Genomic DNA, 72,089 nt, shown 5'->3' with positions numbered 1-72,089 from the left:
CAAAAATATATTTGTAATAAATGAGTATTTCCTTACTATTAATCTTTCATCACACAAAAACAACTCACCAAAAAAGAAATCAACAGCAGAAAAAGAAACAAAATGATTCTTTGACTACAGTGGTAATAGAAAAGTATCATTTTCTTAAATGTATTTCCTACAATTATCATCAATGGGGTGCCTTTAGGGAAAAATAAAAAGAACAAAGAAAAAGTTCAGCTCAGAGATTAAAACACAGAATCCAAGAAAAGGTTTGTAGATGTCTGACCATTAAGAGCCTTCATGGGGGGAAAAAGTCTATTTTAAAATTTCATTATATAGTGTCATTATGCAAAATTGGCAGAGAATAGGAGTCCTGACTACACATCTAGCTTGTAAGAGTTAAGCAAAGTGGCAACTTTTCTGCCTAGACAAGGAAATAACAATGCAGGCTGATGTTGGACAGGACAGGCATTTTTTGAAACAAACTTGAAACTTTTACAGAGATGTCCATATCCTCAATGGCCCCAGTGGTCTCCTTACGAATATATGATTTTGTCTTTTGGGACCCTTCTGATTTGCTATTTCATTCATTAACATAACTAGTTATATATTGATTCCCTACTATATGCCAACCACTGTTAGGTCTCCTCCCTCAAGAAGCTTACCTTCTAGTGGGGTAAACAGCAATACAAGTAAAGGAGAGACTACATCTACCTAGGAGATGGATATGAGGTGAACTGGAAGGAAGTCAATATAATCTTCAAAGATGAAGTGACCCTTGAATTAAGACTTGACAGATGCAAAGGGGTTCTCCGGACAGACAAGAAGAGCAAATTTCAAGCAGAGGAAATGTCATAAATAAAATCAGAGAAATATGGCCTGTCATGGTGTTTTGGGGGAATTGCAGTTATATCAAATTTATCCTCAAACCTTCATTTATCTTTAAATATTCAATATAACCCAAAACCCAAACATCTAGCAGTTCTCAATAAACAAGGTTTAACAATATCCAAGTCATACCTATGCAACAGTGCTTCACAGATAATTTGATTTACTAAAGAGAACAAGAAACGGGATAAAATACCTTCATACAATTTCAAATACATCCTGATCCTATGAGCTGAAGATCAGAAGCCATTGATAACCTTGCAATTTAAGGTGAGGTTTTGACTTTCTTCTATATGAGTAGCATAACAGAAGTGAAAGTGGGTAGCTTATTCACAGGACTTCTACTGGTTTATAAATAAGACCTTCCCATAGAGTTTGAGGAATGCTTCCAAAATCTAATTTCAATATCTATTTCTTGTGTGCATACATTCAAAGCCTCATGGATCATTGTTCCCTCAAGTTCCCTTTCCCTCTCTGGTTGGGGAAATGGAACCATCATTTCCTCCTTCTCCTTTTAGTTCTAGAGCAAGGGACAGGTAGATTGTGTAGAGAACTTCAGACTAACCACTGTTAGCCAATGCTGTTTTCCAAATAACTCTATAATGCACTGGTAGTCTAGGAGTTTTCTTGGCCTAAAGAATATATGATTCACTCTTCAGTCAATGTCATAAAGTATTAGGCTAGCTAAAGATCTTTTTAAAAAAATGTGTTCAAATCAATCTCATCTTACTAATATAGTCCTTTGTAATAAATTTTATCATTCCTGACTATGTCTTTTTACCTCACACATTGACAGACTGTGAAAAAGTGCTAAAATTAATTTGGAAAAATGGTTGTTGATTATATCCATCACGTAGCCAAGCTCAGTCCTGATTTGTAGATAGTTTCCAGTGGTACAGTGGGTGGGCAAAGATAGTCTAATGGAAATCAAACTAACTCATGGGAGGCAACCCATATGAAGACATAGCAAAAAGAGAGAGGGGGGGAGAAGGAAGGAAGAAGGAAGGAAGGAAGGAAGGAAGGAAGGAAGGAAGGAAGGAAGGAAGGAAGGAAGGAAGGAAGGAGAAAATAGCCCTTTTCAGATGGCCATTCCAGATAAACTAATAAAATATTTATCATTCCTTTATGGAACTCTTACACTTCCTCAACCAGAGCTGTTTTCCTCTTCCCAGGCTGAAAATAAATGTTTCTGAAGAGTATGACAGACACATTTTGGTCTTTGAGTTACTGTTTTTAACACACTTGATCTTTTTTCCTTTTCTAAGATTTTATTTATTTATTCATTAGAGACATAGATAGAGAACGAGGCAGAGACACAGGCAGAGGGAGAACAGGCTCCGTGCAAGAATCCCGATGTGGGACTGGATCCCAGATCCCAGGATCATGCCTGGAGCTGAAGGCAGACACTCAACCGCTGAGCCACCCAGGCATCCCCGTATTTGATCTTTTATATGTGTGTTCACAGTAATTCTGTGTCTCTTAGACATAAAGTTCCCAGAGAGCAGAGGTTCCTTCTCTGCTATTTCTTAGTATAATTAATGTCTCGTGAAGCAGCATGAACAACTACAAGCTTAATCAATGCTTTAATGCTTTGGGATTAGTGTATAAATAGGGTGACCATGTAATTGATCATTCATATTGAGACACTTGTGAGAGTGGATAGGGACACTATTAATAATTATGCTGGTACTAGAGGCATAAACCAGGACTATTCTGGGAAATCATGGTATTATTGTCACCCTTTTGATTCAAAAGAAGGATTCCCCTTTGGAGATAGCCAGATAGCATTTAGAATCAGACATTACTTTCAAGTGGAGAAGAAGTATATCTTTTCAAAATGACTCCAAAATAATAAAATTAGGTGTTTCCCCTTATATATACTGAATTATCTTTGTAGATATTATAGTCTAGTAAGTGACCTACCTTACATTTAATTTTTTAATTCAAATTCAGTTTAATAGGATATAGTGTATTATTAGTTTTAGACCTAATTTAGTGATTCATCAGTTGTATATAACACTGAGTGCTCATTACATCACATGCCCTCCTTCATGCCATTCACCCAGTAACCCCATCCCTCCAACCACCACCCCTGCAGCAACCCTGTTTGTTCTCTAGAGTTAAAAGTCTCTCATGGTTTGTCTCTCTCTCTCTGCTTTTATCTTATTTTATTTTTCCATCTGTATATTCATCTGCTTTCTTTCTTAAATTCACATATGACCTTACACTTAATTTTTGATTTGTTATCTGTTAGTATGACACCTCATTCCAACTCTTATGGAAGTGGGTACATCTAGCAATGAGTAAATAGGAAAAAAAAAACAATTGGAAAGTTCTTGTAAAGGGCATTTACTCAGTTATTTTTTGAAAGGTGGCCACTTGGAGGGAGGAGCAAGATGGCGGAAGAGTAGGGTCCCCAAGTCACCTGTCCCCACCAAATTACCTACATAACCTTCAAATCATCCTGAAAATCTACGAATTCGGCCTGAGATTTAAAGAGAGAACAGCTGGGATGCTACAGTGAGAAGAGTTCGTGCTTCTATCAAGGTAGGAAGACGGGGAAAAAGAAATAAAGAAACAAAAGGCCTCCAAGGGGGAGGGGCCCCGCGAGGAGCCGGGCTAAGGCCTGGGCGAGTGTCCCCAGGACAGGAGAGCCCCGTCCCGGAGGAGCAGGAGCTACACCAATCTTCCCGGGGGGGGAAGGCCTCGCAGGGAGTTGGAGCAGGACCCCAGGAGGGCGGGGATGTCCTCAGGCTCCCTGGGACACTAACAGAGCAACTGCACGCCCAGGAGAGTGCGCCGAGCTCCCTGAAGGGATGCAGCGCGCAAGGCGGACCCGGAGCAGCTCAGAGGGGCTCCGGCGGCGGCTCAGGCAGCGCGGGGAAGAGGCTGCGCAGCCCCGGGAGCAACTCGGAGGGGCTCGGGCGGAGGATCCACGGAGAGGGGGCTGTCGGCCGGCAGCGTGAATCCAACAGCACAGGTACGGGAGCACAGGGCACGGGGCACACGGCCCAGGATCCGGCCTTCCCCTGGGACAGGCAGAGGCTGGGAGGGCCCAGGACAGCAAGGACGCTCCTGCCCCCGAGCTGAGCAGAGCAGTGGCCCCACCCCAGAGCATCAAGGCTCCTGCAGACAGAGAGCTCCGGAGTTCCTGCGGGGGCTGAATCCAGAGCTCCAGAGCTGGCCCCGCCACTGGGGTTGTTCCTCGTGGGGCCTCATGGGGTGAAAAACCCCCACTGAGCCCTACCCAGGCAGGGGGCAGAGCAGCTCCCCCAAGTGCTAACATCTGAAAATCAGCGCAGGCCCCTCCCCCAGAAGACCAGCTAGAGGGACAAGTTCCAGGGGAAGTCAAGGGACTTAAAGTATACAGAATCAGAAGATACTCCCCCATGTTTTGTTTTGTTTTGTTTTGTTTTGCTTTTGCTTTTTGATTTCTGTTTACTTCCCCCACCCTTTTTCCTTTATCTTTTTCTTCTCTTTTTTCTCTTTTTCTCTTCCTTTTTTCTTTTTCTCTTTTTTTCCCTTGTTTCTCTCCTCTCTTTTTCTCCTTTTCCCAATACAACTTGTTTTTGGCCACTCTGCACTGAGCAAAATGACTAGAAGGAAAACCTCACCTCAAAAGAAAGAATCAGAAACAGTACTGTCTGCCACAGAGTTACAAAATCTGGATTACAATTCAATGTCAGAAAGCCAACTCAGAAGCACTAGTATAAAGCTACTGGTGGCTCTAGAAAAAAAGCACAAAGGACTCAAGAGACTTCATGACTGCAGAATTTAATTCTAATCAGGCAGAAATTAAAAATCAATTGAATGAGATGCAATCCAAACTAGAACTCCTAACGACGAGGGTTAACAAGGTGGAAGAACAAGTGAGTGACATAGAAGACAAGTTGATGGCAAAGAGGGAAACTGAGGAAAAAAGAGACAAACAATTAAAAGACCATGAGGATAGATTCAGGGAAATAAATGACAGCCTGAAGAAGAAAAACCTACGTTTAATTGGGGTTCCCGAGGGCACTGAAAGGGACGGAGGTCCAGAATATGTATTTGAACAAATCATAGCTGAAAACTTTCCTAATCTGGGAAGGGAAACAGGCATTCAGATCCAGGAAATAGAGAGATGCCCCCTAAAAATCAATAAAAAACAGTTCAACACCTCAACATTTAATAGTGAAGCTTGCAAATTCCAAAGATAAAGAGAAGATCCTTAAAGCAGCAAGAGACAAGAAATTCCTGACTTTTATGGGGAGGAGTATTAGGGTAACAGCAGACCTCTCCACAGAGACCTGGCAGGCCAGAAAGGGATGGCAGGATATATTCAGGGTCCTAAATGAGAAAAACATGCAATCAAGAATACTTTATCCAGGAAGGCTCTCATTCAGAATGGAAGGAGAGATGAAGAGCTTCCAAGACAGGCAGGAACTGAAAGAATATGTGACCTCCAAACCAGCTCTGCAAGAAATTTTAAGGGGGACTCTTAAAATTCCCCTTTAAGAACAAGTCCAGTGGAACAATCCACAAAAACAAGGACTGAATAGATATCATGATGACACTAAACTCATATCTTTCAATAGTAACTCTGAATGTGAACGGGCTTAATGACCCCATCAAAAGGCACAGGGTGTCAGACTGATTAAAAAGCAGGACCCATCTATGCTGTCTACAAGAGGCTTATTTTAGACAGAAGGACACCTACAGCCTGAAAATAAAAAGTTGGAGAACCATTTACCATTCAAATATTCCTCAAAAGAAAGCAGGGGTAGCCATCCTTATATCAGATAAACTAAAATTTACCCCGAAGACTGTAGTGAGAGATGAAGAGGGACACTATCTCATACTTAAAGGATCTATCCAACAAGAAGACTTAACAATCCTCAATATATATGCCCCGAATGTGGGAGCTGCCAAATATATCAATCAATTACTAACCAAAGTTAAGACATACTTAGATAATAATACACTTACACTTGGTGACTGCAATCTAGCGTTTTCCACATTCGAGAGGTCTTCTAAACACAACATCTCCAAAGAAACGAGAGCTTTAAATGATACACTGGACCAGTTGGATTTCACAGCTATCTACAGAACTTTACATCCAAACTCAACGGAATACACATTCTTCTCAAGTGTACATGGAACTTTCTCCAGAATACACCACATACTGGGTCACAAATCGGGTCTGACCTGATACCAAAAGATTAGGATCGTCCCCTGCATATTCTCAGATCATAATGCCTTGAAATTAGAACTAAGTCACAACAAGAAGTTTGGAAGGACCTAAAACAGGTGGAGGTTAAGGACCATCCTGCTAAAAGATGGAAGAAAGGGTCAACCAGGAAATTAAGGAAGAATTAAAAAGATTCATGGAAACTAATGAGAATGAAGATACAACCGTTCAAAATCTTTGGGATGCAGCAAAACCAGTCCTGAGGGGGAAATACATCGCAATACAAGCATCCATCCAAAAACTGGAAAGAACTCAAATACAAAAGCTAACCTTACACCTAAAGCACCTAGAGAAAAAACAGCAGATAGATCCTACACCCAACAGAAGAAGAGAGTTAATTAAAATGCGAGCAGAACTCAACGAAATCGAGACCAGAAGAACTGTGGAACAGATCAACAGAACCAGGAGTTGGTTCTTTGAAAGAATTAATAAGATAGATAAACCATTAGCCAGCCTTATTAAAAAGAAGAGAGAGAAGACTCAAATTAATAAAATCATGAATGAGAAAGAAGAGATCACTACCAACACCAAGGAAATACAAACGACTTTAAAAACATATTATGAACAGCTATACACCAATAAATTAGGCAATCTAGAAGAAATGGACGCATTCCTGGAGAGCCACAAACTAACAAAACTGGAACAGGAAGAAATAGAAAACTTTAACAGGCCAATAACCAGGGAGGAAATTGAAGCAGTCATCAAAAACCTCCCAAGACACAAGAGTCCAGGGCCAGATGGCTTCCCAGGGGAATTCTAGCAAACGTTTAGAGAAGAAACCATACCTATTCTACTAAAGCTGTTTGGAAAGATAGAAAGAGATAGAGTACTTCCAAATTCGTTCTATGCGGCCAGCATCACCTTAATTCTACAACCAGACAAAGACCCCACCAAAAAGGAGAATTACAGACCAATATCCCTGATGAACATGGATGCAAAAATTCTCAATAAGATACTAGTCAAGAGAATCCAACAATACATTAAGAAATTATTCACCCTGACCAAGTAGGATTTATCCCCTGGACACAAGGCTGGTTCAACACTCGTAAAACAATCAATGTGATTCATCATATCAGCAAGAGAAAAACCAAGAACCATATGATCCTCTCATTAGGTGCAGAGAAAGCATTTGACAAAATATAGCATCCATTACTGATCAAAACTCTTCAGAGTGTAGGGAGAGAGGGAACTTTCCTTGACATGTTAAAAGCCACCTACGAAAAGGCCACAGCAAATATCATTCTTAATGGGGAAGCACTGGGAACCTATCCCCTAAGATCAGGAACAAGACAGGGATGTCCACTCTCATCACTGCTATTCGACATAGTACTGGAAGTCCTAGCCTAAGCAATCAGACAACAAAAAGACATTAAAGGCATTCAAATTGGCAAAGAAGAAGTCAAACTCTCCCTCTTTGCCGATGACATGATACTCTACAGAGAAAACCCAAAAGCCTCCACCCCAAGATTGCTAGAACTCAAACAGCAATTTGGTAGCGTGGCAGGATACAAAATCAATGCCCAGAAATCAATGGCATTTGTATACACTAACAACGAGACTGAAGAAAGAAAAATTAAGGAGTCAATCCCATTTACAATTGCACCCAAAAGCAGAAGATACCTAGGAATAAACCTAACCAAAGAGGTAAAGGATCTATACCCTCAAAACTATAGAACACTTCTGAAAGAAATTGAGGAAGACACAAAGAGATGGAAAAATATTCCATGCTCATGGATTGGCAGAATTAATATTGTGAAAATGTCAATGTTACCCAGGGCAATGTACACGTTTAATGCAATCCCTATCAAAATACCATGGACTTTCTTCAGAGAGTAGAACAAATTATTTTAAGATTTGCATGGAATCAGAAAAGACCCCAAATAGCCAGGGGAATTTTAAAAAAGAAAACCATATCTGGGGGCATCACAATACCAGATTTCAGGTTGTACTACAAAGCTGTGGTCATCAAGACAGGGTGGTACTGGCACAAAAACAGACACATAGATCAATGGAACAGAATAGAGAACCCAGAAGTGGACCCTGAACTTTATAGTCAACTAATATTCGATAAAGGAGGAAAGACTATCCATTGGAAGAAAGACAGTCTCTTCAATAAATGGTGCTGGGAAAATTGGCCATCCACATGCAGAAGAATGAAACTAGACCACTCTCTTGCACCATACACAAAGATCAACTCAAAATGGTTGAAAGATCTAAATGTGAGACAAGATTCCATCAAAATCCTAGAGAAGAACACAGGCAACACCCTTTTTGAACTCGGCCACAGTAACTTCTTGCAAGATACGTCCATGAAGGCAAAAGAAACAAAAGCAAAAATGAACTATTGGGACTTCATCAAGATAAGAAGATTTTGCACAGCAAAGGATACAGTCAACAAAACTATAAGCAACCTGCAGAATGGGAGAAGATATTTGCAAATGACGTATCAGATAAAGGGCTAGTGTCCAAGATGTATAAAGAACTTATTAAACTCAACACCAAAGAAACAAACAATCCAATCATGAAATGGGCAAAAGACATGAATAGAAATCTCACAGAGGAAGACATAGACATGGCCAACATGCACATGAGAAAATGCTCTGCATCACTTGCCATCAGGGAAATACAAATCAAAACCACAATGAGATACCACCTCACACCAGTGAGAATGGGGAAAATTAACAAGGCAGGAAACAACAAATGTTGGAGAGGATGCGGAGAAAAGGGAACCCTCTTACACTGTTGGTGGGAATGTGAACTGGTGCAGCCACTCTGGAAAACTGTGTGGAGGTTCCTCAAACAGTTAAAAATAGACCTGCCCTTCAACCCAGCAATTGCACTGTTGGGGATTTACCCCAAAGATTCTGATGCAATGAAAAGCTGGGACACCTGCACCCCGATGTTTATAGCAGCAATGGCCACAATAGCCAAACTGTGGAAGGAGCCTCAGTGTCCATCGAAAGATGAGTGGATAAAGAAGATGTGGTTTATGTATATAATGGAATATTACGCAGCCATTAGAAATGACAAATACCCACCATTTGCTTCAACGTGGATGGAACTGGAGGGTATTATGCTGAGTGAAGTAAGTCAATCGGAGAAGGACAAACATTATATGTTCTCATTCATATGGGGAATATAAATAATAGTGAATGGGAATATAAGGGAAGGGAGAAGAAATGTGTGGGAAATATCTGAAAGGGAGACAGAACATAAAGACTCCTAACTCTGGGAAACGAACTAGGGGTGGTGGAAGGGGAGGAGGGCAGGGTTGGGGGTGAATGGGTGACGGGCACTGAGGGGGGCACTTGACCGGGATGAGCACTGGGTGTTATTCTGTATGTTGGTTAATTGAACACCAATAAAAATTAATTTATTTAAAAAAAACAAGTTTCCTTACTGATTTTATGTTTGGATAATCTGTCCATTGATGTGAGGAGTTAAAGTCTCTTACCTTTGTATTACTATCAATTAATTCCTTTATGTTTGTTATTAACTTTTATGCATTTGGGTGTTCCCATGTTGGGAGCATATACAATTGTTTTATATTCTTGTTGGTTTGTCCCTTTTATTATTATATAGTGTCCTTCTTTCTCTGTTTTAAGACATGCATAAAATCTTTTTTTTCTATTATTTTACAGAGAGAAAGAGAGAGCACAAGCAGGTGTAGCAGGAGGCAGAGGGAGAGGGAGAAGCAGGCTCCCCATGAGCAGAGAGCTTAATTTGAGGCTCAATCTCAGGACACTGCGATCATGACATGAGCTGAAGGCAGATACTGCTACCCAGTGCCCCTTACCAGACATTGTTTAAAAGTCTATTACATCTAATATAAGTATTTTCCTCCGACTTTCTTTTGACACCAATTTGCATGATAAACATTTGTCCAATCGTTAACTTTCAATCTACAGGTGTCTTTAAGTCTGAAGTGACATTCTTGTAGGCAGCATTTAGATGGGTCTTTTATTTTAACCACTCTGTTACCCCGTGTGTTTTGTTGTTTTGTTTTTATGTTTTGTATATATTTTCTTATTGGAGTTCGATTTGCCAACATATAGCATAACACCCAGTGCACATCCCATCAAGTGCCCCCCTCAGTGCCCGTCACCCAGTCACCCCATCCCCCCACCCGCCTCCTCTTCCAATACCCCTTGTTCATTTCCCAGAGTTAGGGGTCTCTCATGTTCCATCTCCCTTTCTTATATTTCCCACTCATTTTTTCTCCTTTCCACTTTATTCCCTTTCACTATTTTTTATATTCCCCAAATGAATGAGACCATATAATGTTTGTCCTTCTCCGATTGACTCATTTCACTCAGCATAATACCCTCCAGTTCCATCCACGTCATAGCAAATGGCGGGTATTTGTCATTTCTAATGGCTGAGTAATATTCCATTGTATACATAGACCACATCTTCTTTATCCATTCACCTTTAAATGGACACCAAGGCTCTTTCCACAGATTGGCTATTGTGGACATTGCTACTATAAACGTTGGGGTGCAGGTGTCTCGGGGTTTCACTGCATCTGTATCTTTGGGGTAAATCCTCAGCAGTGTAATTGCTGGGTCATAGGGCAGATCTATTTTTCACTCTTTGAGGAACCTCCACACAGTTTTCCAGGGGGGCTGCACCAGTTCGCATTCCCACCAACAGTGCAAGAAGCTTCCCTTTTCTCCACATCCTATCCAACAGTTGTTTCCTGCCTTGTGAATTTTCACCTGTCTCACTGGGGTGACATGGTATTTCATTGTGGTTTTGATTTGTATTTCCCTGATATCCAGTGATGTGGAGCATTTTCTCATGTGCATGTTGGCCATGTCTATATCTTCCTCTGTGAGATTTCTGTTCATGTCTTTTGCCCATTTCATGATTGGATTGTTTGTTTCTTGGGTGTTGAGTTTAATATGTTCTTTATAGATCCTGGATACCAGCCCTTTATCTGATACGTCATTTGCAAATACCTCCTCCCATTCTGTGTTGCCTTTTAATTTTGATGACAGTTACTTTTGCTCTGTAGAAGATTTTTATCTTCATTAAGTTCCAAGAATTCATCTCTGCTTTTGTTTCCCTTGCCTTCATAGATGCATCTTGTAAGAAGTTGCTGTGGCCAAGTTCAAAAGGGGTGTTGCTTGTGTTCTGCTCTATGATTTTGATGGAATCTTGCCTTCCATTTAAATCTTTCATCTATTTTGAGTTACCTTTGTATCTGCTGTAAGAGAATGGTGTAGTTTCATTCTTCTGCGCGAGGTTGTCCAATTTTCCCAGCACCATTTATTGAAGAGACTGTCCTTTTTCCAGTGGATAGTCTTTCCTGCTTTGTCGAATATTAGTTGACCATAGAGTTGAGGGCCCATTTCTGGGTTCTCCATTCCGTTCCATTGATCTTGGTGTCTGTTTTTATGCCAGTGCCACACTGTTGTGATGATCACAGTGTTGTAGGAAAACCTGAAATCCAGCATTGTGATGCCCCCGGCTCTGGTTTTCCTTTTCAATACTCCCCAGGCTATTTGGGATCTTTTCTGATTCCACACACATCTTAAGATAATTTGTTCCAACTCTGTGAAGAAAGTCCATAGTATATTGATAGAGATTCCATTAAATGTGCAAATTGCCCTGGGTAGCATCCGTGAGCATGGAATATTTTTCCATCTCTTTGTATCCTCCTCATTTTCTTTCAGAAGTGCTCTGTAGTTTTTAGGGTATAGATCCCTTACCTCTAGGTTAGGTTTATCCCTGGGTATCTTATGGTTTTGGGTGCAATTGTAAATGGGATTGACTCTTTAATTTCTCTTTCTTCAGTCTCATTGTATAGAAATGCCACTGATTTCTGGGCATTGATTTTGTATCCTGCCACATTGCTGAATTGCTGTATGAGTTCTAGCAATCTTGGGGTAGAGTCTTTTGGGTTTTCTATGTACAGTATCAAGTCATCTGCAAAGAGGGAGATTTTGACTCCTTCTTTGCCAATTTGAATGCCTTTTATTTCTTTTTGTTGCCTGATTGCTGAGGCTAGGGCTTCTAGTCCTATGTTGAATAGTCATGGTGAGAGCGGACATCCCTGTCATGTTCCTGATCTTAAGGGAAAGGCTCCCTTTGATTCCCCATTGAGAATGATATTTGCTCTGGGCTTTTCGTAGATGGTTTTTAAGATGCTGAGGAATGTTCCCTCTATCCCTACACTCTGAAGAGTTTTGATCAGGAATGGATGCTGTATTTTGTCAAATGCTTTCTCTGCATCTAATGAGAGGATCATATGGTTCTTGTGTTTTCTCTTGTTGATATGATCTATCACGTTGATTGTTTTACGAGTGGTGAACCAGCCTTGTATCCCGGGGATAAATCCCACTTGGTCATGGTGAATAATCTTAATGTACTGTTGGATTCTCTTGACTAGTATCTTGTTGAGAATTTTTGCATCCATGTTCATCAGGATGGAACTGGAGGGTATTATGCTGAGTGAAATAAGTCAATTGGAGAAGGACAAACATTATATGTTCTCATTCATTTGGGGATTATAAATAATAGTGAAAGGGAATAGAAGTGAAGGGAGAAGAAATGGGTAGGAAATATCAGAATGGGAGACAGAACATAAAGAGTCCTAACCTGGGAAACTAACTAGGGGTGGTGGAAAGGGAGGAGGGCGGGGGGTGGGGGTGACTGGGTGACGGGCACTGAGGTGGGCACTTGACGGGATGAGCACTGGGTGTTATTCTGTATGTTGGCAAATTGAACACCAATAAAAAATAAATTTATTTAAAAAAAGATTAAGTTGTGATAAAAAAAAGAAGGCGGCCATTTGGAGTCATTAGTTTATTAAGCATATTTGCATTTCCAAGAATGCAGTTGTTTTTCATAAATTAGCCATTTTAGGCCCAGCTGCCAAACTTTCATTTGCATTTATCAAAGGAGAAGCCATGAATTAGCATTTTCAAGAGAGGGTTAACTGGTTCAAAACAGCAACAACAACATAGATTTGCTATCTATTCTATCTTTCTAATTCCTTGTCATATTTATTTTACTGATTATCAAGTACTCTAGCAGTTACAAATTTGAAACTCTCTAGGAAAATCTCTCAAATAAAACCTTTTGTTGAAAATCAAATTACAAAAGATAGATTTGTCTGACAGTAAGCTGAGAATGAATACTTGGAGTAAAGATGTATCTCAGACTCTAAATCCCTTTGTTTACTACCCTGCTGTTGTCATAGTACCGAGGCACCAACAGATCATAAGACTTTAACAAAAACAATGGAAAGTAAATCTAGATTGTGATTAAAATCATTTAGTTTGGCACTGGCTCTATAGACAAAAGGCGATATCTGAGGCAATTTTTCTTTTATATTAATGCCATTTTATTAAGGTCATTTTGGTAATTGCTTATAAATACATTAAACTCTCCCCTATTAATATTCTTTCAAATCAGGCAGGCATGAACATCCAAAATAATCCTTTTTTTCCCTTTTAAAAGTTTCCAAAGGGGTGAAGGAGGAATGGAGAAGCACAATATTTTAAATCAAATTTTCTAATTAATTCAGGACAAAAGCCCAAACTTCTGCCAAAGTACATAAAACGCAACACAGTAAAAGGTCAGAATTTTGTTTTCCAGATTCTTACTTTATTTTTTTTTTTTTGTTTTTTTTTCAGATTCTTACTTTAAATAAGGATTAGAAAGCTTACACATTTTAAGTCTTTTTAAAATTCACTTGCAACTATGAATGCTAGCATACCTATACTTACTTGTCCCTCATGGGGCCTGTTATATGAGGCATATGTGGCTTAGTGTCGTTCTTATACCATAAAATCAACACCAGCCATCTTAAGAAATCCCTTTTGTTCCACCAGACCTGTACTGATCTTTCCAATTTTTATTACTGCCATTCCACTATCATTTTATTCTTTCCTAAAGATCAGTACATGAAGGTACATAAGCACATACCCAGTAAGATATACCACCCAAACCAGTTTCCACAGAAATGAAGCAAAATACTTATTAAAAATTAGGGCCTCCTGTCTCTAAGGCTTATGACTGGTCCAGTTAAGTATTAAGAGGAACTCAATATGCCTTTATAAAACACTAATGGAACAAGAGCAGGAAAATAAAGTAACATTTATCATTGTACCTTTTGTGTGTTCAATATCTTTAAATTTTTCATTTTAATAAAAGTTTCTTAAGTAGCCTATAACCCTAGTACACACACATAGGATATGACTTATAAAGGTAATTTCTAGCTACTTTTCATGGGCAACATAGTTGTAATGTCAAGATCATAGGCACTATGATCCTTGGAGTTGCTTTTGAGGCACTTACAGTTCACTTTGCCATACCGAAGTAGATCTGCTCGCTTCTCTATAGGTTTTGATTTCTTGTCTCTGCTATTTTAACAAAGGAGATGTAAGAGGCACCTTGCTTACCTATCACACCTAACATTTATAGTAGATTAATGATGGCTACAGATATTTTGACACTTCTCCCATTTGAAGCTAGGGCCTATATCTTCTCTCTTTGAATTTTGGCAGACTTTGAGTATTATGACCAATAGAATATGAGGAAGTGACTAGGCCACACACTGAGCCCAGGATTCAAAGACTGGCCACTTTCATTTCCTATTTCTTGAAGCACTTGCTCTGAGGGAAACAACTATCATGTGAGAAGTCCAACCTTCCTGAGACCACCACTATGTTGTGATGAAGCCAAAGCTACCATGCAGAGATACCATATAGAAGGAGAAATTCCCAGTCTCCCCTCAGCTTTCCTGCTATCCCAAACTAAGCCCTAGAGACGTGTGAAGAATACATCTTGACATCTAGTTTTCAGATGATTCCAGTCCCAGACATCTGATGATAACTGCATGAGATCTCAAGTAACAACTGATCAGCTGAGACTAGTCAATCTATAGAACCATAAAAGAGAATAAATTGTTAAAGCCATGAGTTTTGGGATGCTTTGTTATTTAGCAATAAATAACCAAACAGCTTCCAACAAAAAGCAACAATTTTTCTTGATTGATTATTGAAAATGGGTACTTACAAGAAAAAAAATCACCTCATGAATTTATTTTTCTCATGCTCCTCACACCAATTTATGACCCCTCCATTTTCCAATTTCTTCTAACAATGCTTTTAAATATATATATCTGGGGACGTCTGGGTGGCTCGGCAGTTGAGCGTCTGCCTTTGGCTCAGGGCATGATCCCAGTCTGGGGATCGAGTCCTGCATCAGGCTCCCTGCTTCTCCCTCTGCCTATGTCTCTGCTTCTCTTTCTGTGTGTCTCTCATGAATAAATAAATAAAATCTTTTTAAAAAGAAAAATATATATATATGTATATATCTGATGCCAGGTCTCACCTTTCTATTATTCTTTTGCATTTCTGTAGCATTTGTGTGTTATATTCTCATATTTCTATAAGCATATTTACATCTTGTAAATAGTAATATCCTGTCCATTATAAAATGAGATGTTCATTTTTTTTAGGAAAGCAAATATTCCACAAAGAGAAACATATATACTTGAATATAGTAGGAGCTTACACATGGTAGAATATTTTTCCATTAGTACTAAGCTTAGATTTTTTTCATAAAACTGGCATTTTTTAAAAACAAACTTTTATTGTATCCTCCCCCTTTGTTAAGGCCATTTATTTCTGTTTCTTTAAGCTTAGCCAGGAGGCTTAGGGAAAGTCTTCAAAAAATGTTTCATCTCCTTCCCTTGTTTATATTGCAGGTCTTTCTGAGAATACACCTGCCATCTACCTCATCCTTCTAACATCCCTGCATAGGGAAATAGAGAACAACTGATACTCCTTGGGTTGTGTTGTATCTGCAGTTCTAAAACAAAATGGATACATTAGCTACATGGGTTTAGCCTCTTAGAGTTTTATATTCAGGAAAACAGCCACTTTTCAGTATATAAGCATTTTCTATATAGTCTTCTAGGGTCTTTTTAAATCTTATAATAAATTACCAGTTTAGTACCTCCATATACCTATATTACATAACAGAGCATGCAAAAGAAGATCAGATTGCTGAAAAGCAGAGCTTAATCTATGGAAATTATTTATCTTTATTCTATATATTACAGCATTAATTCAATAACATTTCTAAAATGGAACTCTGCTTATATAAGTAGATAAATAATTAGAAAGCACATAAATCATTACTTCCTAATGTGACTACAACTAGATTCAATGCAATTTACAGATAAGTATGAGGAATGACTACTTTTTACTGAATAAAATCTAGCAACATTTCTAAGAAGAGAAATGAAGACTCCCGTATTCTTTGGCAAAGACATAATCATAAAGAAAGATAAATATCATTTGTCACCCATTTAAACTATTCTCTCAGTGAGGGGAAGATAGCTACAAAATAAACATTTTGCCTTTAGTTAGCAAAGTGCCATCTTAAAACGATAAGATAACCCTTCATTTCTACTACAGTCTAATTATATGTAAAGTTCAAGAGACTAGAATTACTTTGTATAAAGTCTGAGTCTCAAACTACTTTTAAAAGGATATAGTACTGTTAAACTATACTACATATTAATAACCACTAGGTAAAATGAGATCATTACTGAAACATTTTTAAGGCTCAAAATCAGTCTATGCCATAGAATATTGTAAAATATAAAACATGAATAACCTACAGAATCAATCACAGGACCCAGAAGTCGAAGGCACTTTGAAGGATTACTTATTTTACTGGGACTTTGATTTGGGAAACAAAAAACTAAGCCTTGTGACAAAATTTTTAAATTGTTAGATACTACACTTCCATAGAAATGCAGTATTCCTAACAGTTTACATAAGAATCACATAAACCTATCCAAACTACAGCAAATTTTTATTTTTGTGATGCACTAATTAGTGTCTTCTTTGTAAAATATGTCATGAAGTTCTATCTCCTTACTTAAGAAAGGGCTCTAAGTGGTGAACTTGGATGATAGAAACAAACAACTAAAAATCTGGAAAGGCCATCCTCATGGAAAATAACAGATGTAGGGAACAGACTTGTTTAGGGCTTCTACCAGAAAATGTATTCTAAATTGGTATTAAAGAGCAAGTGAAAAAAAATAAAATAAAAAATAAAGAGCAAGTGGATAAGTGAATGTTATCTGATTCCTGGAGGGTCTATAATATGGCACAGCATTCCAGAAGCTGTATGCTCAATAAAACTGTGCTTTTTCTTTGAAAAAAAGCCCTCATCTCTACCACAGTAACTTGGGGGATTAGGAAAGGTACCAATTTCTGGCAGGACTGTCCCACAGAAGCTTCACTCAGTATCTTGCCAAGAAAGACTTTGACTAGCCTACTGGGCTAAGACCATATGTCCCCAATTTTAAGGTTTTCTTCCATAATTTGTTCCAGGAATTCTTTGAGGTGAAACCCAATCCTAATCATCAGAGAAGATAACTGGCACATTTGTGGCTGACCACAATTACTTAAAGGAGAAATAAAGAGTAGCAGAGGGAGAGAAAAGTACTGCAAAAGAAATTTTGTGGACTCAGCAGGGATAAATGAAAGGTACCATAATTTGAGCAAGTAACTCATTCTACACTTCTGTACTTTTCACATTACTCTGATTGACAACTTCACCATCCTTTTCTACTACCTGGAAGTCATTTCTTAGGTAATTTAATTCAGACTTTGTCTTGAATAAGATCTTTTGTAATTTTGAGTATTTCTCACTGTCTCTACTTTCATCCCATCTCACCAAAAATGACCCACACACAAATCATATGGCTATGACACAAAAAAATAGAAGATGCTACAATAAAAGAACTCATGATAGCTAAACTCATATCTGCTTAGAGAAAGAAGTCAAATGGCTACATTTACAAAATACAACATATCATGCCAATAAGAATTAGTGCCATAATACACACCAGATTTGGGGAGCTTGAAGTATCTGGAAGAAATTGGCTTCAGGCAAGAATTTAATGTTGTATATCCCATTGCAAAGGAAATACAAAGTTCACTCAACAAAGGGAGTCCCAAATAATTCAATAAAGAACCAACATATTACACTTGCAATGGAAACTGCTATGTTTGGTTCTCCAAGTTGCCAATTGACACAAAAGTTATACTTGACTTTCTCATGAATATTGCAAGAAAACAAATATGCAAAAGAACCATCGATTTCATGAAACAAGGCTGTATTTTGCTCATACCTGTATTTTTCCCCTGGTTATATTTGTTTTCTATTATAGATTAATGTGTTAGGTTTTTTTTTAAAATTTTGCATTCAAAATAGATAGGACTAAGAATTTTCAATAGTCTGGAGCTACGTCCCCATAGGACAATGACCCATTCTAAATTCCAACTAGCAATGAGTTGCTACATAATTATTCACACTGACTATCCACAACTTAATAAAAATAGGAAATCTAAAAATCAAACAAAAACACGAATTACAAAGAACTTCATTTTTTTCTAGATGGTATAATGTTTTATATAGCTTTGTGACTAACACAATATATACCACATCATTAAAAAGCATTTATTAACTATGGTGCTGGCTCAATTGGAAGTCAGGGTGCAGTTGATCTTTTAGTTGCCTTAAAACCTTCTGCCATATATTCCTTGGTAATGAGTTTTTCTTATCAATTTCATGTATCTAGACCCCTCACATTACCTAAACTTACATTCATAAAAATTTCAAAAGAGCTGATAAAATACACTGATTTTAAGTCCCAGTAATATTTGTTATAATTAGATTTCCAGAAACATCTGTCCTTTAAATAGAGAAAGAGAAGCTTTAAGCTAATATAAAGTGTTTTTAAATTTTAAGATTTTAGCCACCAGCATTTCAGTAGGAAAGATAAACTTGGGAGAGCAAAGAGACCTCTTAAAAATTACTTGGCATATTCATAAGATTAATTCTAATTCTCTCTCTCTCTCTCTCTCTCTCTCTCTCCCTCTCTCTCTCTCTCTCTCTCTCCATCTCTGTATATATATATATATAATGGACAAGATCATAAGTGAGGTTAAATAAATTATTTAATTTCATTGTGCCTCAGTTTCTTTATCTTTAAAATATAGGTGATAAGAATACCTACCTCATCAGGTGGTTGTGAAAATTAATATAGATAGAAATATATAAAGCACAACACAGGACCTGCAGGATACAAGGTGCTCAACAATCATAGTTATTTATAGTTATTATTATGACAATTTTACCCACATATAAAAAAATCCAGAAAGCCATTGAATTGTCATCTTAATATGACAATATCTCTTAATAGATAGTAAAATATTAGCAGAAACCCGGGTCAAAGGGAAGATCATTACAACCTGACACAGAGTACAGTGAAACTACACTTCTGACTGACCCAAAGTCCCAAGGTTGCTTAGTGGTCCAGAGCCATGGAACTACACCTCAGTCTATGTAGCCTTACCATGCACACGAAGATGTGCTAAAAAAACAAAAACAAACAAACAAAAAACAGTAAAGGCAATAAAAAGCCACTTGGTAGAGACATATTTATGGAATAAAAGTCAAAGGAGTTTTAGATTACAAAGTCTCCTATAAGCCACCCAAACACTATCTAATGATATGCTACAGTGTGGAGGCATGTGGGGGCATAGACTTTTACTAAATATTTCCAAGTTTATTTAGGGCCTTATTTCATTTTATCTAGGTCTTGTATATGCCCATTACTTCTTCTTCTTTTTTTTTTTTTTTTTTCTGCACCCCCGCCGCCGCCCGGCCGCCGCGGCTCCGTCCTGGGCCCGAGAGGAGAGGCCGGGGCTGAGGCTTGGGGACGCCTGCCCCGCCGGGCGCGCAGGGGCCCCCATTACTTCTTTAGTAGTTGGTTTGTCATCTCTCCCAGTAAACAATGTTTGTTCACAGATTACTTACCTTTTCTCCTTTGCCCTTGGGTAAACCTAAAAAGAAATGTCCTGTATACATAGGCAGCTCGATTGATTACAGTTGTTGATGGCTCTGTTGCACGTTTGATGTTTGTATTGTGAATCTAACTCACACATTACCAAGTTGGTTCTGAGTTTTCTTGAGTAGAACTTCTCATGTGTAAGTTTTAAAAAATGCTGATTTTAAATCTTTTCTAAAAAGATACCCACATATCTTAATGAGAAACTTTACCTAAAGTTAAGTACTGAAAAGGAAAAAAGGAAAATATGTGACAGTGATGTGTGTTTGTGGTGTGGGTGTGTGTGTGTGTGTGTAAACCAGGTTTTCTTTTGACTTGGGAAAAATAATCAAGAATCTTCAAACAGAAACTGCTGTCATTTTTTAAACCTTGACCAACCTTTGCCTTAAAACTAGCTAAATATTTTCCAGCTTTATTGAGATATAATTGGTATATAAATAGTATAAGTTTAAGGTGTATAGTGTGTTGATTTTATATATTTATGAGTTGCAAAATGATTACCATCATGGTATTAGCTACCACCTCTATCCAGTTTATAGTTACCATTTCTTTTTCGTGGTAAGAACATTTAAAACCTACCCTCTTAGCAACATTCAACTATGTGATACAGTATTATTAGCTATAATCATCATGCTGTACATTAGATCCCCAAACCTGTTAATCTTATAACTGGGAGTTTGTACTTAGAGCAATACCTCCCCATTTCTCCACCCTCACTCCCAAATAACTACCATTCTACTGTCTCTCTCTGAGTTTTTCCTATTTAGAGTTTACATATAAGTGATACAGTACTAAATATTTAAAAAATCAGTCTTAATAACTGACATAAAAAATAAGATATCTTGATTTTAAGTGGAGCACAAAGAAAGAAAAATCTCTGACTTCTTAAATATGAAATTTCCCTAGCTTGTGGAAGATCCCAAATAAAAATAAATGTTTAAGATAAAATTGTCATGGCTGTGAACATATTATGTAGATTGAACGAAATTCAAAAAAATGAGTTTTCATGAGTTATATCAGTAATTCTCAAAGCATGATCCATGTATTGAATGCCATCAGAGGGTTAAAGCAAGCTTAGTTAAAACAGCCAGTTATGGGGCACCTGGATGACACAGCCAGTTAAGCATATGCTTTCAGCTGAGTTCATGATCCCAGGGTCCTGGGATCAAGCCCCATGTCAGGCTTCCTACTCAGCAGGGAGTCTGCTTCTCCATCTCTCTTTGCCCTTCCCCCAGTCATTCTCTCTCTCTCTCTCTCATAAATAAATAAATTAATTAATTAATTAATTTTTAAAAAGACAGTTATGACTTTGTTACTGCAAAGTTATGAGGGCTCTGATGTGTGGCTCAAAGAGTACCAACTCTTCAAAGTCAAAGAATGACAGAACAGGCCTTTCAATATCAGACAAATCAAAAGTAGAGGTAGTAGTAGTCTAGTATGATTCAAAAGATAAATCATTCAGCCAATTAAAAAAAATTATTTCTTAACTACTTACTAGTGCTTCTATCATCAATCCATTAATTCAACAAATATCTTTTGAATTACTACAATGTGCCTTGAATTATTATAGGCCTCTCTAGAGACAAAACATTGGGCAAGACAGATATAATCCCTGATCTCATAGAGCTTACCTTCTATCAGTCAAGATAGATAATAAATGAAATGAAATAGGTAAATGATGAATATATCAAATGGTGATATATACCAAGTAGAAAATAAAGAAAGGAAAGAAGACATAAACTTCTAGAATGTGACTGTATGTGTGTGGGGGGAGGGGAGTGTGATGCAGTTTTGAATAACATAACTCAAGTATCTCTGAGAACTTCATCTTTGAGCAAAGGAATAGACAGAACAAAGAATATAGCCATCTGGAGGAAAAGATCTCAGACCAAGGGTATTATAGTCCAGGCTCTATGGAAACTGGGAGAAAAGAGAAGATATGGCTTTTCTCCTTACTATCTGGTTAGGTAGAAAAAAAAAACATACAACCAAATATCTTCACAATATCCTGTGCTTACCTCTTAGTGTTTATCACATTGTATTTTAACTATACAGTTACTTTTCTATCTTCCCACATTAAACTGTGAGCATCTTGAGGCAGGAGTCATGGTTTACCCATTTTTTTGTGTCCTCATTGTTAAACACAGCATCTGACAAGGTAGGGACTCAATAAACTAAAGAGTATGAATTAATTTAAGAAATAGTACTGAGGAGTATAGGGCCATAGTGTGTTTCAAGCCAAAAAAAATCCCCCAGAAGCTCAGAAAATGAAAAATAAGCAAGAGCTGGAATTTTCAGAGTAGGCTTCATGGAGTAAAATACACCTCAGATTAGTGATGGGAATGGGTATAAATTGAGATTAGCGAACTAGTTCTTTCCTTCACCATCACAAAGTTGGAAAACCTCTTATTTTATAATAGGCTAGAGAGATCTCAGAACAGTGTCCCATTTCTCAGATATAACACTGAAAAATTACTGACTGTGAGATTAAATTTATCATAGAAGATGAAATTCAAATCTGAAGAACAGAGTTCCTATGAGTATACCCCACTAGAATCCAGAATTGCTAAATCCCTTCAGCATTAAAGTTCTTGATTAATCACTTTCCAGGAGCTTATATCTCTCTACCTCAGGTCTATACAATCAGGGAGGCTAGAGAAACCTAATGAGAAACTTTAATTCCAAAATTTAAACTGACAGAATCTTGAATCAGTGAATCTAAGAGGCGGACATTCCTCATGCACTAAAACATTAGGAAAGAGCTTTGTCAAGTGCCTTTCTAGTATTGTCATCATTTTATTTGGTTATTATCTGGTCAAGGTGCAGATTTATATTCCGGCCCCTTCTATGCTTGAATATAAAAATTCTTCCTGCCAATTTTGTCTATTTCTATTTCCCAGCCATTGATTTTTCTAGTGTGTTACTAAATGAAGCTTGAAATTAACATGCCTTTTCCTTTTATTCACTTTCCTCTATCCTTGGCAGCATCAATTACCAGTCCAAGAAGTAGACCTGGTTTGTGGGTAGAGAATGAATGTTGCCATTAGAACTATCCTGTTCTGGCATTCATGGTAAGGTAAATTAAAATCAGATTATTCTGGTGAGGAAAAACATGTTTCAAACCATATACCCTGTTCACAATCCTGTGCACATCCTAAATTTCAGAGAAAGAGTTAAAAATTTGAAAACATAATTTAGAGATTTGCGTGCAGATATAATAAAGATCGGGAAAGAACTCTAAATTGGAAGTGGAAGTGGAATTGAGGGAATGATATCCATAACTGTATTTGGATCTAGCTAATTGAAGAGTAATGATGATAATCTTATCATATCAATAGTTTTTAAGAATATCTAAAATTATAGGGGAAAACTACATAAAATAATAATTTTCAAGCCTCATTATATGCACCAGAGGGACTCACTTGCTAATGCCAAAAGTTTTGTCAAGTTTTGTTTCCTTTGTTCAAAATATTCACTGTTTCTCCTTACAAGAACATCATGCACCTTTACCCTATTATCCTCTGGCCTAGACATATGACTTGGTTTGACCAAGGCAATATGAATGAAAGTAATGCACTCTGTTTTTCAGGACTTTTAAGAACAATCAAGTGGTCTAACATCTTGCTTTTTCCTCTCTGAAATGAAAATATCAATGTTCCAGATAAGGACTGTTTCTTTAGCCTAGGTCCTAGGTAAAGAGAAAATGGAGCAGAGCTGCAGTGAACATGTAGGAAACTCCTAAGGAAGAAATCAATCTTTGTTTTTGTAAGCCACTGATATCTTGAGGTTGTTTATTATTGTATCATAACTTAACTAAAAATGACTCATATAACTTCTATAATGCAAAAAGAGTATTTGTGCTTAAAGGTAATGATACTTTGTTAAAACCCATATTATATATATGTGTCTATACATATGCATTTTAAAATTTCTTACTTTGAAGTCCCATTTGTATTGCTTGACTATCTCTAGTTGTTTGAATGTGAATTCATCTATCTATTAGTTCTGTGGTATATCTTTCTTGATGTTGAATTTTTTCATATGTTTTATAATTTTCTTCCAGATTTCTTAAGAAATTATTGACCAAAATCACTCTATAAGGTGGAAAGCATGATGGTTTGACTTACATATATTGTGAAGTGATTACCACAATAGGTTCAGCTAACATTTATCTTCTCATTTAGATATAACTTTAAGAAAGAAAAAGAAAGAAAGAAAGAAAGAAAGAAAGAAAGAAAGAAAGAAAGAAAGAAAGAAGAAAGAAAGAAGAAAGAAAGAAAGAAAGAAAGAAAGAAAGAAAGAGAAAAAAAGAAAGAAAGAAAGAAAAGAAAGAAGAAAGAAAGAAAGAAAGAAAGAAAGAAAGAAAGAAAGAAAGAAAAGAAAGAAAGAAGAAAGAAAGAAGAAAGAAAGAAGAAAGGAAAAATATTTTTCTTTTGGTGAGAACTCCTAGGATTTACTTTCTTAACCCTACATATCATATAGCTGTGTTAGCTATATCATCATACTGTACATTACACCCTACTACTTATTTATCTTATAACTGGAAGTTTGTACATTTTGACCACTTTCCTCCAATTACCCTTCTCCCTACCTTCTACCTCTAGTAACCACAGTCTTTTCTCCTTTTTATTAGTTTTTTTAGATGCTACATAAGTGATACCATGATGTATTTGTCTTTCTCTGATTTATTTCACTTAGCATAATGCCTTCAAGATTCATTCATATTGTCACAAATGGTAAAAATTTTCTCATTTTTTATGGCTGAATAATATTCCATTGTGTATATTTACCACAAATTCTTTATCCATTCATCCATTGAAGAACATTTAGGTTGTTTGGTTATTGTAAATAATGCAATATATACATTGCTATATATAGCCAGCATTTGTTATCTGTTTTCTTTTTAATGATGGCCATTCTTTTTTTTTAAGATTTTCTTTATTTATTCATGAGAGAGAGAGGCAGGCAGAGACACAGGCAGAAGGAGAAGCAGGCTCTATGCAGGGAGCCTGACATGGGACTTGATCCCACATCTCCAGGATCAGGCCCTGGGCTCAAAGCAGCACTAAACTGCTGAGCCACCCAGGCTGCCCTGATGATGGCCATTCTAACAGGCATGAAATGATATATCATTGTGGGTTTATTTGGCATTTCCCTAAAGACTACTGATGTTGAGCATCTTGTCATATATCTGTTGGCCTTTTGTATACCTTCTTTGGAAGAATGTCTATTCAGGTCCTTTGCCCTTTATTGTATTGGGTTATCTGGTTTTTTGTTTGTTTCTTTTGTTTTGCTATTGAGTTGCATGAGTCCTTTATATATATATTGGATATTAACCTCTATCAGATAAATGGTTTGCAAATATTTTTTTTCTCATTCTATAGGGTTTTTTTTTTCACTTTGTTGATGGTTTCGTTTGGTGTGTAGAAGCTGTTAGATTTGATGTAGTCTCATTTATTTTTTATTTTGTTGCTTGTGCTTTAGGTGTGATAACCAAAAAATCATTACCAAGACTCATGTCAAGGAGATTTATTCCTAAGTTTTTTTTAGGAGTTTCATGGTTTCAGGCCTTATATCTAAGTCTCTAATCTATTTTAAGTGAAGGTTTGTGAATGATGCATGATATAGGTTCAGTTTCACTCTCTCATGTGTGAATATCCCTTTATCCCAGCCATTTATTGAGAAGACTGACTTTCCTGCATCGAGCATTCTTTACTCTCTGTCAAATATTAGTTGATTGCATGTTTGGATTTCTTTCTGGGCTCCTGACTGTGTTCTATTGGTCTATTTCTCTGTTTTTATACCAGTACCATAATACTATGAACCTATATCATAATACAGTGTTGATGATGATATCTTTATAGTATAGATTGAAATTAGGAAGTGTGAGGCTATATATGTGAAGCTTTCTTAACCCTACATATCATATAGCAGTGCTATTGGATATATTTCTTTTTCAGAAAATTCATTGTTAGCATATGGAAATAGTACTGATTTTTTGTTCATTTTATATCCTGAAACTTTACAGAATTTATTGATGAGATCTAACCGTGTTGTAGTTGTTGTTGTTGTTGTTGTTGTTGCATCCTTAGGGTGTTATCTACAAACAGAGATGATTTTACTTCTTCCTTTCCAATTATGATACCTTTTATTTCTTTGTCTTGCCTGGTTACTCTAGCTAGGGATTCTAGTATTATGTTGAAAAGAAATGGTAAGAGTGGATGCTTTTGTTCCTGATCTTAGAGGACAATCTTTTTTTTTTTAATCATCAAGTGTGATGTTAGCTGTGGGTTTGCTTTATATTTCCTTTATTATATTGAGATATGTTCCTTCTATACCTAATTTCTTAAGAGTTCTTATGACTGGAATTTAGTCAATTTTTTCCTGCATCTATTTAGATGCTTTTATGATTCTTTTCTTTTGTTGTGTTAATGTGATGTATGACATTGATTGATTTGTGTATGTTGAACCATCCTTGCATCCTAGGAATAAGTCTCACTTGAGCATGGTAAATTATCCTTTTAACATGCTGCTGACTTTGGTTTGCCAGTAATTATTGAGAATTTTTGATCTATATTCATCAGGGACATTGGCCTGTAGTTTTGCTTTCTAGTAGCATCTCTTTGATATTTTGGTATCAGGATAATGCTGGCTCCAAAAAATGGGTGTAGGAGTATTCCTTCTTCTTCGATTTCTCAGAAGAGTTTAAGAAGGAATAGTGTTAATTCTTTAAGAGTTAGGTAAAATTCACCAGGGAAACCTATCTGGTGCTGGGCTTTTCTTTGTTGGGAAATTGTTGATTACTGAGTCAATCTGCTCAATAGTAATTGGTTCTTTCAGATTTTTTATTTCTTCCTGATTAAATCTGGATAAGTTGTATGTCTCTAAGAATTTTTCTATTTCTTCTTGGTTGTCTACTTTGTTGGCATATTATAGTTTTTCACAGTAAGCTCTTATGATTCTTTGAATTTCTGTGATATAAGTTGTAATGTCTCCTTTTCATTTATAATTTTGCTGATTTGGGCCATGTTTCTTTTTTCCATGGTTAGCCTAAGGATTTGTCAATTTTATCTTTTCAAAGAACCTAATTTAGTTTGGTTAATCTTTTCTATTGTTTTTATGTTATCTATTTCATTTATTTCTGCTCTAATCTTTATTATTTCCTTCTGCTAACATCAGGCTCAGTCCATTCTTCTTTTCCTAGTTTTTTAAGGGATAGAGTTAGGCTGTTTCTTGGGGGGTCTTTCTTCCTTCTAAACGTAGGCATATATTCATATCAAATTCCTTCCTCCCTATTTTGCGGTGTGCCACAAGTTCTGGTATGTTGTATTTCCATTTTTGTTTGGCTCAAGGATCTCTTTTATTTCCCTTTAGTTTCTCTTTGATCCATTGGTTGTTCAGAGGGAGTGTTAAATTCCATGTGTTCATGAATTTTTATAGTTTTTCTCTTGTTATTTCTAATTTCATGCCAATATGGTCAGAGAAAATACTTGGTATGATTTCAGTCTTAAATTTGCCAAGACTTATTTTGTGGCCTAACGTGTGGCCTATCCTAAAAAATGTTCCATGGATGCTTGAAAGAATGTGTATTTTGCTAATGTTGAATGGAATGTTCTGTATGTCAGGTTCATTTGATCTACAGTGTTGACTAATCCACTAGGGATTGACTATTGACTAATCAATAAGGACTAATTTCCTTATTGATTCAATGTTTAGATGATCTATACATTGTTAAGGGTGGGGCATTAAAATCCCCAACCATTACTGTATTGTTTATTTCTCCTTTTAGCTCTGTTAGTTTTTGCTTTGTATATTAAGGTGCTCATTGTTAGATAAATATTTACAATTGTTACATCTTCTTGATGTATTGACCCCATTAAAATTATATAATGACTTTTGTCTTTTTTTTTTACCATTTTTAGTTTAGTTTAAAGGCTGTTTTGTCTGATACAAGTATAGCTATCTCTCTTTCTCTCGGTTATCATTTGCTTGAATGTTTTTTTCCATCCCTTCACTCTTAGTCTATACCTATGTGTGTCCTTAAAGCTAAATGAATTTCTTTTTTTAAATAATAAATTTATTTTTTATTAGTTTTCAATTTGCCAACATACAGAATAACACCCAGTGCTCATCCCATCAAGTGCCCCCCTCAGTGCCCATCACCCAGTAACCCCCAACCCCCGCCCTCCTCCCCTTCCACCACCCCTAGTTCGTTTCCCAGAGTTAGGAGTCTTTATGTTCTGTCTCCCTTTCTGATATTTCCCACACATTTCTTCTCCCTTCCCTTATATTCCCTTTCATTATTATTTATAATCCCCAAAAGAATGAGAACATATAATGTTTGTCCTTCTCCGATTGACTTACTTCACTCAGCATAATACCCTCCAGTTCCATCCACGTTGAAGCAAATGGTGGGTATTTGTCATTTCTAATGGCTGAGTAATATTCCATTGTATATATAAACCATATCTTCTTTATCCATTCATCTTTCGATGATTAGATCTAAATTCTGCAGTCATGAAGTCTCTTGAGTCCTTTATGCTTTTATCTAGAGCCACCAGTAGCTGTATAATAGTGCTTCTGAATTGGCTTTCTGACATTGAATTGTAATCCAGATTTTGTATCTCTGTGGGAGAGAGGACTGTTTCTGATTCTTTCTTTTGAGGTGAGGTTTTCCTTCTAGTCATTTTGCTCAGTGCAGAGTGGCCAACACAATACAGAGTGGCCAACAAGTTGTATTGGGAAAAGGAAAAAAAGAGAGGAGAGAAACAAGGGAAAAAAAGGAGAAAAATAAAAAGGAAAAAAAGGGAGAAAAAAATGAAAGAAAAGAGAAAAAAGGAGAAAGAAAAAGAAAGAAGGAAAAAAAAGGGTGGGGGAAGCAAACAGAAATCAAAATAAAAAAAAACACGGGGGAGTATCTTCTGATTCTGTATACTTTAAGTCCCCTGACTTCCCCTAGAACTTGTCAGTCTAGCTGGTCTTCTGGGGGAGGGGCCTGTTGTGCTGATTTTCAGGTGTTAGCACTTGGGGGAGCTGCTGTGCCCCCTGCCTGGTGCAGGGCTCAGTGGGGGTTGTTTACCCCGTGAGGCCCCAGGAGGAACAATCCCAGTGGCGGGGCCAGCTCTGGAACCCTGGATTTAGCCCCCGCAGGAACTCCGGAGGTCTCCGCCTGCAAGGCCTGAAGGCTCCGGGGCGGGGCCGCTGAGCTGCTCAGCTCGGGGCAGGAGCGTCCTTGCCATCCTGGGCCCTCCTGGCCTCTGCCTGTCCGGGGGGAGGCCGGATCCTGGGCTGTGTCCCCGGCGCCCTGTGCTCCCGGGCCTGCGCTGTTGGATTCGCGCTCCCGGCCGTGCAGCCCCCTCTGCGTAGCCGCCGCCCGAGCCCCTCCGAGCTGCTCCCGGGTCCCGCCATGCGCTGCATCCCTTCAGGGAGCTCGGCGGACTCTCCTGGGTGCGCAGGTGTCTGTTAGTGTCCCAGGGAGCCCGAGGGCATCCCCGTCCTCCTGGGGTCCTGCTCTAACTAACTGGGAGCACCTTTCCACCCGGGGAGATTGGTGCAGCTCCTGCTTCTCCGGGTCAGGGCTTTCCTGTCCTGGGGGCACTTGCCCCTGCCTTAGCCCGGCTCCTTACGGGGCCCCTCCCCCTTGGATGCCTTTTGTTTCTTTATTTCTTTTTCCCCGTCTTCCTACCTTGATAGAAGCATGAACTCTTCTCACTGTAGCATTCCAGCTGTTCTCTCTTTAAATCTCAGGCCGAATTCGTAGATTTTCAGGATGATTTGAAGGTTATCTAAGTAATTTGGTGGGGACAGGTGATTTGGGGACCCTACTCTTCCTCCATCTTGCCCCTCCCCCCGCTAAATGAATTTCTTATAGACAACATTTTGTTGGAGCTTGTTTTCTTTATCCATTCAGCCATTTTCTGTATTTTAAATGGATAATTGGTTGCATTTAAAATAATTATTGATAGGTAAGGACTTACCTATTGCCATTTTATTGTTTCATGGTTATTTTGTAGCTCCATTGTTCCTTATTTCTTATCCTGCTGTGTGTGTGTGTGTGTGTGTGTGTGTGTTTGCATGTGTTTTGATGTCTTTTGGTATCAGTATGCTTTGACTTCTTTACCATGTTTTTTTTTTATAATTACAACAGGATTTTGTCTTGTGGTTGCCATGAAGCTTAAATAAAATATGTTAAACTTATAACAACCTACTGTAAATTAATAACAACTTAACTTCAATAGAAGTTGTAAACTTTACACTTTTACTTCTCCCCCTCATGTTTTAGATTACTGTTTTGACAAATTAGATTTAAAAATTACTGTATAACTAATAACAGATTATTGTATTATGGTTATTTTTACTATATCCATTTTTTAAACTTTTAAACTAGACTTGTAAGTGAATTATTCACTACTATATTACCACATGGCAAAATCTATGACTATATATTTGACACTACTAGTGAGACTTACATTATCTTGTTATGTTTTAATAATGTTAATTAGTATTCTTTCATTTCCATTCAGAGAGCTCCCTTTAGTATTCCTTCTTATAAGGCAGGTCTGATGGTAATGAACATCTTTAGCTTTTGTTTGTTTGGGAAAGATTTATCTTGCCTTTGCTTCTGAAGGACAGCTTTACTGGATACCAAATTCTTGGGTGACAGTTATTTTCTTTCCATATTTTGTATATGTCATCCCATTCTCTCCTGGACTTTCTTTTCTTTCTTTGATGGTTGCTATTTCCCTGTTGAACTTCTCATGCAACTTCTCAATTGTTCAGGCATCATTTTCCTCATTTTGTTTAGTTGTCTATGTTTTCTTTTCATTCACTAAACTTCCTTAACAGGAGTATTCTTAATTCCTTGTCTGGCACGTCATAATTCTCTATTTCTTTAGGTTCAATTATTGAAGTTTTATTAGTCTCATTTGGTAGTAGCATATTTACCTGTGTGTGTGTGTGTGTGTGTGTGTGTGTGTGTGTGTTCCTTGATTCCTTATATTGGATTCCTTGATTCCGTATATTGGTATCTGTGCATTTCAAAAATCAGGTTCTCTCTTCAGACTCTATAGTTTTTCTTTGTCAGAGACAGTTTTTTTTTTTTACCAGTCAGCTCAGTTTGGGTTTCTGAGTGTGTCTGGTGGTAATGTCTTTGGGTGGATGGGGTCTGCTATTATGGTCTATTTTTAGGTGAGACAACTGTTTAGGATCTGAAGACAGAAATGAGGGCGTGTGCCCTGGCTTAGAATAGTTGGATAAAAATGCTGGCTTAGTTTCCTACCTAAGTGAAGTATAGGATGGGCTCTGCAGTTCCCTGGATTCTCTAATCAGGCTTACTAGATGGTAGGGACTGGGTACTATATTCAGTATTATATGGAAGTATGAATTAGCTTCCATGCCCTGACAGGGCAGCAGTATGGGAGCCAGGGCCTATACGGTTCATTGCTTGCAGACCCACATCACGACAGAGTGTGCATTTACTTCCCTGGTCAGATGAGGCCACAAATTTGGCTCTGCTAATGGGGGAAGCCACAGGCTGTGCTCTCCATTCAAGTGTCACTGTATAGAGCACTATTGAATGGATTATGGACTACACAGGTTCCTATGTGCTCTAGTTAAGTTTCTGATTGGAGAGGCTAAAAGCTATATTCAGCAATAAGTGGATCTACAAATTAGATTCCCTGCACAGGCATGGCTGGTAAATCTCTTTGTTCATTGTCTTAACTTAAGTCAACTTGCACCCAAGTTTCCTGACCAAATCGGGCCACTGAGTTTGATCTGCAAACTATCAGCTCTGGCTGTCCACCTCTTGGCTCAAATTTCATCAAGCTACACTGCTTCCAGGAGTTGTCTTCAGCCATTCTGGTCAATGGGGTGGAAAAACGTTCTCCACAGAGTGTGGGCCTATGTCCATGCACCCTTGCTTAGGCAGGAGTAGGAGAGGCCACTGCAGGTTCCTTTCAATTTCACAGACTTTTCAGTTGGGAGAGACCATGAACTACCATCAGCGCTATGAATTAATACACATGCATGTGCATAACACAAGAATTCTCTGTGTCATGCACTGACTTTCCTCTGGGGATGATGAGTTCTGCCTGCCTGCCTATTGGCTCAAGTTCCTCTGGGCTACACTGCTTCCAGGAGTTGTCACCAGCCCTTCTGGTCAGATGAGGCCAAAATACATCCTTCACCATGAGTGGGGCTGTGATTCAGCTCCTTGCCTGGGCATGGACAAAACAAGCCTTAGGGCTGGTAAAATTTGTTTAAGGATCCAAATAGGCAGATCTACACCTCAATGAGATCCCTAATCAGAGTGAACCCCTGCCGTGGTTCTGCAGATGAGCAAAGCTGCAGGTGGTGATTACTACTGGGTACTGCATGTGTGAACTCAGTCTATCAAGATCTGTGTGCTGGTTGCTGCGAGCCCCTCCCCCTTTCTCCATCACAGTCAAATTCACAGTGGGTGAGTCCCACACTTGCCCCTGCAAATCCTATGGTATGAAATCAGAGTAGGAGCTCCTGCAATGTGACTCACAATACTGTAGGAGGCTGGTTTTCCAGCACCCCCTCCCAGGTTGTATTTTACCACTGGAGGAACTAAAGGCTCAGAGAAACCTGTCCATGTGGTACTATGCTAGCCTGGGGGGAGGGGCAATGTAGTCAATGTGTACTACTTCTCACTCTTCTGTCTAGGTCTCAGCAAGGTCCTTCAGCCTCACTTCTGTGTGCTAGGATTCTCTCAGTGATGTCTTGTTCTTGAATAGTTGTTAGTTGTTCTTGTGAGGGGGAGCAAAGTCAGAAACAACCTATGTCACCATCTTGGTGATGTCACTCTATAATTTTATTTTTGAGCCCAACCTCCATGAAGATGTGAACCTTATTCTGCAGAAGACACGTAAGTAGAGCATGGTTTGTGATGGTATCCTTTATTATGGTTTCATAGATGCTTCTGCCTGAGTATGAAAAGATTACCATCCCCAAACCAAACCAGATTTTACATCCATTTATTAGCTTTAGGTCTCTACAACTCAAGGATAGGGTTCTAGTCTCTCTCATATTATCTAGATATTAGGGTAATTAGTGAATTAATTATCTATAAGACCCTAGGCCAGGCAGCAGAGATTTTCCAGGAGCCATTAATTAATGAAACATTGCTTTCCTGGCTCTGGGAAAACTCATTCCCACTCCCTGCCCTTTAATGAACTTATGATCTAGACAACAGGCCAGAATGAGATTTACCATATAGCTAATGAAGCTTAGTTTCTGGGCCTCACTAGCATTGGCTCCTTCCATGGTCCAAGGAGTGGCCTTATAACTGTGCCCATGTGATCATGGATTTTGGTGAAATTGAAAAGTAAGATAACTTTTAAGGAGAGCTTTCTAAATTGTATAGGTTTCAGGTCCCAGACAACTTGAAATTACTTGTACTCCCAATTTATATAAAATTAGATTCCCAGCCCCTAAGTTAAGGTGTAGAGTCCCAATCATTCATATTCTATGCAGCTTTGATTATTGCTCACTACTTTAGCTGTGGTTTCTTCTTCATTTGTAATACCTAAGCATACCTTTTTTATGTTTACAGGTCTGTCTAAATATTTAAAAATATATTTTATCCAGTATTTTATTTGTTTGTGATAAGTATTTCCTTTTTGCTCTGTTCTCTATCTTGGCCAGAATTTATATGCAACACCAAATCATGCAGGGTCTCTCAACAACAGATACAATTTAACAATGATCTGAATGCACTTTTTGATGTTAGGCACTGTGAAAAATACAAAATAAGACAAAACCATGATTGTTGCCCTTAAGAAACTTATAATTTAATTGATAATATAAGTCTAACTTCTACAAAATAGTTAAAAATAATTTAATAATTTAATTAAAGTGTACAAAACTGTTGCTACAATATGGTAATTGTCCTAAGAGTCAGAAAGTTTTGACATATAATGAGGACTAAGAGAAGGAATCACTCATACCAATGTGTTATTAACATCTAGGATATCTCAGTTTGCATTCTAATCACATTTGTGTATCTTGCTTGGAATTAATCCAAGGCCTTCCTGTCCCTTTTACACAAGGGAGTTTAGAATTAGGCACATAACACTAGTAAATGGTATAAAATATTTCAGAAAAAAAAACAAGAAGGACTATAATTACTTTGAATTTTTAAATAATGGAAAATGTTATTTAGAGCCAAATCATCCATGGTAAGGATAAAAAGTGATGTCAGAGTTGGATAGGATCTTAAAGGTCAACAAGAAAATCCCCTTATTACATAGATGAAGAAATTAAGGACAAAGGAGACTAAATGGCAGTACCTGGTTCTACATTTCTACTATTGTGTCCCAGACTTGTATTAGGATGTGACAGTAGAAAAAAATATTTAATTTGGACAAAAGCAAAAGGCTATCTGCAGGTTTGTTTCTACATTTTAAAACAATTGTAAAGGCAATTTCATTATAAAAATGTTTTTAGTAGACATTCTGAGTACAAAATATTTCTAAACAAACTAACTTTTTGACTTATTAGCCTCATTTAGCGAGATTCATATGAAAAAGGACACATTTTTTCAGGGACTTATTTTTACATACTCTGAATTTTTTCAAGTCATATTTGTTTCCATTTTGAGCATTTAAGGACTTATATGAATAGTTATTTAGTTTGATTTTCCCCCATGTGCTTGTCTTTTTGGAGGATCTGGAAATGCTGTCCAGTGTCTCAGTAGAAAGTTCACAAAGGGGCTGATAACACAATTGGGGTAATTTCATAATTAGAATATTTTCCCAAAGAATTCAGGAACATAGTGTCATTTAGAGAGAGAGATCAGATGAGCTCCATAAGGCATACAAATGTCTTCCATACTCACACTGGCAATTTAGAAATGACAAAAATCAAAATACAAAAGACTTTAGTTATCTTGAAGACAATTTTCTCTCTTGGGGGAGAGAACAGAATAGTTCCAGTAGAGCCAATAAAACAAAGCATCCTGAGAAAAATCACAGAAAGAGGAAAAAATGTGACTCTGATAATTTTCCCAAGTAGTATAAGAAAAAGTTATAATGAAGCAGGATATGGTAGGGAGATGTGTAGGACAGTAAGCAAAGGGATATAGGAATTAAGAGTAGACTTTAGAGCCAGCCAAAACAGGGATTGAATTTAGATTGCCTGATTTATGGCAAGGCTTTGAGCCAGCTACTTAACTTCTCTGATTCTCAGTTCCCTGATCTCTAAATTTAGAGTATCTCCATTGTGATAACCCAGTTAAGATGCTTAACATAGCACCTGGCACATACTAAGCATCCAATACATGTTGGTTATTATTGTTATTTGTAGTTAAACATAAGAAAAATTGCAAAGCTATATAGTGACCCTGCTACCATATCTCTTCACAATCATGAGTAATTAAAAGTTTATATATTTTTAAATAAGGTAACCTTTCTTAGTACTTCCTCATGAAATTGTTGTAAAAACAAAATGAGATAATGCAAAAGTACTTAGAGTACTCTTAGCATAAGTACCTGGCACATTGTAGGTGCTCAGTAAACAACAACCACTGTTCTTATTCATAGAACTGACTGTTGGCTCCATGTTCATTTGATCTATAGCCTTATCCATGGAAGCTATTATAAAACAGCTGAAAGAGCAATATCTTAGTGTATTGATAGTGAAAAAGATACAACATCCCAGGGGTATGTGTTACCATGAGGGCTCTACAGAATACATATAAGAGATACTCTATTTAATAATCCCATCTCAACAGATATAACTTAAAAAAAGTACTCCCACTACATTCAGTGAAATAAATGTTTCTTATAACAATTACCAGACATGTGCCACAGGGTAGTAGTGATGGAAAAAATTCTTAAAGAAGAAATGACAGTGGAAGGGTGAGAACTAAACGTCACAAATACAACCTACTTCCTCTTTCCTGTGTTTGAATGTCTGTATTTAATAGACATTCCTGTAGCTTCATTGATAAAGGTTGGTTCTAGCTCTCTCTGGGTGAAAGTAGTCACTAATACAATGATAGATATATAGTTTGGTTAGAACTGTCCTAAAAGCATAAAGATCCCCTCCAAAAACTTCTATAGAAAACCGTGAAGTGGCATATAAGTTTTGGGGAAAATTATTTTATTATTTTATTTATTTATTTCACAGAAAAATACATTTTTTAAAATATTTTTTATTGAAGTTTGATTTGCCAACATATAGTATAACACCAAGTGCTCATCCTATCAAGTGCCTCCCTCAGTGCCTATCACCCAGTGACCCCATACCCCCACCCACCTCTCCTGCCACTACCCCTCGTTAGTTTCCCAAAGTTGGGAGTCTCTCATGTTTTGTCACCCTCTCTAATTTTTACCACTCATTTTCTCTCCTTTCCCCTATAATTCCTTTCACTATTTTTTATATTCCCTGTATGAGTGAAACCATATAATGATTGTCCTTCTCCATTTGACTTATTTCACTCAGCATAATACCCACCAGTTCCATCCATGTCGAAGCAAATGGTGGGTATTTGTCATTTATAATGGCTGAGCAATATTCCATTGTGTGTATATATATATCACATCTTCTTTATCCATTCATCTTTCGATAGACACCAAGGCTCCTTCCACAGATTTACCATTGTGGACATTGCTGCTATGAACATTGGGGAGCAGGTGTCTCGGCTTTTCACTGCATCTCTATCTTTGGGGTAAATACCCAGTAGTGCAATTGCTGGGTCATAGGGTAGCTCTATTTTTAACTCTTTGAAGAACCTCCACATAGCTTTGCAGAGTGGCTGTACCAGTTCACATTCCCACCAACAGTGCAAGAGGGTTCCCCTTTCTCCACATCTTCTCAACATTTGTTGTTTCCTGTCATATTAATTTTCACCATTCTCACTGGTGTGACGTGGTATCTCATTGTGGTTTTGATTTGTATTTCCCTGATGGTAAGTGATGCGGAGCATTTTCTCATGTGCTTCTTGGCCATGTCCATGTCTCCTTTGGTGAAATTTCTGTTCCTATCTTTTGCGCATTTCATGATTGGATTGTTTGTTTCTTTGCTGTTGAGTTTAATAAGTTCTTTATATATCTTGGATAGTAGCCCTTTATCTGATATGTCATTTGCAATTACCTTCTCTCAATCTGTAGGTTGTCATTAAGTTTTGTTGACTGTTTCTTTTGCTGTGCAGAAGCTTTTTATCTTGATGAAGTCCCAATAGTTCATTTTTGCGTTTGTTTCCCCTGCCTTCATAGATGTATCTTGAAAGAAGTTGCTGTGGCCGAGTTCCAAAAGGGTGTTGCCTGTGTTCTCCTCTAGCATTTACTAAAATGTATTTATAGTAGTTTCTCAGTCTTGGGTAAATGACACTGAATATACACAAGATACTTCCCCTTACCTCCCAAAAAAAACCCAAATAAATAAACTTGCATTAAAAGAATTTTAATAACTGGCCAGAAAATAACATTGGGGTTTAGGAAAAGTTGATGTTTTTCTTGAGACCAACATTGTTACACAATGTAGGATATTTGATATTAGAAGGAATAAGTGAATATTTTATGTTAAACATACATTCAAAAAGACAGAAAAGATCATTTAAGTCACCTTCAGACATCATAGTTAATACGGAAAAGAAATATGTCCCAGTGAGTTTGCTTTCCTATATGAGAAAAAAATGAGATAATGATTTGATTGGAGACTTTTTAAGGCAATGGATATATGTAGTATTCAGAGCTGTGCAAGGCTGACTTGTACATTTGGCCAAAAAACTGATTTGTGTAAAAATTAATTAGTAGTGTGATTTACAGATGACTATAATTCCTTCCCCTTGCAAAGATTAATTGGAAAGGTATAGCTTCACAGTTCTTGGGTTATGCAAATTTCTACAGCCATAGAAACAGCACTTATGTTTCTTTTGGGATCAAATAAATAACAATTATATATGCAAGATGATGTCACAATGTCAGATGCCCTATTGGGGACAAGTCATCAAGTTCTTTCTTGTAGTCAACTGGTATTGTTGCAAATATTTCTGGTATTAGATTTCAAACAAAATGAAAAGGAAGAAATTGCTCCATTGCTTTCCCTGGTTCTCTTTATTTTTATATTTTATTTTATTTTATTTTATGAGAGAGAGAGAGAGAGAGAGAGGAGAGAGAGAGAGGCAGAGACACAGGCTGAGGGAGAAGCAGGCTCCATGCAGGGAGCCTGATGTGGGACTCAATCCCAAATCTCCAGGATCACGCCGTGGGCAGAAGGTGGCCTAAACCTCTGAGCCACCAGGGCTGCCCTCCCTGGTTCTCTTTAGAGCACGGGTAATTTAATATCCTAAAGGAGAAAGGTATCCATAAAGGAGATCCCAATAGAAGAATTAGTATTTCTCAAAATACATACTCAAATATAGAATTTCAGAGCTTTGCATAACCAAGTTATCCAATACCCTACTACTAGTATGTCTAAAATATATTCTCTTCAATCTCACAAGATAGCTAAATTACCATACTCTTATAGTTGGATTACTCCTCTCATGCTCAGGAGAAGATAGGAAGAAGTTAATGTAAAAAATGTACTCAGAGTCTCACTCAAAAATACTTTCTAACTAGGTCTACTGGAAATAGCCTCTTAATGGGTCTCCCTACCTCTGGGCTTGTCCATTTTCAATCCATTTTTTTAATGATAGTCACACACACACACACAGAGAGAGAGAGAGAGAGAGAGAGAGGCAGAGACACAGGCAGAGGGAGAAGCAGACTCCATGCACCGGGAGCCTGACGTGGGATTCGATCCCGGGTCTCCAGGATCTAGCCCTGGGCCAAAGGCAGGCGCTAAACCGCTGCGCCACCCAGGGATCCCTTCAATCCATTTTTTTAATACTGCAGCAGAGTACATTTCCATCAGTGGCTCCCTAATGCCTTTAAGGATAAAGTCTGAACTTTTTAATGTGGCATAAAGAGCCCTCTATTAAAGGTCCCAAGTTAACTTCCAGATTAATCTCTTAACATTCCTCTTCACAAGTTTTGTGGCTGTGCCTCCTGAATATATTTCAAATCTATACCCATGGTCTGGTTGTCATGCTCACTACACTCACTATGGGCCTTTAGTACTGCTCAACTAGATTGTTAAAATAACCTCCAAACTGGTCTCTTTCCTTCCTTAACTCTCTATCACCTCCCAATTCATGGGTCATACTACAAAGGATTAATCTAAATGCACTCTAACCTGCCTCCCCTGAGTAAAAGCCTCCCATAGTCTCCATTTCCTATAGAATGAAGGCCAAGTTCTCCTTAGCTTGATTCATAGGGCCCCTTCTAACGCAAGACATGGGCATTATCAACCTCTCTAGTGTCATCCTATCATCACATCTACATACTTGATGTTCTGGACATGCTGATTATTACAGTTCCCAGCATACACCAAGTTCTTATATATATGGCACAATGTCCACAAATGCACAGGAGTATAAGAATCAATATTTCTTGCTGGTGAGTAACTTAAACAGCCAAGGTTTGAGGGAAAAGAAAAGGCAGTTAGATGCTACCTGCTGTTCTTTATTCATTTCACATAACTAGCTTCATGTCCACCTTGTTGTGGTGTGTTTTTTAGTTCCCCAACTCTAAATGGCACTTTTATTTGGGTTTCTGGATGCATAACTCTACAGTTTTGAAAGCATATATAAAGGTTGTAAGTTGGTCATATCATTGATTCTAGAATCTTCTTGAGTAGGGTTTGCAAAGTTTACACAGGGTAAGAAAACTTCACTAACAAGAGAGCCTCAACCCACCATCCAAGAACAAGATCATGTTCAGTAAACACACACTCATTTTGGCCCAAATTTTAACATTATTTTCCATTAGCTCAATTTAAATAAATTTATAGGTATTAAAACCCTAGTAACACTTGCTCTGAGTCCAAGAAACAAAATTAACTCCCAATTAGGTATATATTGATTATATGAGCTTCAGTTTTATCCTAACCCATAAAAAACAGGTTTTTACACCTAAATGTATCTAGTATTTTATAATGCAGAGATTGGCAAACTCTTTCTGTAAAAGGCCAAAGAGTAAATATTTTAGGTTTTGTGGGTCACAACTACCTAGCTCTGCCACTGTAGTGCAAAAGAAGCCTAGGCAATATGTAAATGAATGAGTAGGGTTATGTTCCAATAAAACTTCATCTACAGAGAGGATGCCTTAGACTGAATGTTGAAACTGATTCCCCCATTGTAAAGGTCATGAAGGTAGAGTCTTCATGAATGAGATTAGCACCCTTATAAAAGAGACCCCAGAGAGAAAATTTGCCCCTTCCACCATACAAGGACAGTGAGAAGATACCCATCTATGAACCAAGAAATGGGCTCTCACCAGACTCCAAATTTGCCAGTGCCTTGATCGTGGACTTCTCAACATCCAGAATTGTAAGAAATAAATTTCTGTTGTTTATAATCCACCCAGTCTATGAAATTCTGTTATACTGACTGAGTGGGCTAAGACAGAAGCAGTATGCCAAATTTGATTCTTAGGCCATAGTTTGTTGGCCTCAAGCTATTTTGATTGTTACTCACATTAATATATACATTTTACTCAGTATCCACACATGATCCATACATTAACACATACATATAGCTAAAAATTTAACAGAGAAAAATTATCCGTACTATGTCTAATGTGCCCCAATATTTTATATTTCCTACCATTCTATTTCTTACAAAGGCTGATAGTAATTTACTAAATTAATTGAGTATATAACCCTCTAATGAGTTGTGACCTGCAATTTGCAGAACACTATTCCTTTGGATTTCATGGTTTTATTCATTGTCCAAATCACAGGTCAGAAGTAACTTTACATTTGTGTAACTAGCATTCAAACATTCATTCCTTCATTAATTAATTCATTCAATGCACAATTATTAAGCAGTCACTATGTGTCACATGGAAAAGCACCATTATAAACTAATAGGCTGATTGTGTGGTTACTGTAGAAGGAAGGTTACTGGCCAGGCCAGTAGACGGTCTGAATCCAATTGAGTGAATATTCCAGAGGTACTCTGAATAAGCCACTTTGCATGTTTTGGCTTTGTATTTTCTCCCAACTTAAAGCAGTTTCTTTGCCACTTCCCTTCTGCATAGTTATGATATATTCCAGAAACAGTGAATCCCCTTGAAGTTTTCAGAGCTCAGGAACAAAGAATGTGAGATCTGATAATTGTTTCTGAATGAAGACTATCTAGTGTGAAGGATTCTCTTTTGGCTTGGCCTCTGAAATTAATTGATCAATCTATAAAATTGAAAGGAAAAGAAAACCACAATGTGGGAATCCAAATGTTCTTTATAACACAGCCTAGAGACTAAGTGAATGCCACTTAGCAGGGCAACATTCAGAATTCAAGAAAGGTAGTTGGTTGCTTGGCTTATATCCCCCTCTGAGTTATGACCAGAGTTCTTTTTTTTTTATATGACAAGAGTTCTTTCTTCTTTTAAATTGTATTTTAGGTTTTTTTTAAGATTTTATTTATTCATGAGGGACACAGTGAGAGAGGCAGAGACACAGGCAGAGGGAGAGGCAGGCCCCATGCAGGCCCCATGCAGGGAGCTCGATGTGGTACTCCATCCTGGGATCCTGCCGGGATCATGCCCTGAGCCAAAGGCAGACAGTCAACTGCTGAGCCACCCAGGCATTCCTGTGACAAGAGTTCTTAATGACAACTCTACATCAAGCTTCTCCCAAGTGTGGGAGCCTTTTGGGGCCCAAAAGCCATAGAAAAACATATACTATCCAATGATGGCTTCTATATTAAGACAAGTCTTGCCACCCCGGGTAAGAAAATGTCTTTAAAAAATGATCATTTTAAGTTTCAGATTGGAGGGAGGAGCAAGATGGCGGAAGAGTAGGGTCTCCAAATCACCTGTCTCCACCAAACTACCTAGAAAACCTTCAAATTATCCTGAAAATCTATGAATTCGGCCTGAGATTTAAAGAGAGACCAGCTGGAATGCTACAGTGAGAAGAGTTCGCGCATCTATCAAGGTAGGAAGACGGGGAAAAAGAAATAAAGAAACAAAAGGCATCCAGGGGGGAGGGGCCCCGCAAGGAGCCGGGCTGAGGCCGGGGCGAGTGTCCCCAGGACAGGAGAGCCCCGTCCCGGAGGAGCAGGAGCTGCACCGACCTTCCCGGGGGAAAGGGGCCCGCGGGGAGTTGGAGCAGGACCCAGGAGGGCGAGGATGCCCTCGGGCTCCCTGGGACAGTAACAGAGCAACTGCGCCCCGGTAGAGTGCGCCGAGCTCCCTAAGGGCTGCAGCGCGCACGGCGGGACCCGGAGCAGCTCAGGGGCCTCGGGCGGCGGCTCCGTGGAGGGGGCTGCTCGGCCCCGGGAGCAGCTCGGAGGGGCTCGGGCAGAGGAAGAGGCTCCGTGCGGAGGGGGCTGCGCGGTTCCAGGAGCAGCTCGGGGGGCTCGGGCGGCAGCTCCGCGGAGGGGGTTGCACGGCCCGGGAGCGCGAATCCACCAGTGCAGGCCCCGGAGCACAGGGCGCCGGGACACAGCCCAGGATCCGGCCTCCCCCGGGACAGGCAGAGGCCGGGAGGGCCCAGGACAGCAAGGACGCTCCTGCCCCAGCTGAGCAGAGCAGCGGCCCCGCCCCGGAGCCTCCAGGCCCTGCAGACGGAGAGCTCTGGAGTTCCTGCGGGGGCTGAATCCAGGGCTCCAGAGCTGCCCCGCCACTGGGGCTGTTCCTCCTGCGGCCTCAAGGGGTAAACAACCCCCACTGAGCCCTGCACCAGGCAGGGGCACAGCAGCTCCCCCAACTGCTAACACCTGAAAATCAGCACAACAGGCCCCTCCCCCAGAACACCAGCTAGACTGACTGACAACTTCCAGGAGAAGCCAAGGGACTTAAAGAACACAGAATCAGAAGATACTCCCCTGTGGTTCTTTTTTTGTTTTGTTTTGTTTTGTTTTGTTTTGTTTTGTTTAGCTTTTTGATTTGTTTCCTTCCCCCACCCCCTTTTTTTCTCCTTTCTTTTTCTTTCTCTTTTTCTTCCTTTTTTTTCCGTTTTTTTTTTCGTTTTCTTCCCTTTTTTTTTCTCTTTCTCTTTTCTTTCCTTCTTTCTCTCCTCTCTTTTTCTCTTTTTCCCAATACAATTTGCTTTTGGCCACTCTGCACTGAGCAAAATGACTAGAAGGAAAACCTCACCTCAAAAGAAAGAATCAGAAACAGTCCTCTCTCCCACAGAGTTACAAAATCTGGATTACAATTCAATGTCAGAAAGCCAATTCAGAAGCACTATTATACAGCTACTGGTGGCTCTAGAAAAAAGTATAAAGGACTCAAGAGACTTCATGACTGCAGAATTTAGAGCTAATCAGGCAGAAATTAAAAATCAATTGAATGAGATGCAATCCAAACTAGAAGTCCTAACGACGAGGGTTAACGAGGTGGAAAAACGAGTGAGTGACATAGAAGACAAGTTGATAGCAAAGAGGGAAACTGAGGAAAAAAGAGACAAACAATTAAAAGACCATGAAGATAGATTAAGGGAAATAAACGACAGCCTGAGGAAGAAAAACCTACGTTTAATTGGGGTTCCCGAGGGCGCCGAAAGGGACAGAGGGCCAGAATATGTATTTGAACAAATTCTAGCTGAAAACTTTCCTAATCTGGGAAGGGAAACAGGCATTCAGATCCAGGAAATAGAGAGATCCCCCCCTAAAATCAATAAAAACCGTTCAACACCTCGACATTTAATTGTGAAGCTTGCAAATTCCAAAGATAAGGAGAAGATCCTTAAAGCAACAAGAGACAAGAAATCCCTGACTTTTATGGGGAGGAGTATTAGGGTAACAGCAGACCTCTCCACAGAGACCTGGCAGGCCAGAAAAGGCTGGCAGGATATATTCAGGGTCCTAAATGAGAAGAACATGCAACCAAGAATACTTTATCCAGCAAGGCTCTCATTCAAAATGGAAGGAGAGATAAAGAGCTTCCAAGACAGGCAGCAACTAAAAGAATATGTGACCTCCAAACCAGCTCTGCAAGAAATTTTAAGGGGGACTCTTAAAATTCCCCTTTAAGAAGAAGTTCAGTGGAACAGTCCACAAAAACAAAGACTGAATAGATATCATGATGACACTAAACTCATATCTCTCAATAGTAACTCTGAATGTGAACGGGCTTAATGAGCCCATCAAAAGGCGCAGGGTTTCAGACTGGATAAAAAAGCAGGACCCATCTATTTGCTGTCTACAAGAGACTCATTTTAGACAGAAGGACACCCACAGCCTGAAAATAAAAGGTTGGAGAACCATTTACCATTCGAATGGTCCTCAAAAGAAAGCAGGGGTAGCCATCCTTATATCAGATAAACTAAAATTTACCCCAAAGACTGTAGTGAGAGATGAACAGGGACACTATCTCATACTTAAAGGATCTATTCAACAAGAGGACTTAACAATCCTCAATATATATGCTCCGAATGTGGGAGCTGCCAAATATATAAATCAATTATTAACCAAAGTGAAGAAATACTTAGATAATAATACACTTATACTTGGTGACTTCAATCTAGCTCTTTCTATACTCGATAGGTCTTCTAAGCAAAACATCTCCAAAGAAACGAGAGCTTTAAATGATACACTGGACCAGATGGATTTCACAGATATCTACAGAACTTTACATCCAAACTCAACTGAATACACATTCTTCTCAAGCGCACATGGAACTTTCTCCAGAATAGACCACATATTGGGTCACAAATCGGGTCTGAACCGATACCAAAAGATTGGGATTGTCCCCTGCATATTCTCGGACCATAATGCCTTGAAATTAGAACTAAATCACAACAAGAAGTTTGGAAGGACCTCAAACACGTGGAGGTTAAGGACCATCCTGCTAAAAGATAAAAGGGTCAACCAGGAAATTAAGGAAGAATTAAAAAGATTCATGGAAACTAATGAGAATGAAGATACAACCGTTCAAAATCTTTGGGATGCAGCAAAAGCAGTCCTAAGGGGGAAATACATCGCAATACAAGCATCCATTCAAAAACTGGAAAGAACTCAAAACAAAAGCTAACCTTACACATAAAGGAGCTAGAGAAAAAACAGCAAATAGAACCTACACCCAAGAGAAGAAGGGAGTTAATAAAGATTCGAGCAGAACTCAACGAAATCGAGACCAGAAGAACTGTGGAACAGATCAACAGAACCAGGAGTTGGTTCTTTGAAAGAATTAATAAGATAGATAAACCATTAGCCAGCCTTATTAAAAAGAAGAGAGAGAAGACTCAAATTAATAAAATCATGAATGAGAAAGGAGAGATCACTACCAACACCAAGGAAATACAAACGATTTTAAAAACATATTATGAACAGCTATACTCCAATAAATTAGGCAATCTAGAAGAAATGGACGCATTCCTGGAAAGCCACAAACTACCAAAACTGGAACAGGAAGAAATAGAAAACCTTAACAGACCAATAACCAGGGAGGAAATTGAAGCAGTCATCAAAAACCTCCCAAGACACAAGAGTCCAGGGCCAGATGGCTTCCCAGGGGAATTTTATCAAACGTTTAAAGAAGAAACCATACCTATTCTCCTAAAGCTGTTTGGAAAGAAAGAAAGAGATGGAGTACTTCCAAATTCGTTCTATGAGGCCAGCATCACCTTAATTCCAAAACCAGACAAAGACCCCACCAAAAAGGAGAATTACAGACCAATATCCCTGATGAACATGGATGCAAAAATTCTCAACAAGATACTGGCCAATAGGATCCAACAGTACATTAAGAAAATTATTCACCATGACCAAGTAGGATTTATCCCTGGGACACAAGGCTGGTACAACACCCCTAAAACAATCAATGTGATTCATCATATCAGCAAGAGAAAAACCAAGAACCATATGATCCTCTCATTGGATGCAGAGAAAGCATTTGACAAAATACAGCATCCATTCCTGATCAAAACTCTTCAGAGTGTAGGGATAGAGGGAACATTCCTCGACATCTTAAAAGCCATCTATGAAAAGCCCACAGCAAATATCATTCTCAATGGAGAAGCACTAGGAGCCTTTCCCCTAAGATCAGGAACAAGACAGGGATGTCCACTCTCACCACTGCTGTTCAACATAGTACTGGAAGTCCTAGCCTCAGCAATCAGACAACAAAAAGACATTAAAGGCATTCAAATTGGCAAAGAAGAAGTCAAACTCTCCCTCTTCGCCGATGACATGATACTCTACATAGAAAACCCAAAAGTCTCCACCCCAAGATTGCTAGAACTCATACAGCAATTCGGTAGGGTGGCAGGATACAAAATCAATGCCCAGAAGTCAGTGGCATTTCTATACACTAACAATGAGACTGAAGAAAGAGAAATTAAGGAGTCAATCCCATTTACAATTGCACCCAAAAGCATAAGATACCTAGGAATAAACCTAACCAAAGATGTAAAGGATCTATACCCTCAAAACTATAGAACACTTCTGAAAGAAATTGAGGAAGACACAAAGAGATGGAAAAGTATTCCATGCTCATGGATTGGCAGAATTAATATTGTGAAAATGTCAATGTTACCCAGGGCAATATACACGTTTAATGCAATCCCTATCAAAATACCATGTACTTTCTTCAGAGAGTTAGAACAAATTGTTTTAAGATTTGTGTGGAATCAGAAAAGACCCCGAATAGCCAGGGGAATTTTAAAAAAGAAAACCATAGCTGGGGGCATCACAATGCCAGATTTCAGGTTGTACTACAAAGCTGTGGTCATCAAGACAGTGTGGTACTGGCACAAAAACAGACACATAGATCAGTGGAACAGAATAGAGAATCCAGAAGTGGACCCTGAACTTTATGGTCAACTAATATTCGATAAAGGAGGAAAGACTATCCATTGGAAGAAAGACAGTCTCTTCAATAAATGGTGCTGGGAAAATTGGACATGCACATGCAGAAGAATGAAACTAGACCACTCTCTTTCACCATACACAAAGATAAACTCATAATGGATGAAAGATCTAAATGTGAGACAAGATTCCATCAAAATCCTAGAGAAGAACACAGGCAACACCCTTTTTGAACTCGGCCATAGTAACTTCTTGCAAGATACATCCACGAAGGCAAAAGAAACAAAAGCAAAAATGAACTATTGGGACTTCATCAAGATAAGAAGCTTTTGCACAGCAAAGGATACAGTCAACAAAACTCAAAGACAACCTACAGAATGGGAGAATATATTTGCAAATATAAAGGGCTAGTTTCCAAGATCTATAAAGAACTTATTAAACTCAACACCAAAGAAACAAACAATCCAATCATGAAATGGGCAAAAGACATGAACAGAAATCTCACAGAGGAAGACATAGACATGGCCAACATGCATATGAGAAAATGCTCTGCATCACTTGCCATCAGGGAAATACAAATCAAAACCACAATGAGATACCACCTCACACCAGTGAGAATGGGGAAAATTAACAAGGCAGGAAACAACAAATGTTGGAGAGGATGCGGAGATAAGGGAACCCTCTTACACTGTTGGTGGGAATGTGAACTGGTGCAGCCACTCTGGAAAACTGTGTGGAGGTTCTTCAAAGAGTTAAAAATAGACCTGCCCTACGACCCAGCAATTGCACTGTTGGGGATTTACCCCAAAGATACAAATGCAATGAAACGCCGGGACACCTGCACCCCGATGTTTCTAGCAGCAATGGCCACGATAGCCAAACTGTGGAAGGAGCCTCGGTGTCCAACGAAAGATGAATGGATAAAGAAGATGTGGTTTATGTATACAATGGAATATTACTCAGCTATTAGAAATGACAAATACCCACCATTTGCTTCAACGTGGATGGAACTGGAGGGTATTATGCTGAGTGAAGTAAGTCAGTCGGAGAAGGACAAACATTATATGTTCTCATTCATTTGGGGAATATAAATAATAGTGAAAGGGAAAATAAGGGAAGGGGGAAGAAATGTGTGGGAAATATCAGAAAGGGAGACAGAACGTAAAGACTGCTAACTCTGGGAAACGAACTAGGGGTGGTAGAAGGGGAGGAGGGCGGGGGGTGGGAGTGAATGGGTGACGGGCACTGGGTGTTATTCTGTATGTTAGTAAATTGAACACCAATAAAAAAATGAATTAAAAAAATGATCATTTTAAGTTTCAGAGTTAGATTTGGTCAATATTATTCAACTGGAAATATGAATTGTACTGTTTCTTCACTGAGGCGTTAAACTGCTGAAGGAACAAAGATGATTCTGAAATAGTATCTAATCTTTTTAAGATTAATTTATTTATTAATGAGAGACAAAGACAGAGGGAGATAGAGACACAGGACAGGGGGAGAAGCAGCCTCTATGCAGGGAGCCCAATGTGGGACTCAATCCTGGATCCTGGGATCACATCCTTAGCCAAAGGCAGATGCTCAAACGCTGAGCCACCCAGACATCCCAAACCTATTTGGTTCTTATGATCAGCTACGCCTTCCAGCCACCCAGTCTTTATAGCATTTTAGGTATTATTTCCATCTCCACCTCCCAACTTTGTTTTATTTCTCAATTGGTTTGAGCCACCCAGACATCCCAAACCTATTTGGTTCTTATGATCGGCTACGCCTTCCAGCCACCCAGTCTTTATAGCATTTTAGGTATTATTTCCATCTCCACCTCCCAACTTTGTTTTATTTCTCAATTGGTTTAAACCTCAAGCAGGAAAGAGGTGTGCTATCGGGTTTATCAGGTCCCATAAAGACCCCCAATATTTTCCTAACTCATTTCTCCATTTCTTATCACAGTGTCCTATAATCCTCCCTCTACACTGCTGCTGGAATAATGATCTGAACACACATCTGACCTTGTCACTATTTTGTTCAAATATTAAGATGGCTTCACTGATTTACATTCAAGAGAACGTATTATACAGTAAGTGAATGAGAGTCATGTTATTATAGGATTAAAGTTGAAGGTATTTTCTTTCCTTTTTTGAATGTATTTTCATTTTATTCAAAAAAGTTAACTATTTATAAAACTTAGGACCTTATTAATGATTTTATTAGTTTTCTAGAACTGCCATAACAATGTAACATAGACTGTGTAGCTTGAACAACAGAAGTTTATTGTCTCACAGTTCTGGAGGATAGCAGTTTGAGATCAAGGTATTGGCAAACCTAAATAAAAGTGAAGACACAGGGAGACCATCAGGTAAGTGGATTTGATGGTACAAGGATGAGACTGGAGATGGTAGTTCTCTTCCTGTGTCTTCATATGACTTTTGCTCTGTGCCTTTCTGCATCCTTCTCTTCTTATAAAGATATTGGTCAGATTGGAATAGAGCCTCACCCTAAGGGCCTCATTGTACCTTAATTACTTTAAAGGCTTTGTCTTCAAGTACAGTCACAATCTGTGGTGTTAGGGGTTAGGATTTCAACATATGGGGCAGCCCGGGTGGCTCAGTGGTTTAGCGCCGCCTTCAGCCCAGGGTGTGATCCTGGAGACCCAGGATCAAGTCCCATGTTGGGCTCCCTGCATGGACCCTGCTTCTCCCTCTGCCTGTGCCTCTGCCTCTCTCTCTCTCTCTCTCTGTGTGTCTCTCATGAATAAATAAATAAAATCTTTTTTAAAAAAAGAACTTCAACATATGAAGCTCATACAATAACCAACAACTTATTTAATGAAAGCAGTGAACAAATTGCAGTTCACCATTATGTCTCAAGATAAAGCACAGATCTTTAATATAATATACAAGGGTCTCCATGTTCAAGTCTGTCAGCCATTCCAGCAATATCTCTCACTTCTTTTTATACTAAGTTTCAGGCTCATCAGGCTCATCATTTTATACTAAGTTTAGTTTCAAATTGTAACTTGCTGTTCTATTCTGCACAGCGTATAAGTGGGCTGTTCTATGCCTTAGATGCCCTTCTTCCCTTTGTCTAACAAATTCCTATTTATCCTTTAGACCCAACTTGAACTTCATCTCTTCTTTGACCACCCTTTTCCTTGTACATATGTTTGACAGAACCTATTACATCACATTTTTTATTATGTCTGTCTCTCCTACTCTACAGGGTATCTTTGAGGGCACTGATAGTATTTTATTTGTATTTTGTGTCCCCAGTGCTAACATGTGCTTGGCACAGTAGGTATTCAATAAACATTTATTGATGAGCCCATAGATAATTGGGTTATTAAAGAAAAAATAGACTTGTTAGGGTCACTCTTAGCCTTATGAAACTGAGTGCTATAAAGGACAACCAAAATGATTTTCCATAAATCTTTTTTGGAACCTTTGTCAGAATGCTGAACAAAACAGACCACTGATCTGACCTGCATTATCATGTTGTCAAGGGAGAGTATTTTAGCATTTCTTCCTAATCATTCTAGGTGTTTTAGGAACCCAGACAATATAGTTAAGAGTAGGGCTCTGGAATTAAAAGCAGAACATTGTAGGCAGAAATCACGATCAGATCTTGCCAGTCTAAGATTGTTATGCACCAAGGCCAAAATCCAAGGAGGAGGGAAGAAAAGGAAAATGAGACAGCTAGAGTCCAGGAAGCATGGTATCTGTTAAGACCACTGAGGGATCTTAATTACTTGATTACAGTAGGCAGTGGTCTCACATCAGTCTGATCCTGGATTCCAATTTAACAAATCTCTCATTTGGCCATTTTAGTCCCCCAGAGAGATTTTTATTTTAAGTTTTCCAGTCATATATCATTTTTCAAGACACTCCAGGAAAGCAAGGATGATGTTTTATATATCTTTGGTATGTCACATGCCACATAGAATTCCAATTCAGATAAGCAAGGGGAATAGTTATTGATTATGTTTGAAATTCTGAAGGAACTTCACATGGCATGCAAAACAACAGGAATAGATACAAAGAAATAGAGAGAAAACAGAAAAAGAAAACCTAAATCAACTGAGCAAGTAAAAATAACAATGGTGGGGTTTTTCCCACCATATCTACTTTACCTTGAGGTACAGCCAGGGGTTAGATGGTTTTCTCACCATGAGCTATTTCTTTATATTCATTACAGAATTACAAGACAAAGACTGCCTTTCACCAGCCTCATCTTTGATAAATGGGTCAGCTCCACTGGCTATCATTAGTGACAGTCATTGGTCTTGACAGCCTGACTTAATTAATCTATTTAATTTATTGATCAAATAGACAGCAAAAGAATATTCTCCATTAAATGGGTTTTTTTTTATCATCCAGAGTTATAGAGCTAAATGTCTTTTTAAAATCTGAAATTTAGTTAGCACATGACATGTTTTCTGTCTTAGAAACTACTTGCAAAGAGGAAAATCCAAAGATTAAATATGGCTCTGTGGCTTTAAGTAATGACTAAAATGTAAGACTGTAAAATTGAACTCTATTCTGCCTGTCTACTTCACTGAAACTGCAACATAAAGCAATAATTACCTCCAAGTAGTTTTAGGCTGATGCCTGAAGTTACATTCATTAAACTATATTACATATATTGTGCCAAGCAGGCAGGTGATAGGGTATGATTTTCTGAGGTCCATTATATTCATTACAGAGAAGGTGGCTACCTTTATACCAGTTAGAATAAATTCCCTTTCTGTCCAGACCCAATAACTCATCTCCCCCAAATTATAGCTCTGTGGCCAACTCCCTAATTTCAGTCTGTAATAATCATAACACCTACCATTAATTGAGACCCAGTCACTGCACTGGGCACTTTAGCATGTTTCTTATTTGCTCTATACACCAATCCTGTCAGAAAAGTCTCCTTATATAAGCACTTTTTGCTGTTGAAGAGACTGAAGCTCCAAGACATGATATGGTTAGGGCTGGAGTTTGAATCCAAGTCTGTGTGATTCTAAAGCCTATGCTCTTTCTACTATATCTTGCTGCCCCACTCTGTTCTTGGCTTGAGTACAGAATTTGACACTTGATTAGAGATATCTTTGGGTCACTTTCAGGTTGTTTCATGTCTCTTTCAGCAAATTAAAAGCTTTTGCTTTTTCCTCTCCCTTTACTCTTGGTCTTCTTGAACCCAAAAGATTCATAGGTAAATAAATGCCCACAAGTAGAGGCACCCACGTATATTTCAGTAAACGGCTATAAATAATGAAATCTTTTTGATGCGGCATTCAAGGTGGAGGGAAAAACATATTAACGATATAGCATACACCCTGGTAACCTCATCAGAAATACATTTAAAAGCCATTTGAACAAAACCTCAGTGGGAGAAGAGCTGAATAGGTTAGGTCAATCAAGCCATTATCTGTATAAATTTAGTACCATATTACAGTTTCAGAGTCTCAGCAATGTGGGAAAGAGATTAATCTCTGGTCTTCCTTGCAATCTCATTTTTATTTATTTCTAGCCAGCTGTCTAGCTAAAGAGTGACTCTTCCTATTCAAAGGCTAAATGAAAGGTCATTGACTCTTGAAGATATTTTCAGATCCTTTGGGGGAAAACTTGGGTTTTTCTCTTGTCTCTATATGTAATACTACTTCACTCATATTATTTTGATTTAAGAATTTTCTTATAAATTGTTCTTTTCGAAATGTAAAAGTCTTATTTTAGACCAAATACATGCTTTTCACTAAAACAACACCAAAGGAGTGAAGGTGACATGGATGGTGGGGTTAATTTTTTTTAAGCTTACGTTTCTGTTGATCTATGGATTCTTTGGAGGAGGTAAGGACCTCTAAAAGCCTAAGGACAATGCATTTCAGTTTTATTCTCTTTTAATTGGTTGTAATGAAATTTAGAAGTTGGGTGTTTTTAAGTTAGGTTTTATTTTGAAACAAATTGCAAGTTTGTGTTTAACTTTGCCTTGGTATACAGTTCTCTAAGAAAATTAACAATTGGGTCTGACTTTAGAAATTAGTGAAGTTAATGGTGGGTATTTGTCGTTTCTAATGGCTGAGTAATATTCCATTGTATACATAAACCACATCTTTATCCATTCATCTTTCAATGGACACCAAGGCTCCGTCCACAGTTTGGCTATTGTGGACATTGCTGCTATAAACATTGGGGTGCAGGTGTCCTGGTGTTTCATTGCATCTGTATCTTTGGAATCGGAGAAGGACAAACATTATATGTTCTCATTCATTTGGGGAATATAAATAATAGTGAAAGGGAATATAAGGGAAGGGAGAAGAAATGTGTGGGAAATATCAGAAAGGGAGACAGAACATAAAGACTCCTAACTCTGGGAAATGAACTAGGGGTGGTGGAAGGGGAGGAGGGCAGGGGTTGGGGGTGAATGGGTGACGGGCACCAAGGGGGCACTTGACGGGATGAGCACTGGGTGTTATTCTGTATGTTGGTAAATTGAACACCAATAAAAAATAACTTTATTAAAAAAAATAAAGATGTTCCTCCTCCAGCCCCTATACAAAGAATTCTTAACCACCAAAGTCTCCTATCACTGGAGATTGCTAACTTTAGTCTGCATAACAACCCTTACTAAATGGCCTTTCTTTTCCCTTAGTTTCCCCATATATTTACTTTCCCACAATTTACCGTCTTCCCAGAAGCCCAAACCCCTTTTCCTTTGTCACTTCTCTACATTTATCACCTTTTTAAAAATGGTATATAAAGTCTCAAGCCTAACTATTTCTTTGGATTCTGTTTTCTATGTAGCACCTATGTGCATATAAAATAAATGTTTTCTCCTACTAAAAAAAAAAAAAAAAAGAAAGAAAGAAATTAGTGAAGTTTATGCCAATAAGAGGTCTAACAGTTGAGGTCAAGTCCCACTCTGATTGCTGAAAATCCTATAAAGTATTGCTGTGGATACCAAAAAAATCTTAATTAATGTAAGTTAAAATCATTTTAAAATTTTCTCTGTATATCTACCATGTTCAAAACTCTCTGCTAGGCTTAGGCATACTAAGTAAGTATCGTTTCTACCCTTAAGGAAGAAAGGAATCCTAAACCTTGGACACTGTAGTATTTAGCGGCTAAGGAGCATTTTTATTGAAATATGACTGATACACAACATCTTGTTAGTTTTAACTGTATATTATAGTAATTTAATATATTTACACATTATGAAATTATCCCTGTAATAAGTCTAGTTATCATCTGTCACCATACAAAGTCATTACAATATTATTGGATACATTTTCTTAGGGTGTACATTACATCCTCGTTACTTAATTTATCTTATAACTGAAAGTTTGTACCTTTTAAACTCCTTCATCTCTTCTGCCTGCTCCCCAACTCTTCTCCCACTGGTAACCAACAGTTTATTTCCTCAATCTATGAGTCTGTTTCTATTTTGTTTTTTGTTAGTTTTTTATATTCTACATATAAGTAAAGTCATAAGGTATTTGTCTTTCTCTGATTATTCCACTTATCACAATTCCCCTTTAGGTCTATCCATGTTGTAACAAATGGCAAGATTTCATTCTTCCTTATGGCTGAGTAATATTTCTGTGTATGTATGTGTTTGTGTGTGTATGTGCCACTTCTTGTTTATCCATTCATCAATCAACAGACACTTAGGTTACTTCCATATCTTGGCTCTTGTAAATAATGCTGCAGTGAACATAGGGTGTCCTCTTAGAATTGTTATTTTCATTTTATTCAGATAAATACCCAGAAATGGAATTGCTGGATTATATGATAGTTCTATTTTTATTTTTTTGGTGAACCTCCATACTGTTTTGCATAGTGTGTTCATCAATTTATATTCCCACCCACAGTGTAAGTGTTCCCTTTGCTCCACATTCCCATCAACACTTGTTATTTTTATCTTTTTGATAATCACCAATCTGACTTGTGAGGTGATATTTCATTGCAGTTTTGATTTGCATTTCCTTGATAATTAGTAATGTTGAGCATCTTTTTAAGTGCCTGCTGGCCATCTGTATGTCTTTTTTGAAAAATGTCTGTTCACATCCTTGCCCATTTGGTTACCAGGTTGCTTTTTTGGTTGTTGTTTAAGTTCTTTATATATTTGGGGTATTAACTCCTTATCAGATGTATGATTTGCAAATGTCTTCTATTTATCAGGTTGCCTTTTCATTTTGTTGATGGTTTCCTTTGCTTGGCAGAAGCTTTTTACTTTGATATAATCCCATTTGTTTACTTTAGCTTTTGTCACCCTTGCCAAGGAATCTCTTTTTTTTTTTAAGATTTATTTATTTAGAGATGGGGAGAGAGAGAGAGAGAGAGAGAGAGAGAAGCAGACTTCCCGCCAAGCATGCATGCAGCCTGACACAGAGTTTGATCTCACAGCCCCAAAATCATGACCTGAGCCAAAATCAAGAGTCAGCCCCTCAACTGACTGAGTCACCCAGGTACCCCCCCAAGGACCCTTTTGATTTATATTGTCATCATGGTACCAACCTGCGCCTTCATTGACATTATCAATAACTCTTTAAAGTTGCGATTCTTCCTTCAGTCTTAGAACCTGAATGAGGAAAGACTATAGGTACTAGCTGACTGAAAATCTGCAAGAATATTGCCTACTGAATTACAAATGTGATAGTGTTCTAAATATGGTGCCACTAATTTTCCCTTAAAACTGCAGGACTCTAAAAATTAGTTTAAAAATGAAGATTTGTTAATTATGTGTGACAATATGATTGCTACTAAAAGCAGGTACTATATGAACAAAAACATGGATTTAGGAGAAGAAAGCAATGACATTCCATATGGTGGTCCTGATTAATCTGAATTGTGAGAGAACTTAAAGCTACTACCCAGGCAGTAGTGTTCTACAAGTTATTAAATTTCCATGTGTTCTCAGTTCTCAAATTGTGGCCTCAGGACTGTTGGTAGACTGTAAGAGTCCTCCGTAGACAATCCATGCTTGCTCCAAATTTTGATTGTCAGGCCTACACAATGCTAGTTTTCAACAAGAAAATGTGATAGCAATGTTTAATAAAGAAGCAGATCTTATAAAATTGGAATCTTATAAAAAGATCCATTAATTCTGTGGTGGGGATTTTCTTTGTGGAGGGCCAGATTTGGGGTAAGTATACCATGGGAGATGATTTGCTATACCTGGGAACTGGAAAATGCTTGAAAATTACTAACCTGCTGTAATCTGGTACATTTTTATAATGTTTCACCTTCTACCCTTGGAACATCAAGAAAGGACAAAGACATTTATGCAGAGAATGGATAATGTCATTTCTCAACAGCTTGCTATCTGCAAGTCTAATCTCTTAAATCCTAAACCTATATGCCCCAACCTGTTTGACTTTCTTTTACCGCTAGGGAGATCCATGACCTTTTCAACCATTCTATAAAGAACTGACTTGTCAAGTACTTAGCAGGGTGGAAATGGAATTTTTCACCTCTAGAGATCAAATACATGTTTGCTTAGCTTCAGGTAAGATAATCAGTATATTTTTCAAGTTTTGAGAAGAGCCAAAGTGAACAATAGCAGCTCATCACACATAGAGGTTTTAAAAAGTAATATGGCATTATGGGAATTTTCTAACCCTATCTTATAAACAGTACAAGATAGCCAACTTCACTCAAATAGAGACAAGAAAGTTTGAATGCAAAGTAGAAAAACTAACAGAATTGTTTTGAAGCCACTGGAATGATTAAAAGCAGATTTATACTGAAATCTCACATTCTGATTAGAATAAATTAAACCATAGATTATAAATCTTTATATAGTATTGCAAAAATAATTTCCTCTATAAATTTTATCTATTTGTGAATCAAAGCTATTAAAATCTTTTATTCTTGATGAACTACAGAATTCATATATTAATTTAGCTTTTGAAGATAAGCTTTACAAAGGCCAGAAAAAGCTATCAATTTCTATGATGAATCACTGTATGAGTGCTACTACCATTATGTATAAGACGGTGGTACTAGGCATGGAAGAAGTGAGGGTAGTTAAAGAAATATAAGAAATTATTCCAAAAGTGTGTGCATATTCTCTAAACATGCAAGAATTCACAACACAGAATGAAGACATTTAAAGGCATTTTACTCATGCATGACCTTTCAAGGTCACGTGGAAAATAATTCCTTATCAAGCCATTCCCTTTTGGTTAGAGACTAATTTCTGTCATTCATTTTTCATGTGAGCTTCTGCAGAGTTCGTCATGATTTCTTTCCCTGTTGTGAATGTGAATGTTGTCTTGTTGACATATCTAATACACAGCTGAGTTTTAGCACTTAGAAGGTTTTAGGCTTTGAGATAATAAATATTTGAATAGCAGGTAACTAAAAATGTCTATGTCTCAAATATTTTATATTTAGTCTACAGAACATTCCCACAGGAAAAGCCATCCCAAATCATCTAGTTCAATCTTCTTGGGATACCATATATAGTACTGATACTTTGCTGCTCCAAATTATATTAATGATCCAGTGGTGGAGGAAGGAAAACAGCAGCAATGGTAAGGGTAATTATAACTACCTTATACTGAATGCTCACAATATACCAGGCACTGGGTCAGATGTTTAACATATATTATCCCATTTAACTCATACCAAAATCTATGTGGCAAAATGCTATAGTTGTCCTCATTTCCAACAATCAAGCCTTAACATAGTTAAGGAACTTGCCCAGGGTACCACAGCTGATAGATGGCAGAGTTTTGAGAAGTGTATTAAGGTTATCTAATTCTAGAATCTGTGCTGTTAACCATGTGTTCAAAGAGATCCTATAGGCTTTTCAAAGTTGTAAGATACTCGTATAATAGGAATCTGGGCTCTTGTCCATAGTTTTGGCTTAATCTCTGCTATACTGACCTAGCTTCCCCCATTTTGAACCACAATTTTCTCACCACATATCAGCCTTGTTTTCTAGCACACTCTGGTCCTGATACAGGAGGGCTTGGTTCTTGTCTCATGGAGTCAAAGAATGAATCTTGTGGACAATGAGTAAAGCAACAGAAGTTTATTAAGTGAGGATACAGAGAAAGCTCTCAGAAGTGAGAGGGGTCCTGACAGGGTTGCCACTGAGGGCTTGTAGGGTTGGTTTTTTATTGAAAGCCAACCAGGGAACCTAAATCCTTTTAACATATCTATTGATATCACCATTGAGTAGGGACTACTGATAACATCTTTAATGGCTTATTTCTTTTTTGGGGTCTGGTTATTCATCGTTGGTCACAGATGACTATCATTTAAAAAGACACCATCCCCACCCATATCTAGGGTAAGGTAGTCTGGCTTGTTTCATTATCTCTGGTTTCCTTACACCTCATCATTTTTGGGATTTTTGTAAGCCTGTTTCCATGGCCCCCTACCTAGCCCTGCCTAGCCCCATTTGTCCCTAACTCAGTCCAGATTGCCATTCTCTCACTTTATCCCTTTCCCTTGGATTCCATATTCCTGCTCCCTGACTCATTTTAGTAAGTAGATGCCAAGTCCAGCTAAGATTAGTCTGACTTGGTAGCCTTAAGCTTTGCAACCCCATCCATCACCCCAGAATCCCAGCTATTGTCTTATTTTCTGGACCTATTTCTGGACATCAGTTTAAGAACCTTCATTTGTGAGTTAAGAAGATGGGGATTTGTTTGTAGTCCAGGCAGAGGTCAATCCCTTAGTTAGACCCAAGCAAATACACATGCTGACAGGAGGAACAGAGGCTCACACTGTGACTTTTCTTTTAAAGGTTTTATTTAGTTATTCATGAGAGACACACAGAGAGAGAGGCAGAGATACAGGCAGAGGGAGAAGCAGGCTCCATGCAGGGAGCCTGATGCAGGACTCAATTCCTGGATCATGTCCTGGGCCAAAGGCAGAAGCTCAACCACTGAGCCACCCAGGTGTCCCTCACACTGTGACTTTAGAATCATTTATAAAACTCTCCTGTATAATGTACTTCACTCACAGAAGATTTTGGATTTTCTGGAAAGATATAATAACTTACCATTAAGGAACCACATTAATAGAATGGATATTTTCAAATTTGATGATATATACTTCAGCAATTCAAAGTTTCCAGGAAGGAAAACAGTATCTCTTTCTCTTATTAATCCATACTGATGTGAGGGGAAAATGGCCCAGGTCAGAAAATTATATGATCTTGTGACTTCCTCACATCTCGAGCCCTATTTTGTGACTTCTAGCTCTTTGGTGTTGACTCTCTGTATCTTACTCATCTCCTTTCAGATATTGCTTTACAAATGTTCTCATATATATTTCAAACATTCTATTGCCTGCTTTACACCACAGCATCCCCAAGGGCAAAAACATTTTCTTTCTTTTATAACCAGCCCCCACTTCAGTTTTTCTGCATACAGTGTGCGCTCAACACATGCTGTTTACTAAATGTAATCCTACTGCAGAGTGTCTTCAGGCCATTAGGATTCCATACCTATAAACAGAAAGTCAACAAGAAAAGGCAGGCAATTTCTCTGAATGCTTTCTCAAATAGCCTGTGTGGAATCACATTGTGCTTTTTTATGCCTGTGTAGTTAAAACCTAGATGGTGACTCATGAAACAATGTCACATTTCACACTTAGGAATGATTATGAATAATTATCCCTGGGTTTTGGTTTGAAAGGCAAAATGAAAGTTTTGAATGAGTCTCTTTTTTCTCATCACTTAATGATACTTTTAAACTAAAATCAGAGCTGCCCAATGACCTATGCAGCTGTTTCTGAAAACCTGAATGTAATCAAGCAGATCTGTGTTAGGTAACTGCATTTCAAATACAAGTCACTAACAAAAGATTTATTTTTTTAAATTTATTTTTTATTGGTATTCAATTTACCAACATACAGAATAACCCCCAGTGCCCGTCACCCATTCACTCCCACCCCCCCGCCCTCCTCCCCTTCTACCACCCCTAGTTCGTTTTCCAGAGTTAGCAGTCTTTACGTTCTGTCTCCCTTTCTGATATTTCCCACACATTTCTTCTCCCTTCCCTTATATTCCCTTTCACTATTATTTATATTCCCCACATGAATGAGAACATATAATGTTTGTTCTTCTCCGACTGACTTACTTCACTCAGCATAATACCCTCCAGTTCCATCCACGTTGAAGCAAATGGTGGGTATTTGTCATTTCTAATAGCTGAGTAATATTCCAATGTATACATAAACCACATCTTCTTTATCCACTCATCTTTCGATGGACACCGAGGCTCCTTCCACAGTTTGGCTATCGTGGCCATTGCTGCTATAAACATCGGGGTGCAGGTGTCCCGGAGTTTCATTGCATCTGTATCTTTGGGGTAAATCCCCAACAGTGCAATTGCTGGGTCATAGGGTAGGTCTATTTTTAACTCTTTGAGGAACCTCCACACAGTTTTCCAGAGTGGCTGCACCAGTTCACATGCCCACCAACAGTGTAACAGGGTTCCCTTTCTCCTCATCCTCTCCAACATTTGCACGTTTAATGCAATCCCTATCAAAATACCATGGACTTTCTTCAGAGAGTTAGAACAAATTATTTTAAGATTTGTGTGGAATCAGAAAAGACCCCGAATAGCCAGGGGAATTTTAAAAAAGAAAACCATAGCTGGGGGCATCACAATGCCAGATTTCAGGTTGTACTACAAAGCTGTGGTCATCAAGACAGTGTGGTACTGGCACAGAAACAGACACATAGATCAATGGAACAGAATAGAGAACCCAGAAGTGGACCCTGAACTTTATGGCCAACTAATATTCAATAAAGGAGGAAAGACTATCCATTGGAAGAAAGACAGTCTCTTCAATAAATGGTGCTGGGAAAATTGGACATCCACATGCAGAAGAATGAAACTAGACCACTCTCTTTCACCATACACAAAGATAAACTCAAAATGGATGAAAGATCTATATGTGAGACAAGATTCCATCAAAATCCTAGAGAAGAACAAAGGCAACACCCTTTTTGAACTCGGCCACAGTAACTTCTTGCAAGATACATCCACGAAGGCAAAAGAAACAAAAGCAAAAATGAACTATTGGGACTTCATCAAGATAAGAAGCTTTTGCACAGCAAAGGATACAGTCAACAAAACTAAAAGACAACCTACAGAATGGGAGAAGATATTTGCAAATGACATATCGGATAAAGGGCTAGTTTCCAAGATCTATAAAGAACTTGTTAAACTCAACACCAAAGAAACAAACAATCCAATCATGAAATGGGCAAAAGACATGAACAGAAATCTCACAGAGGAAGACATAGACATGGCCAACATGCATATGAGAAAATGCTCTGCATCACTTGCCATCAGGGAAATACAAATCAAAACCACAATGAGATACCACCTCACACCAGTGAGAATGGGGAAAATTAACAAGGCAGGAAACAAAAGATTTAAGTAAACTAATTCCTGACATATTAAAGTCTATGCACTTTTAAAAAGTACATAGATTAAATACAGATCCAATAACTTCATGTTGTGCAGATGACCTTTCTTAAAACACCATTTAATTAGGTCATTCTCATGCTCAAGGACTTTCAGTAGCTCACTATTGCCTAAGAAATGAATTCAGATTCTTCTGTTTAGTTCGCCACTTCTTTCACAGTCCAGTGCCATCTATCTCACTATGCTCTTTCCACTACCTTGCAGCACAAATCTGGCCAAGCCATGCCCTGGCTTGTCCTGTCACGCCATGCCCTTCAATGCTTCCTCGCAACACATATAATATACCCCAGAGAGTTTACTCAGGTTTTTCACCCTGTAAACCCCTCCTCCACCTTATAACTGCCACATTCTTTTTCACCTGTACTTTTGGACTCAGCTTAAGTCCTGCTTTCCTCTAAGATGTTTTTCCTTTCATCTGTCCTCTATAATGACCCACTCTCTCTACTAAATACTAAAGAATGACCTGACCCAGCACTTTGAATCTTTACTAAAAGTCGCTCTACTCTGGTTTCATAAGGATGCTGCCTCTGATACCAGCTAATACCATTCATGTAACACATGATCATATACTTATTTATGATATTTTATAATGTTTTGTCCATAGTATTCATCACGCTGGCAAAACTGTAAGCTTTTCAAGTGCAAGAATAATGATCATTTCTTCTTAATATTCTTCACATTATGTAGCATTGTACAGCTAGACTAATCGTAGGCACTCAATAAATACCTGACTTGAACTACATTTAAAAACTGCCTTTTCTTTGGAATGTATCTGTTAATTGCCTACATGTGGATGTGAAACCAAAGGGAATTTTAATTACTCACAAGTAAGCTGTAGCAGATGTTATTAGTGTCGTGGCCAGATCCCTTTTATTGGGCTGGTGCACCCACTATCCAGCTTCTGTGAAGGTTGGCTGCTAATGATTTAGAGCAGCACCCTTCTCTGGAGCTGATAGAAGCTGCCTGGCCTGCATATGCTAAAGAGGTTATGCCCCATCCCAGAAGTAACATATACCCAATGACTGACAGATGCAAGGTACAAAAGTCCATTTTCCTTTCCTCTGGGCAGGACAAACTCTGTGATGTAATTCATGTTCCGAAAGCCCAAGTGGGGTCAACCTATATTTCTTCTGATTTACATAGCTGCTTCTCCTGCCCTATTCTACTTTCCTTACTCCCTTACAAGTTTTTCTTGAGTTCACTCCCTCAATAAACCACTTGCACTAGAATCCTAATCTCAAGGTTAGCTCCTAGGAAACACTACCCAAGTCACAAGTATTTCTAAAATAGATAATAAAGTGTAGATGCTTATAACTGCTTCTAAGTAGCAGAAAATTTTTGACAAACTTTATCAGGGAATGTAACATCACCAGAAAATATTACCATCCTTTCAGACAGCCATACAAATTTTGGGGTAGGGATGCCTGGGTGGCTCAGTGGTTGAGTGTCTGCCTTTGGGTCAGGTTGTGATCTCAAGGTCCTGGGATAGAGTCCTGCATTGGGCTCCCTGCGAGGAGCCTGCTTCTCCTTCTGTCCATGTCTCTGCTTCTCTCTCGTGAATATATAAATTAAAAAAAATCTTTAAGGTAACTTGTTGTCAGTAATATACATGATATGTGTGAGATGGAAGTAAGCACAAAGAGGATTCAGTCCTGTGGTTCTCAGCCTCTGTTCTTCATCTCAACCCAGATAAGGAACACTCTATGCTCCTAAGGTAGTGGTAGTTTTTGAACTTCAAAGAGGTAAAAGGAGTATGTTAAATCTTGGTTAGGAGATGGGGAACACCTTAGAGTTGATTCTAATATATGATTTCCACTCCTGACTCAGATCTAGTTCAACTTCATAACTTTTAAAAAATCAGGAAATGCAAGAGACATAAAGGCAACTTCTCCAAGGTTATAAAACTACTCTGTGGCAAAGAAGGAACTGGAACTCATATCTCCATATACTTAGTACAGGATTTGATCTAATGTAGTATTTCCCAAAATGTACTTTGTGGAACACTAATCACCATTTCTATGAGATTTGTCACAGGAGAGCGTGTGCTGATGAGATTCTAAGTTTGTGTGTTTTTAATTTTTTTTGAGCGAGGGAAGGAAAAGCTGTATGCATTTCATATGAAAAAAGTTCCAAATACTGCTTAATATATCCCTTTCCTAGAAATTCACAAGGAATATTAGTATGTTAAAGGCTCTGAAAAGTCATAAACTAAAATAGAAGTTTTATCCGAATTTATTTAATCACAGATAACTTCCTCTTTTTTCATATAGCACCTATTAACCAATATCTCTCAGAACCAGTGACCCATGGTACTCACTTTGGAACAAGCTGACATAACTGAATATCCTAGGGAGTTGCTAGGTACCATCAACATTTATCTGGGCCACTCAGTAAAGATTATTCCATTTTTAATGTTTAAAGAAGATCAAGAAAAAGTACCTTGATTTTAATTCACAGGAAATAAGGGAATGAAGAAGAAATTAGAAGGCTCATGGAAGTCTTCTAATACCAACCACTTGATATTAACTTTACAAAACACACAAATACTTGGGTACCTATAAAAATCTCCTAAATACTATGTCATCACAAGTTAACAGTCTCAAGGATGCTTATGGAGGAATAAAATGTATATGGACATGTTGCTTAAGCCTACATGGTCAAGTCAAATTATAGTTTGAACAAACTAAGCAGAGAAAGTGGTCATGTTAAATTTTACATGGAATTATTATATCCCACACATTCCTCAGAAAGGTCAAAATTAGAAATAGCTACAACTCATATTTTCTTTTCTTTCACCTGTATATAAATAATAATAATAAATTACTAACCAGTACATAAGTAAGATGCATTATTCATGTTTAAACATAGCCCACAGGCCACTGTGGTCATTTCTTGACATGTATAATAAACATCAAACATCATACAGAATGGATCATCCCATTAGCTTCCTTCAGCTGACTCCTTAATATCAATGCTTGAAAAATGGGAGCAAACGTTTGATTTAATCACTACCACAAAAAGGCCAGGCATGACTGCTACTACAATGTTACGTCTGGCTATGGGAAATTAGATTGAAGTCAGTGGAACTTAAGGCAAATTCTTTTGTTTTGAAACCATGGCTAAGGGTTTCATCCACAGAAGTATTTTTTTCTAATGAACTGCTAGCATATCAGGTAAGTCTTCAACAGAGACAGGTGAGGAAGCAAAGAAAAGCATCAGTTATAATAATGCCTTTGGATCGTGGTGCCAGTTTTAGTGGTATAAATTTCTACAATACCTAAGTGGAAGTTAATGGATTTTTTAAATTATTTTTTGAGCATATATTATGCTTAGTCCCATACAAAGTGCTGAGGAACTGGAGGGACTTAAAAAGACAATAAAAATTTCAAATCTAAACGAAGTATTTCAAAAACACATCAAATTAGAAAGTAACTAATACGACCTATATGAGACATACACTGAAGAGATAAACTTGGTCATATAGGGTGGAACCAAGTTGTAGAGACTTAAACTTCATTTTTTTTCCTATAAAATCAGTTTGTGAAATCTTTTGTCTAACCTGGAAATATTTTTACAAGGAGAATCATAATCCTCAAACATAGCTGTTTCATTAAACACCTAAATAGCTTTAAGAAAATCACTTACCCTCTCTGTGTCTCAGATTTAGTGGTTATTAAACAGATTTTGAGTCAGTATTTAATCAAAACACTAAGTCCTACTATAACTTTATATTTTAGTAATGAAAACAATAGATTTATTAGATGGTGATTTTTAGGCTTTTAGAAAAGTACATACATAGAATGAGGGAGTTAGATTAGGTTAATATGATCTCTGATCAATCTAATGATATGGTTTTTTAAAATTTCACAAGAACTTATAAACACTGACAGGGATCGATTTTCTACCTATTTTCTCATTTTCAGGAACAAATACTAGGGCCCTATCAGAAGGAGGCTGAAGACAGTCTCATCTTTCATGTTATAAAAATATAAGAAGAGAACCAAAGGGTACATGTTTCAAAAGGAGGGAACGGAAAACACCAAAAAAAGACGCTTGGATGGAGGAATAGGGGGATATAGTAAAACCTACAGTTAACCACTTCCAGCCAGATTAAGCCCATGAATATAGTCATGATGAACAAGAAGAATCCAGGTTGTATTGCACTGTATGTTGTAGATCCAAGAGCAAAATTGTTACTAATCAACATGAAAGTCTGCCAAATCTTTGCATTCTTTATATTTTTATTAATTAACAAGTCTCTGTAAAGTGTTTGTTCATATCAAAAGCTATGAATGGGAGTAACAAGTCTCAGTGACTATAAGTGAATCATTTGTGTGTACAATATTTATACCTGATTTCCTCTTATCTCCCACACACAGCTTTGGGGCCCTCTTTCGCTGATGTTCAGTGGTGGGTATTGAGGGAATGCAAATTGACTTTAATATTATTATGTATTATAATACATCCTCCAAAACCAAACAGAAGCTGTTTTCAATGATTTGTTATTATAGATGGTTCATCACTATAAATAGTAAAGAGATAACAAAACAAAATCACAGTCCCTACTAGCACCTAAAAACTTTAAAAAGCCAGTAACAATGTAAACAAAAAGCCAGAGGACAAGCTAGATAATAAAATATCAAAACCATCCCAGAGATAAATGACCAGCTGAATCAAGGATTCTGAATAGAATAGGGAAGGACTGAGTGACCATAAAAGTTCTACTATCTCTCAATCAAATCAGCAAAATCTTACAGAAGAGGTTTTCAGCAAAATATTAAATGACAAGGAAGAGTGGAATGACAGATAAGCAGAAAAAATAGATGAAAAAATTTTTGCAACAGGATTGATCAGAACGTTTCTTCTTAAGAATTTGGCTTGACATTAGGGAGCCTTTAGGACGCATCCTAAATGAACTAATTCCAGAAATAATGCCTTTAATTTTGTGGTTGTTGCCAAAAGATTAGGGGTTCCTTTGTTTGGGGCAGCAAAACAGACTCAGAAATTCCAATAAAAAAACGCTGGCAGTTTATAAATGAAGAAAGCCAAATATATCACCAAAACCAATGAAACAACCAACAAACAAAAAGCAATACACTTATGCAATATTAAAGACAGCAAAGAACAAAAAGGAAAAAAAATCTTCAAAGGAAGCAGGCAGTGTTGAATCTTCATAGATTTCTTCTCACTTTTACATTGTTTTGGCCCTCCCAATATTTTATCCCAATATGTTTATCCTAACTGGCTAAGCCAACCCCCAACTTACAACATTTTTACCAATAGAAGATTTTAAGTTCCAATTAACTTTCATGAATTGTCCTCAACTAATTCTTGCTATACTCTTGGCACAACTAGCCTCTGCTCAACTCTCTCCTAGGGCAAACCTCCCCTATGGGCCTCTTTCTTCTGTAAGAGGCTTTTGGTGGCACCATATGCATCCCAGCTGTTTCTAATCAACGCAGACAGTCTGGCTCTGAGTGGATGACTAAGAAGGTTGACTTTTTAAGAACAAAATGATTTTATACCAGACAAATTCAGATTGAATAAACTTAAACAATTTCTTAAAATGATTATAATTTGAACATGAAAAGATTTTTTGTGGTCCCCCAAATTACTTTCATCATTCAAAAATGAACAGTACTTATATATTAAAATACAAATAAAAAGAAATGTGAGTGGAACAAATCAGGTGACAAAAAAAATTATTGCTGAAATGAAAGAAAAATATGCAAGATTAATCTTGTACTCATGAAAATATGATATATATTTTCTTTTTAAAAAAAGATTTTATTTATCTGGGAGAAAGTAAGAGAGAGAAGGGAGAGAGAGCACAGGCAGGGGCTGAAGCAGGCAGAGGGAGAGGGAAAAGCACCACTGAGCATGGAGCCCGATGTAGGGCTCATCCCAGCACCCCAGGATCATGACCTGAGCCAAAGGCAAGACACTCAACCAACTGAGCCACCCAGGTGCCCCTGATATATAGTTTCTATATAAATTATCTTTCTTATAATTCTCATTTCATATAGTAAAAGTCCCTAAATGTAAAATTTAGAAGAATACATATGTAGCAAGATGAAATTGTCAAGGGAGCCAAAATCAACTTTTTCAAGTGATATTGAGCCCAGGTATACAAAAAGATGCACTTTTAGAGCAATGAAATCCAATACAAAGGCAGATTAGCAAAACAGAAATCAGACTGCAGTGAAAACAAATTACTTCTCTATATTTAAACAAATGGGGCAAACAGTACTTTAAGTGAACCATAAGCAGAAAGTCTTCCATAAGAATTCATGTCAAACTCAAATGTCCCAGTTTGAAGTTCCACTAAAGTTAGAACACCTAAGGGAAAGGAAGCTCTTATGATAGAAGCAATTTGCTTCATTAAAACCTCCACAAAGTAGAAGAAAGAAAATTGTCCATCCTATACTTAAAATTCTCAAAAGAAACTGTGTCACCTCCTTGGAAAATCCTTCCATTTCTTTTTTAAATCTTCCTGTTCAGAAAGCCATATCAAGAAGAACAGAGATTCAAATTTAAGAAAGAAAAGAATGTGTAAGTAGACAACATGAAATATTCCACGATGAACAACTGGGGTTTGAAGTATCAGATACTAGTTACCTTTAAATATTTTTTAAACATCACGATCATTACTATTAGGTAAATGGAGTTGTATAGGCATGTTTAATGTTTTAGTTTCTACTAACCAAAGGCTATGGTAAAAGCACTCTACTTTTATCCTCAAAGCCACTTTTGGCTTGGAGGAATACATATCTGTTGGCTTTTAAATTAGTATGACAAGTGCATTTCTAAAGCAGTATGTAGCCAAGGCTATAAGATATGAGGTCCACTTGTTAATGCATTATATAAAAATTTCAAGTAACACTAAACACAGCAGATGGATTCCTACATAGGCAGAGAAGGGAAGAGAAATGAATAGTCTTGAAGACAAAATGAAAATTTTACCTTCTGGCTGCATATCTAACTACATGGTAACATCATGTTTGCATGAGACTAATAGACTTATGGGGGCTTCAGTTAACACACAGGCATCATAGTAAGAAGAGATCAGATAATGTGGCTAAGGTAAAGCCTTTTTTAAAAAATATGGAAAAAAAAGGGTTATTTTAATTAGATGGCACATGATGAAAGATACCTGCGATGGATTTTGATGCAAAGTTGGTCTTAAAAAAATGGATTCCCAGTTAAGAGAAGCAGAGTGAACTACAAAGGAAAAATCCTAATCGAGATCTGTGAATGAGGTCAAGGACCAGAATAAACACATAATATTTAAGAATCAGTGATGATGATAGCTAGAATTTATTTCATTTAAAAACCTAGCACCAAGATATAGTAAGAGGCAGTATAATTTTAAAACTAAGGGAAGTTTTGGAGTCAGATTACCTGTATATAAATCCCAGCCTCACTACTGTTACCTGTATGACCTTGGGGAATTTACTTAACCTCTCTATGCCTTAGTTTCTTAATCTATAAAATGGGGTTCATAATGATGTTCTACCTCATAGAGTTACTGTGAGAATTATATAATTGAGTATGCATAAAGTACATAGAATAGAATCTGACACATAATTAGCATTCAATAATTGTTGGTTATTTTTTTAAATAATAAATTTATTTTTATTGGTGTTCAATTTGCCAACATACAGAATAACACCCAGTGCTCATCCTGTCAAGTGCCCCCCTTAGTGCCCATCACCCATTCACCCCCACCTCTCGCCCTCCTCCCCTTCCACCACCCCTAGTTCCTTTCCCAGAGTTAGGAGGCTTCATGTTCTGTCTCCCTTTCTGATATTTCCTACCCATTTCTTCTCTCTTCCCTTCTATTCCCTTTCACTATTATTTATATTCCGCCCCACCAAAAAAATTGTTGGTTGGCTAATTTTAAAATAGTGTGTATTAAGAATCTTTAAATCTAGGGGCACCTGGGTAGCTCAATGGTTAAGTATTGGCATTTAGCTCAGGTCATGATCCCAAGGTCCTGGGATTGAGTTCCGCATCAGGCTCCTTGCAGGGAACCTACTTCTCCCTCTTCCTATGTCTCTGCCTCTCTCTCTGTGTCTCTCATGAATAAATGAAATCTTTTTTTTAAAAAAAAAACAATCTTTAAATTTAGGTATTTAAATAGAAATTTTCATCTTTGAAAAAAATCAGTAAACTACTCCTGTAGTAAAAGGCAACTAGTCGGAGGGAGGGGCAAGATGGCGGAAGAGTAGGGTCCCCAAGTCACCTGTCCCCACCAAATTACCTAGATAACCTTCAAATCATCCTGAAAATCTACGAATTCGCCCTGAGATTTAAAGAGAGAACAGCTGGAATGCTACAGTGAAAACAGTTCACGCTTCTATCAAGGTAGGAAGACGGGAAAAAAGAAATAAAGAAACAAAGGCATCCAAGGGGGAGGGGCCCCGCGAGGAGCCGGGCTGAGGCCGGGGCGAGTGTCCCCAGGACAGGAGAGCCCCGTCCCGGAGACGCAGGAGCTGCACCGACCTTCCCGGGCGGAAAGGGGCTCGCGGGGAGTTGGAGCAGGACCCAGGAGGGCGGGGATGCCCTCGGGCTCCCTGGGACAGTAACAGAGCAACTGCGCGCCCAGGAGAGTGCGCCGAGCTCCCTAAGGGCTGCAGCGCGCACGGCGGGACCCGGAGCAGCTCGGGGGGCTCGGGCGGCGGCTCCATGGAGGGGGCTGCGTGGCCCCGGGAGCAGCTCGGAGGGGCTCGGGCAGAGGAAGAGGCTCCGTGCGGAGGGGGCTGCGCGGTTCCAGGAGCAGCTCGGGGGGCTCGGGCGGCGGCTCCGCGGAGGGGGCAGCGGGGCCGGGAGCGGGAATCCAACAGCGCAGGACCCGGAGCACAGGGCGCCGGGACACAGCCCAGGATCCGGCCTCCCCCCGGGACAAGCAGAGGTCAGGAGGGCCCAGGACAGCAAGGACGCTCCTGCCCCGAGATGAGCAGATCAGCGGCCCCGCCCCGGAGCCTCCAGGCCCTGCAGACGGAGAGCTCTGCAGTTACTGTGGGAGCTGAATCCAGGGCTCCAGAGCTCCCGCTGCCACTGTGGTTATTCCTCCTGGGGCCGAACGGGGAAAACAACTCACACTGAGCCATGAACCAGGCAGGGGGCAGAGCAGCTCCCCCCAGTGCTAACACCTGAAAATCAGCACAACAGGCCCCTCCCCCAGAAGACAACTAGAGGGACAAGTTCCAGGGTAAGTCAAGGGACTTAAAATATACAGAATCAGAAGATACTACCCCGTGGTTTTTTCTTCTTTCTTTTTTTTTCTTTCTGATTTCTGTTTGCTTCCCCCACCCTTTTTTTCCTTTCTTTCTTTTTCTTTCTCGTATTCTTCTCTTCTTTTTCTTCCTTTTTATTTTCCTCTTTTTTCCCTTGTTTCTCTCCTCCCTTTTTCTCCTTTTCCCAATACAACTTGTTTTTGGCCACTCTGCACTGAGCAAAATGACTAGAAGGAAAACCTCACCTCAAAAGAAAGAATCAGAAACAGTCCTCTCTCCCACAGAGTTACAAAATCTGGATTACAATTCAATGTCAGAAAGTCAATTCAGAAGCACTATTATACAGCTACTGGTGGCTCTAGAAAAAAGCATAAAGGACTCAAGAGACTTCATGACTGCAGAATTTATATCCAATCAGGCAGAAATTAAAAATCAATTGAATGAGATGCAATCCAAACTAGAAGTCCTAACGAGAGGGTTCACGAGGTGGAAGAACGAGTGAGTGACATAGAAGACTAGTTGATGGCAAAGAGGGAAACTGAGGGAAAAAGAGACAGACGAAAGACCATGAGGATAGATTAAGGGAAATAAATGACAGGCTGAGAAAGAAAAACCTATGTTTAATTGGGGTTCCCGAGGGCGCCGAAAGGGCCAGACGGTCAAAATATGTATTTGAACAAATCATAGCTGAAAACTTTCCAAATCTGGGAAGGGAAACAGGCATTCAGATCCAGGAAATAGAGAGATCCCCCCCTAAAATCAATAAAAACTGTTCAACACCTCGACATTTAATATGAAGCTTGCAAATTCCAAAGATAAAGAGAAGATCCTTAAAGCAGCAAGAGACAAGAAATCACTGACCTTTATGGGGAGGAGTATTAGGGTAACAGCAGACCTCTCCACAGAGACCTGGCAGGCCAGAAAGGCCTGGTAGGATATATTCAGGGTCCTAAATGAGAAGAACATGCAACCAAGAATACTTTATCCAGCAAGGCTCTCATTCAAAATGGAAGGAGACATAAAGAGCTTCCAAGACAGGCAGGAACTGAAAGAATGTGTGACCTCCAAACCAGCTCTGCAAGAAATTTTAAGGGGGACTCTTAAAATTCCCCTATAAGAAGAAGTTCAGTGGAACAATCCACAAAAACAAGGACTGGATAGATATCATGATGACCCTAAACTCATATCTTTCGATAGTAACTCTGAACGTGAATGGGCTTAATGACCCCATCAAAAGGCGCAGGGTTTCAGACTGGATAAAAAAGCAGGACCCATCTATTTGCTGTCTACAAGAGACTCATTTTAGACAGAAGGACACCTACAGCCTGAAAATAAAAGGTTGGAGAACCATTTACCATTCGAATGGTCCTCAAAAGAAAGCAGGGGTAGCCATCCTTATATCAGATAAACTAAAATTTACCCCGAAGACTGTAGTGAGAGATGAAGAGGGACACTATCTCATACTTAAAGGATCTATCCAACAAGAAGACTTAACAATCCTCAACATATATGCCCCGAATGTGGGAGCTGCCAAATATATAAATCAATTAATAACCAAAGTGAAGAAATACTTAGATAATAATACACTTATACTTGGTGAC

This window comes from Canis lupus, chromosome X (assembly GCF_011100685.1).
Source record: "Canis lupus familiaris isolate Mischka breed German Shepherd chromosome X, alternate assembly UU_Cfam_GSD_1.0, whole genome shotgun sequence".
NCBI classification, from domain to species: Eukaryota; Metazoa; Chordata; class Mammalia; order Carnivora; family Canidae; genus Canis; species Canis lupus.
The sequence above is the reverse complement of the archived record's forward strand: the minus strand, read 5'-3'. Positions refer to the sequence as shown.